The 71,474-nt window shown below is 48.0% G+C and overlaps 1 long non-coding RNA gene across 2 annotated transcripts; it reads left to right on the top strand.

Annotated features, from left to right (window-relative positions):
- The first annotated feature begins 40,967 nt into the window (after positions 1-40,967).
- Positions 40,968-52,535, top strand: LOC139437596 (uncharacterized). 2 transcript variants are annotated; one of them, XR_011647426.1, is made up of 4 exons: positions 40,968-41,138; positions 49,919-49,984; positions 50,616-50,700; positions 51,756-52,535. It is a non-coding gene; the product is annotated as an uncharacterized lncRNA (long non-coding RNA). The 2 variants fall into 2 exon arrangements; XR_011647425.1 differs by lacking the exon at positions 40,968-41,138 and having other exon boundaries at positions 48,894-49,984.
- The last annotated feature ends 18,939 nt before the right edge of the window (positions 52,536-71,474 follow it).

Genomic DNA, 71,474 nt, shown 5'->3' with positions numbered 1-71,474 from the left:
CCAGAAGACTGTGTGTGTTCTAAATCAGCATCCACTCTGGTGTTGTTTCTCTCATAGCCAGGATTTACAGGTCCAGGAATCAAGAACTGGAAATGGAAGTGGCACTACTTACTATTTTCCCTAGTCATCCACTAGAAAAAAATTTTGCTTCCAGTCCCCATGACCTTATACTCTACTGGTCTAGAGGTCTTAATTCCAAAAGGAGGTGTGCCTTCACCAGGAGATCCAGTTGAATGATTCTATTCAACAGAAAGCTAAGACAACAGTAGTCTTGGCTACTTTGGGCTCCTAATGCCTCTGAATCAACAGTCAAGAAGGAAATTACTCTACCAGCTGGTCTGACTGATCTGATTATCAAGGGGAAATAGGACTGCTACAGTATAATGGAGATAAAGAAGAGCTTACCTGGAATACAGGAGATCTCTTAGGATATCTCTTAGTACTGCCATGCCCTGTGATTATAGCCAATGGAAAACTGCTGCAACCTGATGCAGGTAGGACTGATAATGGCCCAGATCCTTCAGGAATGAAGGTTTGAGTCACACTACCAGGCAAAGAACCATAATCAGTTGAGGTGCTTGCAGAAGGTAAAGAAAATATGAAATAGGTAGTGGATGAAGTCAGTAATAGATATGCACTGTGAACTCATGACCAGTTGCAAAAATGAGGACTATAATGGTTGAGTATCTCTTCCTTGTTTTGTTTTAAATATGGTTGTATATTTAAATATGGTTGTATATTTACATGAAGCAAATATCTTTGTTTCCTTCCCTCTCTTATCCCCTTCGCATGTCACATAGCTTGTAGTATCTTTATGTCAAAGTATTTAAGTTACAGAATATCAAATTTAAGAGTGACTATTACCCAATAATTTGCATCCTCTTTTGTAGAAAGGGTTATTGCATCTCTGCTTGTTGAATTACATCAACCAAAAGCTGACAGTTACTGTATTTATTTAGAGATAGTGTATGGTTTAATGAGCTGTGAATGGGTGTCAACATGACAAAGAATGGACTGTAATGGTTAATTTCATGTGTAAACTTGGCAAGGTTATGACATTCAGTTATTTGGTCAAGCAAGCACTGGCCTCATTATTATTGTGAGGGTATTTAATGGATTTAAATCATTAGTCAGTTGATTACATCTATGGCTGATTGCATTTATAATAAACAACGGAGATTGCCTTCAGTAATGAGAGGAATCTCCTCGTCCAATTAGTTGGAAGCCTTAAAGGGAGAACTGAGGATTTCAGCAGTCAGAAAGAATTATTTGTCTACTTCAGCTGGTTAAATTCTACTTGGGAATTCAACATTACCTTCATCAGAGTTCCCAACTTAATGACTGCTCCTGGGGAATCCAGCATCATCACCAGTGAGTTCCCAACTTATATCCTAGCCTATGGACTTCAGATTTTCCAGTACCCATGTTTGCATGAGCCAATTCCTACAATAAAGCTCTTAATATTTAATATATTCTGTTTCTCTAGAATACCCTGACAAATACAGGGAACCAGAAATTTCCAGAACAAAATTTTATTTGCTCAGCCCTGTTCTGGGCTTTGCTGAAGTGTGGGGTTTAGGTTTTGGGTGAGTTGTGATCTTCCAGGAGCCCCAGCTGCACAGGTATAATATACTAGGGTATGTGATTTTTCAGCATAAGTTTACAACTGGCAGGTCATGTGTGCTCGTAATCTAAATGGGTTCAGAGTTTGGCAGGGCTAAAGTGCTCAGAGAAGCAGAGGCTCTCTAATTTTCAGACATCCATGAAGATTCTGGGAAGAGGGTGGGGCAGTGAAGTAAAGCTAGGGCTCAAAATTTCCGAGAGTTTTTGATAAGGCTGAGAGGGAATTGCATGATATCACTTCTGCATCCCTGCATTCTTAAAGGCTTAGAGATGGTGCTTTATAATATTGATTGATCAATTAATTGTTGAGTTGATTGGAAGACTGCCATGAATCCCAAATGTCCCTTTTGTTCATTCCACTGCTTTTCTTTCTCATTGTACATCCTTCTTTGCTCTATATAGAGACATCAGACTCTCCTTAAATAAAACACTAGATTTTATTTTTAAGAATTCTGTAAGAAACCTTTTTACTGACTCTTCATTGCAAAAGGTTATCTAGCCAAATATTGAGCATAGTATATTCTGAATGAATGCTTGGAACTCCTACCCTGCATGAATGAGTCCAGATCTGGAGCTTAACCCACATCTTTTGCTGATCTCCAGATTTGTGCATCCAATTGTCTTCTGGACATCTCTACCTTCAAGTCCCATAGGCACTGCAAAGTTAACATTTTCAAACCTTTTCTTTATATTTGTCACCCTCCTTCTACTCCCTCTGTCTCCTACCTGCCAACAACCAACACACACACACACACACACACACACGCATTCAACTTAGCCTTTCCTCAAAACTCACTATGGCTAAAACACTAGGGTTATGGTTGGCCCTTCCCGCTGTCTTCCTGGCCCTCTGCCTGGAGTTGGTGTCTAAGTTTCACACTTTTACCTGGTAAAGCACCTCATTTCTACTCCTTCTACTTATCCCATTACAGCAACTTAAGCCAAGATTCCTCTGTACCTTGCCTCAATTACTTCGATATAATGTAAATTGGTATGTTTTCCATTACTGGTTGCTACAATTTTTTTCACCACATTTCCCGATGTGTTTTTTATGAAATAGAAATATGACCAATCAGTCCCTTGCTCCATATGCACCTGTGGGTTTGTCTGCAGAATGAAAACTGAACTTCTTAGCATGGCTTACAGAGCCCTCCCCCTCTTGTTCCAATTCTCCTTTCTAACCTCATTTCCTCACTGTCCCAGTGGACTCCTCTTGATCTCAAACATGTCCACACTTGTGCTTGGCTGTCAATGCATATGCTCGTGAGTGTGTTTATTGTGCTACCCTTTCCTCATTCCTGCACCTGGAAAAATCCGTCTTGAAGACCTAAGCTCCTCTCTGTAGTGAAGCTTTTTCTAACTCTTCACCCAGGCTTCTATCTCATATTTGGTTACTGAGTGATATTATAATTTCATTTAAATTTTCCATTATGGCTATCTGTTTTTCATCTGTCACCCCCAGAGAGAATGGCTGACTGTGTCTTTTCTATCTGTGTTTGTAAATGGTTAAACTAAAAGTGATCTTAAGCTCTTGGGCATCTCTCCTAGTTTAATTCTTCTTAAATTCCTATATTTACTCTTTTATTAGTTTGCGCCTTCCACAAACATTTACTGAGTACCTACTATGTGGAAACACCGCCCTCTCTGCAGGCAGCAAAGCCTTGATTAAACAGACATAAAAGAGAAACAGCTGCCAAGCCTTCCTCCAGGAAGCTCTGCTCCACAGGCCTTCATTTAAGAATCCTGGAGCTTTGGTTTTCTTTCGTCAGCTTTTTCCTTAATGGCCAAACTCATGGTGGCAGTGACAATGGATTCTGCATTAGTATTAAAAATTCATTCAATAAATAATGGATTAGAACCTCTCTTTAATAATTATTAATGCACTCCAATTTCAGTTGCCCAAATCTCAAGATGTTTTAAACATAACTAATTGAAAACACAATTAACAGCAACTTGCTGAAATAAATCTGAAAGGCAAAACACCCTTGAAAACCTCAGCCTCCAAGAAGAAGGAGTCCAAGGCAGCCCCCGCCCCGACTCCCCCAAAGACACAGAGTCAGTGCTGGCCTCCAGCACTGCAGAGCCCCTGGAAGGGAGGGTGGGCTCAGGCCAGGTTTGGAGCACAGGGGCTCATTTCATGACAGCTCCTGAAACCCCAGGGGACCACTCCATCTGCTCAGGGGCCATGCCCCTAGAGGAAGGCAGATCCAGGCACCTCATTAGGAGCAACTCAGCCAAGTGACTTCCAGACTGTGGGGCTTGGTGGTGCACTGGGTTCAGGCATTACCTTAAGTCATAGGAGTGCTGACACTTGGCTGGGTAACCTACCTCTGTGCGCGTTCTCTGTCCTTGGTGCTGCCCACTTTCTCTCCGGGTTTACTTCTTTTTTTTTTTTTAAGATTTATTTTTATTTCTTTCTCTCCCCTTCCATCCCCATTGTCTGCTCTCTGTGTCCATTCGCTGCACGTTCTTCTGCATGTGCTTGCATTATCCAGTTGCTGCGTCAGCTCTGTGTGTGTGGTGCCACTCCTGGGCAGGCTATGCTTTTGTCATGCTGGGCAGCTCTCCTTACAGGACGCACTCCTTGCACATGGGACACCCCTACGTGGGAGACACCCCTGCATGGCACAGCACTCCTTGTGTGCTTCAGCACTGTGCATGGGCCAGCTCATCACACGGGTCAGGAGGCCCTGGGTTTGAACCCTCGACCCTCCATGTGGTAGGCGGATGCTCTATCAGTTGAACCACATCCACGTCCCTTGTTTACTTCTGATCATTATGGCTCAGCAAAAACATTGCAGCCTGGTCTTTGGATCAAAGGCCGCAGACAACGACCCCTTTGACTTTCTTATTTCAACCACAATCGGAAAGCAAACAAATGGCATGTATGGAGGCATTTCTAGGGTGGATCTGGGCTGGCTATTGGGTTCTAGGATCCTGGGAGGGCAAGAAGGAAGGCACTGGGCTCTGGGCTTGTGAGCCTGACTTAGCATGGGTGAGCCTGGGTGTTTCCCACATGTTTTGTCTTTGTCAGCCCGTTGCCATCTACCTTCTATCCCAGGAAGATTTTCTTCTTCACAGTCACTTTTGGACTTGGAAACACTGGCCTCCTAGTTTCACCCAGGGTTTCATAGGTTGTGTGTATGCATTACATAGACATTGTAGAGAAATTAATCAACAATGGACTGACCAGTGGTAGACACTCCACTCATGGAAATTCCCCTTCCACTCCCAGTCTTGCTCTTGCATGGTTAATCCATCCCCAAGGTTGTGGATACTGCTGGAAAGCAAGCTTTCTTTTTATTTTTTTTTCAGTGATATATATATATATATATATCACCTGTTCCCCACACCTTTTTGTTCTTTATTTTTAAAGACTTTTCAGATTATATAAAAGTTACATTGAAAATATAGGAGAGTCTCATATACCCCACCCCTTCCCCCTCTCACATTTCCCCCTATTAATTACATCTTTCATTAGTGTGGTACATTTATTACAATTGATGAATACATATTTAAACATTGCTATTAACCATGGTCTATAGTTTACATTATGGTTTACACTTTGCACTGCACAGTTTTATCGGTTTTGACAAAACCTATAAGGGCCTGTATCCATCATTGCAATATCATACAAGACAGTTCCAATGTCCCCAAAATGCTCCATGTTACACCTATTCTTCCTACTCCCTCCTCTCAGAACCTCTGGTGACCACTGTCTTTCTAGCAATGTTACAAGTTCTTCCAATACTAGGATAATAATAAGTCTACTCTGGTCCATAGTTGCATTCCCCCCTTATGTTTGCTCATTCCTCAATCTTGAGGATTTGGGGATGGTTCTGCCCACTCTGGTTTTTTTGGAGGTACTGGGGATTGAACCCAGGACCTTGTACATGCAAGGCAGGTGCTCAGTCACTGAGCTACACCCACTCCCCCTGAAAGGCAAGCTTTTCACAGAATGACAAGGCAAGTGTTACTGGGCACATGAATGCTTTTCCTGGAGAGTAAGAGATAGTAAAGGAGAAAGCGTCCCCATTGTGGGGGCGGCCTGGAGAGCAGCTCAGTTAAAGCTTGAGGTGTAGGGAAGGGGACAGTAATCACTGCGGCCAGGGACGTACTGCAAAGTACCTGGAAAGCCAGGCTAGCAAGTCTGACCTTTACCTTAAGGGGACAGTGAAGGCTTTTTGAAGCTGAAAAGTAGGATGGTTTTTGGGTTCATCAACGCCCTATAGAGCAGTGCTCCTTAAACTTGAGCATGCGTCAGTATCTCCATAGAAGGCAGGTTAAAACACAGATTGCTGGGCCCCACTCCAGAGTTTCTGATTCAGTAGGCCTGGGGTGGGGCCTGGAAATGTGCATCACCAGCATGCTTCTAGTAGCCTTAATCCAGCCGGTCCAGGGACCAGACTTTGAAAACCACTTATGTAGTGGATGGCCTGGGGGCAGGGAGACCTGTAGGCAAGAGGCTCTTTAAGAGGGTGCTACAGTAACACAGGTGGAAGACAATGGGAGCCTGATTCAGGTCAGGAGCTGCGAAGGAGGGGAGTAGCCACAGAAAAAGAGCCGACAAGGTTTTGTGGCCAAGCCACATAAGGGGGGACGATAGGAAAAACTTCTGAGTTCTTTCTAACTGGGAGCCTGAAGAACAATGGTGTTTCCAAGGGAGAGACTGGAGCAGAGGCCTCCCTGTCAGGAGGTAGGAGAGTAGTTTGGCTGACAGTTCCCAACGGTCTCTGGTGCAGATGCAACGAGAAACCTGAGGGAGGGCAGCTGCTGGGCCCTTTGAATCTGCCAATGGACTTTTCTAGAAGGGTCGGAGTTAGGATGAGTCAAGTGGGGTGCTTGGTGCACTCAATTTAGGGAGCCACTCATTCCTGCGGATGTGCAAGCATCGCCTGGTCTTGAGAGCAAGTAGGTCCTTCAAGTTTGTACCGCCGGTGCCTCTCGCCCTAGGTGCAAGGTTTTGGGATGCTGTTGCTACTGCCTCAGGCCTGGAAGGAGCCTGGTGAGGTCAGGGAGGCAAGAGGACCCAGCGATGCACGCAACCTCATCCTTGGCATTTGGGTGTTGGAGCAACTCGATTATCTTGCTAGCTTCCTTTTGCCAGAAACTTCCTTGGAACCAGTCCAAGGCTTATATTGGGCTAAATTTTGTACCCACTGGGCAGTTGAACTGGGCTGGTCACTGGGGGACAGAGATGGCTGGAAAGCCTTACAGATCCATTAGGCCTCCCATCAGTGAGGTAGAGACACTTTTTTGGCTGAGCCAAGAAACAGAGCCAGCTGTATTAGAGAAGGGCAAAGAGCGAGTCTTGCAGTTTGTTTTTTGAATACACTTTCAACTACACTTTCTTGTTGTTTGTTTTTGTTTCTATTTTTGTTTTACAGACTTAATCTATGGAGTGCCATCATGCAGCCAAAGCAATCCAAGTTTAATCTCTAAGCATTCATCTCCCAAGTTTAGATTTTCCTTCCCTCTTCTCAGCTGGTGCATTCCCCAACTTTGGAATTTCTAAAAATACTCAGTGTGGTTCCCTCTATAAAACACAAGCACCCTGCCAGCTGTTAAATAAATAAACTCCAAACAAAAATGCTGTGGTTGTGAAATAAGATATATTTAATTAAATAAAAAAGGAAAAGCAAGTGCTATTACAAGAACATAAAACTGTAAGGCATAAGATAAAAACTAAATTACTACAAGGCAGCTCGATCCAATCTAATCCTTGAAGATAAAGATGAAACCAGAAAATTGCATGTATTGAGAAATCAACATAAGCCCTGAGCAAATATTAACTAGAGATCTATAAACTGGTTGATAATAAACAGTGCTATGAACATTAGGATTAGGGAAGGAAATGGAAATGGAGCCACAGTGGGGTGGGAGAGACTTGAGCTCACCTCTCCATCCTGCTTGGAGCAAGGCTTTTGTGGTGTGATCCTGTTAGAGTTACTTTTCCATCAGCTCGTTTCAGGAAATCTGAGAGGAAAAATCGAATGGCTTAGGGGTAGCAGGGCAAATTTCTATCTATCATCTTTTGAAAGACACTGAGATTGATGTGAGATCATCTTACCAGGCAATAAAATGGAGCCTGCAGATAAAATGTTTGTCTTTTACCATGGGTTTCTAACTTCGCTATTGACATGGTTTTAACGGTGTGGTTAAGCAGGAAGAATGGTCCAATTACATGTTCACTAGCCTTTTTTTTACAGTTCTAATAAAGGTCCATCGAGACGTTTTTACTGACCACGTGGTGCCCTGGGAGGACATTTTTCAAGTTGCCTGCTGAAAGAGGACTTTTCCTGGGGGTGGCGCGGGGTGGAAGCCTGCTTTTAGCTGGAGAATGGGGCTCCAGCTTTCAGAGCTGCGGTTTGTCGAGTGGCCTGGCCTTCTGATGGAGAAGTCTGCAGCAGCAGCTGGAAAAATCAAGCTAATTCACAGGTGAAGATCTCTTTGTCACAGCTTCAGGCTCTGGCTAAAGAAGCCTGTTTGAGGGCATTCAGGCCTTGCACAGCCCACACAGCGAGCTGCTGAATGCAGGCTGAATGCCTGCCCGAATCCAAGAGTGAAAGGGGCGGCCCTGGCAGGCAGGGAACCAAGCGTCCCTCAGATCAAGGCCCGGGGACATCAGGTCCTCTGAGGGAACTGGAGGGCCCTTTGGGGACAGAGTTAGTGTTCTTAGGCTGCTGGGGTTGGAAGTGACCTGGGGGCTCTTAGAAACAGTAGAGTTTTTTTTGCCTCTAGTGAGACTCCAACTAAAGTGCTTCTGAATGAGAAAACCGTGCCTGTGGGTTCTCGGCTCTGGTGCAATGGTCTCCACAGCCATCTGGAGCGAGGTCCCAGGTTTGAATCTTGTCATTAACTCATTGTGAACCTTCAGGAGCAGCAGATTCTTTAAGTTAAGGTTTGAAGATAAGCCCTTGAAGAGGAAGCCTCTTCTTAACCCTTTGTATATAACCAGGCCAAAGGCATCTACCTTTTACCCTGACTGTAGAGGTTTGCTCAGTATGGGATTGAGGGGGGTGTGGAGGTGGGTAAGTGCCAAAAAATGAAACCTCATCTATTCCCACTTTCTGTTTATGGAGAGCAGGAGGAAAGCTGCCCTGCCTAAGACTTTCTGTTGCAAGATGAGGAAAAACTTCATTTTAAAGTTTTTGTAAGAGGCTCCATCTTCAGAGCTTCTCATCTTGTTGATCTCGGTTAACACCCAGCCATGCATTTTTTTCAGAGCCCCCCCAAGTCGTTCTATATGAAGCCAGGGTTGATAATCATTGTTCTACAGGATCTCTGGGCATGAAAATGTAGCCCTCAAGGGCAGTTGTTTTTGTTGTTTTAGAGCAGTTGTAAAGTTATAGAACAATCATGCATAAAATACAGTATTCCCATATATAACCCTATTGTTAACACCTTGCATTGGTATGGAAACTTTGTTACAATTGATGAAAGGACATTTCTATAATTGTACTATTTACTGTAGTCCATGGTTTAACTTAGCCTTCACTATTTGTAGTGCAGTGTCATGGACAGTTGGTATCCTTTGACAAGTCATTTCTGACGCACTGGTAGACCCCTGGACATAGTCTGAAGCAGGTGTGAAGACCTGAGACTGTTCTGCATAATAATATACAGAGGACTTCCTTGGTGGTCAGCAAAAAATCTTTGTACATTATGTTGCCTTCAGAGAAATGCTTCTTTTCTTAGTATGGATTTAAACTGTGTTATCTCTAAGAATTATTGTACTTGGGGAGGAAATTGTGTGTGACTGTGTGTGTGCGTGTGTGATTGTGAATATCTCGAGAACAATTAGGTGACAGAGCTTCTGCTTGGTGCAGATGCAAGGACTTTAAAAGTCAACTGAATGTGGAGTGCTGTAATCTGGAATGGATTCCAGACTCAGTAAGTCAGGATAAAGGATTGGTGTCTCAAGGATGGCCCTGTGGAGCAGAAGGATTAGAGGAAAGGCTGGGGCAGCATCTACAGGTAAAGTACGTGGGGATCGTAGACTGAAGGACTGAAGAGGGGGTCTCTTTCAGAAAAAAGCGTTGGCAACCTTAGCTTTGGGGAGTGAAGCTAGGGGCTGGGATTGTGCTCATGATGGTATCTCCCATGGAGAGCTAGTTATTTCTCTTGAATTTTAGTAAAATCATATTGAGTCACATTTAAATTCTGCCACCTCTGTATTTCTCCCCATAGTTCTTACAAAACATTACTAGGGTCTGTTCTCACTCTTAGAGTTTGTAGAACAAAGAGAAGGGTCGTAAAAAGACGGGTGTGGCCCTCCTTGCCCTGCCCTCCTCCTCTAACACTTCCTCCTCTAATGGAGGTGTCCAGAGCAGTGTTTCCTAATCCTGGCTGCATGTCAAAAATAAGTGGGGTTTTTAAAACACTAAGATCTGGGTCCACCCCTGTGTGGTTTAGAGTTATGTGTACCAGAAAAACATATTCTTAAACTTATCCATTCCTGTGGGTGTGAACCCTTGTAAATAGGACCTTTTGATGAGATTACTTAAGATGAGGTGTGGGCCAGGATGGGTCTTAATCCTGTTACTGGAGTTCTTATAAGCACAGTGAAATCCAGACAGAGAGAAAGCCATGGGATGCAAGAAGCTGAGGGTCAATGGAAATTGGGGGAGAAGGGAGAAGCCGGGACAGGCCGCCATGTGCATTGGCACGTGCCCGAGGAGCCTAGGACCAGGGAGCACCTGCAGCCAGCCCCAGAATGCCAGTCTTCAGAAAGAAAGCAACCCTTTGATGATATCTTGCATTGGACTTCTCCTGGCCTCAAAACCAGAAGCCAATAAATTCTTATTGTTTAAGTCAATCCTTTACATACTATTTGCTTTAGCAATGAGGAAATGAAAATAACCCTAAACTACCATCGGCTGGGAGGTAGAAGTCTAAGGATCTTGTTTTACAAAGCTCCCCGGGTGAGTCTAATGTGTAGCTAAGGTTAAAACTAGTGATATAAAGACAGATGGTGGTGTTGGAGCTCCAAGCATGAAGCAAGCCAAGGCCCAGAGCAACCCTGAGAGACACTTGCAAGACAAAGAACAGGTGAGACAAGCTGGCTTCTCCAGAGACACCAGATGAAGGTGAGGCAGGAAGTGTGATAGGCGTGACATCTGGGCTACTGTTATGTTCCTACCCCTAGGAAAGGGCTTGCTCTGTAGGCATACATAATTTCCACTGCACTTATCTTCATACTTATGTTATCTCTGTTCCAGGAATATTGGAATATCTGACAAAATACTGGACAGGTATGATAAAACAGAAATGTTATAAGTAGTAAAGCATTAGAATTTGTTTTTTCTTATGTTTAAACCACAAGCATCCCACTTCAGCTCCCTTAATCTACTCTCAAAATCAGTAGGAACTGATTGGCCACAATCCTTCACATAAGTAAATATTTAGGGAATATTAACCATGTGCTCAGCACATGAACTTCCAGGAGCACTTACAGTTGAGTCATGAGGTTAAAATATGTCCACATGAAAATATAAATTTCCACATGAGTCTGGGTGTTCTGAATGCTTTGGGAATAGTCCACTGCCTGTTTGGTGCAGCAGGCACTTCGAGAAGGACAAGGTCTGCATGGGCTGGAAGGAGCTGGGTCCATGGCAGGTGGGAGACTTGGGCTGAGCCTTTCAGGATGGGGATGTTTATGCGGCTGGGGGAAGGGACAGCGCCATCTCAGCAGAAGTGATCACAGGGGAAACAGAAGTGGCATATATCATGGGGGTTGTATATAAAGCAGTGAAACATACCGCTGATTAGAAGGCTTGCAATGGGGAAGATTAGGAGACTTGACAAGGTCGAGCTGGACATTTTGGAGGCACTAGACAGAGATGTGGGTCAGGGGTAGATGGGTGGTTGGAAGGCTATTTTTTTGTTAACCAGGTCATGCTCCTTCCCCTAGCTCCGTAGTGCTACGGCAGTTAAGATGGGGTACCACTGAGAAGCTGCTGGGGACACTTATCTCTGAATTGATGAATACTGAGAAGCGACAAGTGGATATGGAAGCCCTTGAGTAGAAATCATGGGAAAGGAGGCTGATGGAGGAAAGGCAATTGCTTCATTTTAAGAAGAAAAGAACGAAAAATGATGATTTCCTTTTAGACGCAAAGTCTCCTTAAAGTATTCCTGTCCCTTCAACTGTCTTCTGTTGAAACTTTATGACCACTGTTTTCCAAGTCATTCATCGTTTTGAATTCTTAGAGATTTTCAAGTTTTTCCTAATCCTTCCTAACTCCTGTGCATTTCAGAAGTAACCTGGAGAGGCTCAGAGTGCCTTGGAGATGTTGGTATACTTAATTTGTTGGAGGTGCTTTTTCATCATTTACACCTGCATTTCATTCATTTAACTCCTGCGTACAAGAGGTGACGCCCCATTTGCAGACGGCAGCAACTGGCTGAACCTAAAGTCAATAGAACTTTAGCCCTCACTTCGTGGAGGAAGTGGGCTCCATGGGAATTTCTAGTAAGTTATAAAACCAGGGAAACAGACTTGGCCTAGTGGATAGGGCATCCGTTTACCACTGGGAGGTCTGTGGTTCAAACCCCGGGCCTCCTTGACCCATGTGGAGCTGGCCCATGCACAGTGTTGATGCGCGCAAGGAATGCCGTGCCACGCAAGGGTGTCCCCCGCGTAGGGGAGCCCCACGCACGAGGAGTGCACCCGTGAGGAGAGCCGCCCAGCGTGAAAAGAAAGTGCAGCCTGCCCAGGAATGGCGCCGCCCACACTTCCCGTGCTGAGACAACAGAAGCGGACAAAGAAACTAGACGCAGCAAATAGACACCGAGAACAGACAACCGGGGGAGGGGGGGAAATTAAATAAATAATCTTTAATAAATAAATAAATAAATAAAACCAGATAATCATTTTTGGTGGAAAAGTTAATCTAGTGTCTCTGATATTGGATGTAATGATCCTTAGTTAATAAGTTTTTATAAAATCACCCTTTTCTCAGAAAAAAATGACAGTGACACAAAATCACATCCACAAGTCACAATAAATAAATCACAACATTTAAATAAAAGAGAAGACCTCGGAAACTGAATGTCTAGGTCAAAGGCATGATGAGGGATGAGAACCGTGGCTTCTGTGGATGTTGCTCAGCCAGATTGTTTGCAGATGTCCAAGGTGATTCTTTTTTTCCGCTGCCTGGACCTGTCTGCCTCCTCCCCTGTGCCTGCCCACAGCCCAGGGCACCCACACAGGACCTTGCAGGACCTTGGACAGGGATGCAGCAGCCTGGCTGAGGGCTGGATAATGAAGGTGGGTGCCCGCGGGACTGCCCCATCCTCATCCTGGCTGCTCCTTACCTTCTTACCTGAGCACCTTGCCTGTCTGGAGCTGTCAGGACCTCCCAGGACACCCGCTCTGCTTGGTGAAGATGCCTGAACCAAACAGAGGGGAACAGGGGGAGATCCCACATCCTTCGATTTGGGGTAAGGCAAATTTGTGATTAATTTGGAATTCAATCAAGTGAGTTTCTGTGAAAACAGTGGAAAGTGAAATAATGAGTTTCCAAGGGAGGAGCAGATGTCAAGAAACACTTTGTGGGGCTCTCTGAGGAGCAGCAAGGAAAGATAGCCCATCCTTTTCAGGGTCACCTGATGCCAAACATGCCAATAAAGGACATGCCTCCCTAGGGCCCATTGCACTGGGGGGGGGGGTGCTGTCAGCCTTGGCAGCCAATGAGCAATTTATCTCCTCAACGAGGAGGAGCTATGGAACAGGAAAGGGCATTCTTAGGTGACACCATGGGGTGGACAAGTGGGACCCAGCTCAGGAAGCTGGCTGGGCCTACCCTGGAGGTGGCCGACCCCAGCCACAGAGGGAAGGTGCTGGCACTTGCAGGTGGAGACCTCCAGAAGAGGGAAGGCCTTTCTACTTCCTCACCAGTGGGCCAGGGTGGGCCAGAGTTGGCCCTGGTCCTTTAGTTCCTCTGGCTGATAACCCCTTGTCTGGGAAGGGTTATGTACACGTGCATGGGGGCTGGATAGTGGGCAGGATAGGGAATAAGAGAGCATATTTGAAGCTACCCAGAAAGCAGCCATCTCTTACTATCTTGATGGAAGTATTGAAAACTGTGGTGCCACCACCTTCCTTCCGACTCATCCCTGGGCTGGAAGCCTGGGGAATGCCTGCAGCACCTGGAAGGTGAGGACCAAAGAGCTTCCGGATGCCACTGGGTGTAAGGAATATGGGGGAAAGGAGTTCTAGAAACAGGCTGGGTTGCAGTGCTGTGGCATGTGAGCTAGGTAGGCCACTTAATGCTTATTTTCTTACCTGCTAAATGAGACTCTCGAGAGGACTATTTAGAGTTGGTGTGAGATGACAGTGTACCTGAAGACCCCTCAACTTTGAAGAGGTGCACATATCATGGCACTCTGTGCTACCAGTGTGTTCTTTCACGGAAGAGAGTGCTTATATTCTTAGCCCCCTTGTTTTCTCAACTGTGCAATGGGTTGAATAAACAGTCTTCAGTTGGGTGTGTGATCCTACCATGTGGCGGTTTTAGGGAAGGTGGATGGTATCTATTGGCAGCAGGGCAAGGAGGGGTGTGGGGCGTAGGGATTGAAGACCAGCAAGGAACCAAAGACCCAGGGCATTTGGCTGGGCCTTGAGGAAAAGGAAACCGAAGGGAGAAGTTCTGGGCAGTGAGGAGTGCGCCCGCTGTTCTGCGAGGCGGCCCTGAGAAATGAGGTGTTCTAAGACGTTGCCTTCAGATGTGCTCTAAAGGATGCTGTGGTAGCCACGGCACCTACTCTCCTTGGGTGCCATTGCCTATGGCCTCCAAGGTCCCTCTCTGAATCAGAGACCTACCACACGCTGCTAGGATGGTGCTGGGACTTCAGCCACCCAGCAATAAAGGAACTTCCGGACGGGCCCTGCTAACCAGTCTTGGATTCTTCTCTTTGGAGCTCTATTGCCCATGAACATAGAGTCACCTTTAGTCTTCTGTCCTTAACTAAAGGAGCCTTCTCCATGCTCCGTCCCAGCACGGCCTTTCTGTCGGGGTGTCAGGATGCTGTGGCCCTGGCCCTCTGTGTCTCGCCACGTCACCCTGCACTGGTGGCCCCGGGTGTGGCCGGCTCTGCCTTTGGGCACACGCATTTAACCACGGCGCTTGGGCTCCACTGTACCCCCTAAACCCCAGTCCTGGTTCCTGGTCTGACCTCTTCTCACTTGACGGCTAGAAAACCACACCTTTCACCGCAGCCTGGAGGCCGAGGCAGCTGGTTAACAAAGAAAGCTATGGCTGGGGATCTTTCTTTTTCTTCTCGCTCAGTCCTGATGCTGGGGAAAAAAACCCCCGCTGCATCCTTCAAACCTGAGTAGCGGCTGCGCGTGCATTCGCTCTTGAATTCACCCGTGAGGTTATTAGACGCAGCTTTGATGTTACAGCAAGACTGCCTGGGTCGTTTTGTTCCAATTACTCAACGCAGAGGAGGACGACGTGCAGGCCGCGCGAAGGCGCCCGGCTTTGATGTTTCGTCGGGGCTGCCCCTTTTCCGGCCCATGCCTTGGGAGGGGCACTGGGTGGCTGTCCAAATGTTGGGGCACTAACCTGGAGCGGGGTGGGGGGGTGCCCTCTCCACGCAGCGCTCGGCTCTCTCAGCCCCGAGTCGCCGTGGTGGCGGCGGAGCCACCAGCGTAGGCCTATCAGGCACATTTCCCGACGCATCACAGAGGGCTTGGAAATAACCTCATTTTCCTCAATTAGGAAGACGGAGGTTGTAACGGCTGTACTTTGCTCTCTCCGGATGTCTTTCATCTCTGAATTGCAAAGTGCTCTGAAAGCATGATTAAGGAAGCTTTCTGCCTCCCCAGCCGGGCAGGCACCCAGCGCCTTCTTTGGTCGAGGCCAGGAGTTGAGGCCAGCGCACCAGGTGGGCTCCAGGCGATGGGAGGTCCTGCCCACCCAACATAGACAAGGGCGGTTGCTGGAGTGGAGGAAGGGTGGGGAGGGATGGTAAATGCCAGGAGTCAGAGGCTGAAGTTTCTGGGCTCTGGAGCCAGGGTCTGTCTGCCCCAGTGGCACGCCCCTTCCCCAGCCCAGCCCTGGGTCCCAGAGTCAGTGCCTGAAAATCAGGGAGCGGGTTCTAAAGATGCCACTCGTCTGTTCCAGCAATGCCCTCCTGTCGGTGTGATGGCATACCCCGCCACCCACGGAGGGTCCCTTCCTTCTGAGATTTTGCCAGATTGGATTGCGGTCATCCGACCATCCAAATAGTGCCAGCCTTGCAGCACCCTCCCAGCCCACCCCAATGCCCAAGGCCGCTTGCTCAGGCTTGGGTGCCCCCGGCTCCCGGGTTTCAGACGTCCTGCTGCTTTGTTGTAGGTTTTCCACCTTCTCACCTCTTCAGGCTGCCAATATGCCCACCTGCCTGTGGCCACTCCTTTCCCCGTTCCCTCCAGCTGCCCTTGGTCTGACCAGGATGAGGACTGTTGGAAAATGAAGGTGCAGCGAGAGGGCTGAGAGGTTTCCCTTGCGTGCCTGTGTCTGAGTGGCCTGTAGGACCCCTGCAGCTCAGTTGCCTTTTGAGGGCCTTGCTTTCCTCTGCTGTGCTCTGGATGGATGAGGTTGTAGGATACGTGAGTCCTGGGTGGATGGGAGACACAGGCAGGGCACCAAGATGAGGCTCCCGAGAAGGGAAGTGGGAGGGCCATTTCCTGCTCCTTGAGGGGAAATTAAAAAAAATAATAAAGGAAAGTAGACATGTCCCTATTATTGCTTATTAAAATAAATGCTTCTAAGTGTTGCATTTTGAAAAAAAAATTGTAATTCTTCTCAAAAAACTCTTTCCACCAGTTTGGGGGAATTCCAAGGGCCTCCCACATGCAAGTCAGCAAATCGTGCCCCAGAGTTTGACTTAATAATTGGAAAACACTTATTCCCACCCTGGAATTTGCGACTTGCCTTCCTCAGTTTCCCATGGAGAAGACCGGGTGGCATGTGGTCTTCCCCTCCTTTCCCAGCTCGTGGGTGCCCTGACCAGTCACAGAAGCCTTCTGGGAGAAAGCTATATTTTTGTTGTAGGGGTTTTCAAGCGTAAAAAGCACAGTAAAACTTAATTCTATCCTTTTTCTGGAACAAACAAAAAGAAAACTGCTGAAGTGGAAAACTCTGAATGGGAAAGAGAGATTGCCATTAGGTTGGCGTTGGAAGACACTGGAAAGCGTTTCTCTGTGGACTCCCCACGCGCCCGTCTGCATGGGCTGGAGGCCACGCATCTGTTGGGGAATGGTGGGTGGGGTCTTTTGGGCTGAGACGCTGCTCTGGGATCCTGTGTGAGTTTCTTTCTGGTTTGGCCTCCTGGACAGCCGTCACCTCGTTTCAACCCAGCCCCTTTCTTCCCTGTCTCCCCAGCTCCTCCCAGATAGGCTCTCTCGTGCCCCAGCCACAGGCACCGTGCTGGCTTAGTCCTCTCTAGTCCATAAGCCTCTCTTGTGTCTCTCCAGGGCCCTGGGGCCAGGGGTCCAGGCACCCTGTCATCCTCTCGAGTATCTCTGCTACTGGGCCTCCTTTGCTGCCACGAAACCTGGGTCACATCCCCAATGCTGGAATTTGAGGTGCCCCTTGTGGGCCTCATGATCCCCGAGTTTTGTTCTCTCAACCTGTCCCCTCCAGTTTCATCAGGCTTAGAAAGTGCCTTGCCTGCCCATTTGACCAGTGATGACCAGAAGCTTTTCTGGCTCTTCTCATCATTGCTGGACGTACAAAACTTCCCTTTCTGTGAGCTCCCTGATAGGCTGAGCTTTAGGGAGCAGTGGGTGTGGGAAGTGGGCGTTGAGTGATCTCTAACTAGGATTATAAATGGGAGCAGCACTGTCCAGCTGTCTGTGGCAGGGAGCAAAAAAGGGGGCAGGTGGGGAGGGGCAGGAGGTGGGAGATGGGAAGGGAGACCAGGTACCTGCCCAGGAACCCCTCAAGGATCCCATTTGAATGGGACTGTGATGGGATCTTCTATGGATGTTAAATTAGCATTCACAAAGCGAATTTTCTTTGTCATCTCTTGAGGATGTTAGTTTTCCCACCTTAATTTGCATTGCATGGCACATGGCATGTGGTGGCCCGCCATTCCACCATGCCCTGGGGAGCTCCTGCTGGCCTTGCTGGCATCCCACTGGTGGCAGGTGTGGTCAGCTGACCACCAGTGATCTGTGTTCCGGTGGGGCCCCTTGGCTAATTGCTACTGGAATGTGAGTGGAGTTGATGAATATAAAATGGGCCAAAGGAATTAAACCCATCTTTCCCCATCTATTGGCCAAGTGGAGAAGCCTTTGAGGAGGTAGGGCTGGGTGGAGCCACAAGAGAGAAGGAGCCTGGGTCCTGGAATGAGCACATGGCAGGCTGCCTGGCCAGGAGTACCCAAGGAGGACTGCAGCGTGAGTAAGGGGGAAACTTGTATTTTGTGAAGCTCCTGAGAACTCATTCCTCTGTGACAGCAGCTAGTGACACTAACAAATGCACATTGATCGACAGATCCCAAAGCCTTTTAGGTCCTAACCAAGGGTGGGCTGCCACATCCTCGTCTGCTTCACTCCCTCCCCTACATCCCTCTCTGAAGAACTCAGAAGCTGTTACTCTTCTTGAGAAGGTTTTGAGGGAAAAAAGCAATAATAGGATAAGAGGAAGGTTTAGGTAGGACTTCTTTCTCATCTTTCTTTCTTTCTCTTTTTTTCTTTCCTTCTTTCTTTCATTTCTGGGGCTCTGAAATTATGAAAGTAATGGAGTCATGAATATAATTACTTCTATTCTGTAATTACCCGGCAAATATCATATGAATACATAGGGGGTTTGAGTCAGCAGATCTGGCAGCTGCAGAGTTTGATTATGATGATTTAGCTGTTGGGAAATGCCAGGGATTAATTTCAGTCATCTGCGCAGGAACAACAAGGAGCAATGGCCCCAAATTAGGGAAGGACAGATGCGGGCTGCATTGTGAGTGCACCCTGTGACTGGAGGTCAATTTAGACACAGGAGCCTACCTTGGAGGGAGGTGGGAAACGCCCCCTGGGGCCATTCAGGCAGGGCCAAGGGGAGCTGCAGGTCTGCCTGCCTGCTGTGACACCCCATCCCCAGGTGACTGTGCTTCTGGAATCTCACAGGTGAGATCTCTGAAGAGAACACGTGTCTGTGGTTGAAGCTCTTTGCCTTCCCTAGTGGGTGTTGCCTCTCACCGCTACTGCAGTCCCCTGTGTGGTGGAGTGGCCGTGGCTGTCCCCATTTCACAGGTGTGCCACGAGTCTTGAGGGAGCAGATATGTCAGTGTGACATGGTTAGTTATTTTCTACATTAGAGCCCAGGTGCCCTGTGCCCGTTCCTTCGACTCATCCTGGCAGCTTTGGTGAGGATCATATCTCCAACTAAAATGCTTTTTTAATGGAAAAAGGGATTCCTTTTATAATTTTTTTTTCTTTAAATAGTTCCCAGGAGAGCATCATAGAAAAAATACCAGTGCTTGTGCAAAGCAGACCCTCCTGTACCAGGAAGGAAGGGGGAGAAGTCTCCGGGAACTTAAGGCCCCCTCAAAGAGGCCAGGGAGCCCCTGAAGTCTCGGTTTTGTTGTGGAGTCGCGTCCAGCTGCCCTGGGCCTCTGCTCTAGAGAACGTGCCCTCCTCCCCTGGAAAGAGAGGGTTCTGGGATCTGGGTTAAGGCCAGCACTGGGATGAGCCTTTTGCATTGGTCTCAATTGGCCGCTGCTCTTTTCTGCTTTTGCTTTTTGGGGGTCTGTTCACCTTTCTCTGTCTTGGAAACTCCCTAGAGGCAGAGTTATTTGGCTCCATATTGAGTTTCCTGGGAAAAGGGCTTTGATGCTCAAGGAACAATCTGGGTTGTCTGGGGTCAGGGGCTGAGATGTAGGGGAGGGGAGGTTGTGGGAGCCCAGAGGAAAGAGCTCACAGGCAGATTCTGTCCAGGGCATTTGGGTAGAAGATCCCTGCATTCGGGTCAAAGCCAGCAGATCAGCCTCTTGTCTTGATCGGCAGGGAATCGAGTTTCTTTTGTTTTCTAAGGCCAGGGTGCGGGGCTGTCCCTCTCTCTCTGAGGGAGTCAGCACTGCTGGCCAGAGTGCAGGAAGCAGGAGCTAGCCAGAGCGGAAGGGCTGGGTCTGCAGGTACTGCAGTGGAGAAGGGTTGGAAACTCTGCTGTGCCCCTGCTTCACAGCCACCTGCGATACCTGGTGCCCAGCAGCAAAGAGGCTCGAAGTAGTAGTTGCTTCCACGGACACCTGCTAGCCAGGTGGAGATGTCTCTTCCAGACCCAGTGCCCAGCCCTATGCCTGGCAGCCACACCCAGGCTCGTCTCAGTCCTTTCACGCTCACCTCTCTACCCCAGTACAGGCTGACCACAGAGCTTCATGCTGGCTCTGAACTGAGCCTTACTGAGAACCCTAAAGTCAAACATTTCCAGGATCCAAATTCACACCTACATATACATTTCGACTGGACCCCCAACAAAATTCCTGGTACTGACCTGGACTCTGACAGTAACTCTAATCATTGATTCCAGACCAGGTCTCGACAGCTTCTAACACTTACCCTAACCTTCTGGTCTCTCTAAAAGGGCCCTCCGTCCAACTGAAAACTTACATACCATGCCCACCCCAAAGCTAATTCTCCCCCTAACCTATAGCCTAATCCTAACCCTTACCATCACCCAGATGTTAACCCTAAGTCTTGCCAATGTAGAATCAAACTCTCATTTTAAGATAGCTTTCTATCCAACCCAACCTAGAAATGTTTTTTAAGACCTGGCTTTGTGAGCAGGCTTCTTTTAGCTCATCTAATACCCTCCCCAGCCTGCCCCTCCACTCCCACACCTGTCACCCTATGATGTATTGGCAATACCTTGTAATTATAACATAACCTATGATGTATTGGTCTCTGGCCCCCAGACAGGGCTTTGTGCCCTGAACTTTGAACTTAGATTACTGTTTTTTGATTTCCATGATGGAAGACTAGCCGATTTGATGACAGACTAATCTCAGGCTGTGAATTGAGTTGAGTGGGCTAAAGTGCCACCCTTCTGAGGATCTATTTGTTTTAAGAATTTCTGTCATCAAATCCAAGAGAAGTGGGTGAATGGAGAAACATTTAAAATAGGTGTATGTGCTAGTGGGGTAGAGGGAGAGCAGGGTTTGGCTTCCTACTTGGATTTGTTACCTCTCTACATTGACTTCCCTAAGCCGTGAAGTGGGGATATAGTAAAGATTAAATGAGATAATATATGTAAAGCATTTAGAGAGCTCAATAAATCTTATTTTAACTATATTACTAGTTGTTATCATCATTATATTTTTTCTATTTCCTAGTCCCTGAATATATCTGAAACGATTTAAAATTTCACAAAAATAAATTAACAGGATAATGTGAACCATATTTTTCACCATCGATTTTCAGGAAAAGCTACCATTGGAAAGGTACACATTTTTTAGTAATGGCAACCTCTTTGAAGGCCAAGTTCAGCAAAGTTACATAGAAAATTTCTTTGTTACATAGGGAGATAAACAGGTGGCCCAGAGTACAAGTGTGCGAAGCAAATATCATCTAACACATTTAGTTCACCATGACACCGTGAGAGAAGACATTCTGTGGAGCCAGATGGGAGCTATTACCATCTTGCTCCAGTGCTCACTAGTTATGGGTCATTCCTTCACTCGTTGAGTAATTCCCTTCTGTGTCTTAGGCACTGAACAGGTCCCACCCTCAAGGAGCCTTCACCCTAGCGACATAAATATTGTCGACATAAATAGTGCAAACAGACACCTGTATAAATTTAATTTGAGATGCAAAACTGGCATGCTGTGAGACAGGCTAACAGGAGGAGGGGGCCCCGCTTCATCTGGGGGCTCGAGGAAGGCCATTCTGAGGGATGAACATGAGTTACTCAGTGGGAGGACGGCAGGGGAGAGCTTTCCTGGTACCGCAAGGGTCCCTAACTGGAGGGGAAAATGCAATGTTAGTTTTCAGTTGGGTTAGCAGGACCTGTGGCTTTGTCCCCTATAGAAATCCCCGCTGTTTTCATATCATGTTGGAATTGTGATATTTCCTGGACCCACGCTGGATCTTGTTAGCTAATGCTTTGATAGAGATGCACCTATATCACGGGTCGATGTAAAAAATATTTTGATGACTGTATTTTTTTTCTCTTTATTTATTTTTTTAATGTTACATTAAAAAAATATGAGGTCCCCATATACCCCTCCCCTCACCCCACTCCTCCGCCCTTAACAACAACTTCCTTCATCATCATGAGACATTCATTGCACTTGGTGAATACATCTCTGAGCACCGCTGCACCTCATGGTCAATGGTCCACTGGTTTTCTTTGTAATCTATGTGATTTATTTTGTACATTAAAATTATTCTTTACAGGGCTCCATACTGAATTGGTCTGGAGTGTAAAAAGGGTCAAGATGGAAGGCTGTAGAAAGAGAGGTCAATGTGAAGCCCGAGGCAGAAGGAAAGGAAGACAGTCCCGGGTTGGCTGGGGCCTGAGGAGAGTGGAGAGGGAGGGGGCTGGATCCTGAAGAGCCTTGAAGGTCGGATGGACGAATGTGAGTTTCTCTTAGGAACAATGGGAGGGCATTTTTAAGAACCCACGTTGATTTCACGCTTCAGTTTCCACTCAAGCTGCAGCAGCATAACAACCACCACCTCTCCACCACTATGTGTGAGTAAAGGAAGGTAGGGTGGGGAGAGCTAAGACAGGGAGATCTGCAACTCAGACTGGTCTGATGGCAGTGGGGGTGTAGGAGGGGGGATGGGCTCAAGAGACACTTTGGGGGTAAAGTTGGAAGCCGGTGGTAATGAAGGAGATGTGGGTGGTGAGAGAAAGATCAGTGTCAAGGCTGATTCCATAGTTTCTACCTTCAGCCCTCAGGGGAGACGGTGTCATTGTCTGCGATAAAGAAGACCGAGGAGGGGTGGTGGAAAGGGAGTGTTTCTTTTCAGACATGCCAGTTGAGATGCCTTTGAGTGGCCCAAATGGATGTGTCAAGAAGGCGATTGGATAAATGAGTCTGAAGCTTAAATGAGATCTGGGTAGAAGATACGAACTTGGAGATACCAACATATAGATGACATTGAAAGACTTGCAGATGCATAAGAGTGCCTTAGGCAAGTGTGAGATGAGAAAAGGACTTGGAATGGCTTTGTGGAAGTTCAAATTTTAGAGATGGTGCACTAATGGATTATCATGGAACAGTGATAATACACGTAGCTAACGTATACTGAGTTCTTATGTGGTAGGCTTTGATCTAAGTGTGTTACATGTATTTATTCCTTTATTTTCACAACTGTTCTATGGAGTAAACTGAGGCACAAGAGATGAAATATTTGCCTAAGACCACACAGGTGGTGGTTGGTGGAGCTTGGGATAGGAACCAGCGATTTGGCTCCAAACCTTGTTCTCTTAACCCATCTGGAACGTGGGTTGGTGTAGCGAAAGGACTTGGGAGGCAGGAGGAAAATCAGGAAAGGGATGTGAAGAAACTGAAGGGAATAATGTTTTCAGGTGGAGGGAGTGGTCTGCTCAATCGGATGCTACTCAGTCCAGGGAGATGAGCTCTAGGCAACATCAGAAAAAGTAAATGTGGTTTAAAGTGGCAGGAGTGGAGGCAGTTGGAGGGCCTTGCGGAGAGAGTGCCTGCTGAGGGAATGGAGATGGCGTGCATCCTCAGCTGTCCCCTGCCAATGGTTACAAGATTTGGAGAAAGCATATTGAAAGCTCGCGGTGCCATGCTTGGCATTTTATAAAAATGTCTACATAAATCTGGGGGTTACAAAGGCCCGCAGAGTTGGTGATGCAGAAGCAGGATGCACCGCATTTGGTGTGCCAGCTCATCTACGAGCAGGGGCCATGACAGGTTCAGTGAGAGATTTCAGAAAGAATAAGGCAAGCTCAACCCCCTCTCCCCCCACCATGAACTTACAGGCTGGTACTAGATGAAAGACACACCTGTGCAAAGGTAAGAAGACAGTGGACAAACATCCAGGCTGGTTTCTCATGAAAGGTGCCCCTGTGAAAAGGTCATCAGGCTGACTGACATGAGCATACAGAAAGGAGTCCAAGGAGTCCAAGGAGAGATCTCTGGGCCTGGGTGGGACGCCACGTGTCCCTAAAGAGGAGGTGGATGAGGCTGGTGTCAAAAAAAAGGATGAGGGATGCAGGGCAGGGGTCAGTGACTTTGTCCTGCCCTTGGTGGGTTGCAGGCAAAGCTCTCAGTCACTACATCCCTGTGGGATGGTGACAGCCCTCCTCATGTGGACGTGCCTCTCTCCACAGGGCTGGAAGCAATTTGTCAACAGAACAGGATGTGCCCCGCTGCTCCTCCCCACCTTGGCTTCCCTCCTGCGGTGACTGACGGTGGCAGCTGGAGAGGAGGAGTCCAAGGACCCAGGTGGGCGGGGAGGCAGTGCCTGGAGCGCCCTCAGAAATACCTTGGCGCAGAGAGTCAGGAAGCTGAGAGTCACGGCTTATTCTTGGAGTCCCTCAGAGTGGCTGCTCCAGCCTTCCCTAGAAAGGCAGGCAAGGGAAACGGGCCTTCCTTTGGATCTTTAACCTGCTCACTGAAGAAAGGTGAATCCAACTCAGTACAGCATCCGAACTTTCTGCCTTCCGAGGAGCCATGGGCGGGTCTTTTGTCCCAGAGGCTGGGACTGGCGACGCTGAGCAAAGCTGGGCTTCTTTATACTGCCATTGGGCATGGGCCTCCCCAGGCCTCTGTGGCTTCACTGCGACCCCTGCCCTGTGCCCTTGACAGGATTTCTGGAAGGGGATGGGGAAGGACCAGGCAGGTGACGTTAGGAGAGGGGTTTGCACGATGGGGTCCCCAGCCCCGGGGGGTGGGCCGTGTGACGCGTGAGCACCTGTAGCTTCTGCTTGCAGGTCCTGGACTAATTTGGGGCACTGCCTGGCTCTGAGCCACTTGGAACTTGCCCTAGTTTTTCTGCTATTAGCACATCCCTCTTCAGTAGGTGTCTTTTTCACACGATTAATATAAAACCATCTGCAAATGTGTGGAGGGCCCTTGGTAATTCCCACAGAGTCACTGAGTGCTGGGGGCGGGGCGGGAGTTTCTGGGGGTCCAAGGGAGGTGATCCCGGGCAGACAATGTGGGAACTTGCAGACATGTCTATTGTGCGGGGATAAAGGAAAACACTTCTCTGCTTTTTGCTCACTATTTCATTTCCTTTAGCCTGCCTAATCCCAGCCATCCTCCCAGGCTCAGATTAGGTCCTACAGCCTCTCAAAAACCCTATGATGATAATTTTTATTTCGTCGTAACTCATTTGCAAAGGAAATAATTGTATTTTTGCCTGTGCTTGATGCCTTGTGGAGCTGTGTAATTTGGTATTATCTTTTGGCTCAACTCTAAAACTCCACAACCTCAAGTAGTGCCTCTTCTTCGTTATTGGTTTATTTATAAATTCATGGATTCAATTAGTTTAGTGACTAAGAATCCTGGCTCTGGAGTCTTTTCCTGGGTTTTAAGTCCTGGATCTTCCACTTGCAAAGTGCACAATTTGGGGCAAGTTCTTTCACCTCTCTGTGCCTAAGTTTCTTCATCTGTAAAGTGGCCATAATGATAGTTGCATTAGTTTCTTGACATTGCTGTCACAAGCTGCTACACACTCGCTGGCTTAAAACCATACAAACTTAATATCTTATGGTTCCGGAGGTCAGAAGTCTAAAATGGGTCTCACAGAGCTAAAATCAAGGTGTCGACAGGGCTGCCTTCCATCCGGAGGCTGTAAGAATCTGTTTCCTTGCCTCTTCCGGCTTCCAGGGGCTGCCCACTGTCGTAAACCTCTTCTATCTTCAAGAAAGCGGTTGAATCACTCCAACCTCTGCTTTTGTCGACATCTCCTTCTGTGACTCTTCCTTTCCTCCCTTCCTCTTTTAGGGACCATTGCTGATTATATCAGGCCCACCCAGATAATTCAAGGTTATCTGCCCATCTCAAGATCTTTACCTTGGGGAGCAGATGTAGCTTAAATGTATGACGTCCCAGGTTCAATCCCTGGTACTTGCTAAAAAACAAAGCAAACAAAGGAATCGACCAACTCTCATTGGAGAGCAAATGTAGCTTGTGGTTGAGCACTGGTTTCCCATGTATGAGGTCCTGGATTCAATACTTGGTACCTTCTAAAAACAAAACAAAACAAATGATCTTTAACTTAATGACATCTGCAAAGTCCCTTTTGACATGTAACATATTCATGGGTTCCAGGGTGTAGGATGAAGATGTCTTTGGGGCGGGGCATTGTTCTGCTTACACAATATTACTTCATAGGGTTATTTTGAGGATAAAATGAGATAGTCCACACCCAACACAGGTGCTCAGAAATATTAGCTGTTGCTGTTGCTCCTACCTCTGGTCAAATGCTGGTAGATTCAGTAAATCACTTATGTTTGCCATGGATCCTCGAGCATAGAGAATGCCCTGGGATGGATGGGTGTGCCTCCCACAGCCTCAGTACTTGCCTCCCAAGACCAGACTACCTTTTTCTCAATGAGGACAGAAGCACTCATCCAACTCCCCATGTCGTCATCCTTTCTGGAGTTCCACGTAGTTCATGCCCGTCTCTCTGGGTACAACCAATCTGAGTCCCGAAGCTCAGCTCTGTCCTAGAGGCCTTACATGCTTGGATGAGTTTCTGTTGAATTAGAGCCTCCAAAGTTCTCAGTCCTTGGGAAGACCTAGTGAGGTTCAGGAAACTACGGCTGGGAGCTAGCGACGCACGAGGGAGGTGGCTCACGACCTTGTGTTGAACTGCGAAAGGCTCTGAATTTCTGTCCCTGTTGGACTTTTAATTGTGCAGAAGCCTCTGGATCCCCAGACTCTCCCATTTTGTCTCCCTCCCGGGGCTAGGCCAGAGGATGAGGAGGGAGTTGGGTCAAGAACCTACAGACAACACGTTCCACGTTAGTCACTCAGTTTCTCTGGGAGGGGTGGGTGGGGTGAATTTCGCGACTCTTGTCGGGCAGTCTTTCCATTTGCAGTCACTCTAGCATCCCCACTTGGGAGATGTGCAGCTGCTCTCAGACCTCGTGGCAAGACCAGAGATTCCTTCCCTGTGTGTAATTCAGGGGTGTGTGAATGGTGGCCAGATTCCTGTATGAGAAGGCAGTGGGTGGGGTTGGGGAACAGAGGGTCTGGCTTTGGTGATGAAGTTTGTTTGTTAATTTGCCTCTCTTACCCCATTTGAAAAAGGTGGTAGATTAAAGATATTGCCCAAGTCCCAGAGGCTTTGATTCTATAATTGTATAAAGAGTTTCAGCAAAGGACCAAAATAAATACTTCTCAGATGATTCACGTTAAGTTGCTATCAGCCAAACGAAACTCTTGGATTTTGACTTAGTCCATGGAAATGTCATCGAGGGGCCTTTGATCCTCTTGACTTCTGCCCTCGATCTGTACCCCAGCTTTGCCAGGACCAGTTGTCCCCTTGGGGCTTGAGGAGGCTTCACATATCCTTAGAGTGGAGGAGAGAGGAATATACGCTGGCAGTCATGGGATATCTTTCCAGAAAGAGAAATATAGGTGCTCTCTTAGCCATTGCGGATGTGGGAAAAGGGGTCCAGAAGTGGAAACCTGATGCTGAAGCAGGGTTTTAAATGACTTCCCGTCTGGGGAGCTCCCCTTCCGACCACAGGGCACATGGTGCCAGAAGCCAGAGGGCTGTCGTTCTGTCCTTCAGTCCAGGGTCAGCCTGTGACCCACTTTCCAGGGCCCCTGGACTTTGAAGGGAAGCTGAAGAGTCCTAGAACAAAGTAGATCTTTCTCATAGTTGGAAAGAAACCATACCACAACAAGAAAAATGTCAGGCTGCCTGGGCTGCAGAGGAAGTGGCCTCACTGGGCCCCAGGACAGAAGAAGGGAGAAACCAGAGGCCAGGGAGAGGGGGACACACAGGCTAAGGCCCTGAAGCCAGAATAAGCTTGTGTATCTGGGAAGCTACGGTTTCTGGAATGTAAAGGGCTGGGAGTGATGAACTGTGGCTGCAGAGGTAGGCAGAGGGCAGGCCAAGGAGCATGTGAACTGGGGTGCAGTGTTTAGACTTGGTCTTGTAGGGGTGCAGGAGAGGGAGCCTTGACTGAGGGCATCAGACAGGATGTGCCACGGTCCACCGAGAACTCACGTGCTCTTATTCTTGTTGGCTTTGCGCGCTCTGCCTTCTCGTTTTCATGGCAGCCGCGGGCTCTTCACTCAAGTTGAGAACAAGCAGAAAAACACATTCTCAGGAGAAATCTGTGCTTTTCCCAAAGTGTTGTTTGCAGAGTGGGAGGAAAGAACTTTGACACAAGATATTTGGGACTTTGGGGACAGACAGTATATTTTGCACATTGCTGTCACTTGGGGGTCCTCTTGACGCTTAATTACTTCCTGCGTGGTTTCGTGGGAAATGGCGTGGTTGCAGCTTGTTCGTGGCTGGCACATCTCCATCAGTGTCTAATGATGTCCTTCTCGCTGCCTGAATTTGAACCCTCAAAAGCCGAGTAGACTTCATTTCTAGCTGAGTGAGGGCTTCAGAGGAAAACAGAATAAAAGGAAGAAATGGAGTCTGCTCTCTCGGTCTCACTGGATGCAGGAGGCAGAACTGTGACAAAATCTCTAGAGGTGGCCACAGCTGCCGTGTCAGAACGTGTCATGGTACAGGGGCTATCAGAGAAGGGGCCCTGCGCTGAGGGATGGGAACCTGTTGAGTTCGTTCACGGACTGGCTGCTTGACCTTGGATGAGTCTCGTTTCCTCTCTGGATATCAGTGTTCTCATTTGCAAAAGAAGACATTAAACCAGATAGTCTCGTCTTGTTCAAAATTCTGTATTTCGCCCCTGGAGGGGTCCTTCCCCCAAGGTCAAGTTCCTCCCCCCACTTTATCTTAAACAACTTTGGATGGTGTTTGTTGTTTATAGCTGGCTTATTTCCAAAGAGGGTTTGAGTCATGTCACAATGAAAGATGTGGTCGTGCCAGAATCACTGAAAAGACAATTAGAGATCAAATGCCATTTGGAGGTGGTGGTGGGATGAAAAATAGACCAGAAACGTCGGATGAAAAGAGCTTTTTCAAATAAGCACCGCAGGAGAGCTCAGCGCTTCCCCCGGCTGCCAAGGAAAGGGGAGCCCCCGGACCAGGTTGCCGGGTGCTTGCCAGCGCCTGTGTACGAGGGAGAGGGGGCCCTGGAAGGCTCGAGACACCGCGGCACGTCTGTCTACAGAGATGCACCGTATCCTCCGTGGGGCTTTTGCTTGTTTTCCCGCTTTGGCAGGAATGAGCAACTGTGTCTCAGAAATGGATGAAGACTGACGAATTCAAGGTTGGCCTCAAGTCCCCTTTCCCGAGCCTCCTCCCCCGAGCCTCGGAGCCCGCACTGCACGTCCTCTCCTTTCCATGCTGCGCGTCCTCTCCCATCCACGCTATTTCCTCTTCCTTCCACGCTGAGTGTTCTCTCCCTTCCACGCTGTGCGTCCTCTCCCACACTGCAAGTATTTGGGGTGTCTTGTCTGTTCCCGGTTCTCCTACCAGATGCCAAGCAGCCCACGTGCTGTCCTTTTGTCCCCCCTCACCAGACACGCCTGGGCACCAGGGCCAGGCGTCCGGCTCTTCTCCCATGGCCTCAGGAGCTTGTCGGGGGCATTTTGGGAGCCGGCCTTTCTTATTCTGTAGCAAGCTGAGGAAATGGGGGACATCGAGGAGATGTTCTGCAGAGCAACCTGTTAAAACCAGGAAACATTTAAGAAAAAAAATAGCTTGAAAATGAGCCAGCCCCGTGGTTTGCAGCTGCCTCATCAGATGCTAGCAGAAAACCGCCCTCCAGGCGATGGTGCTTCTGTCTCTGCACACTTTGGGGGGCTGCTCTGGGCACCCAGGGCTGCGAAACCCACTCTTTTGCCTGCTGAATGTGCGAGCAGCTCGCCTTAAGGCTAGTCTACGATGCGCGGGCACCCAGACGCTAGCAGAATTGAGCTCCTAGCACGGGCGGAAGAGCTCCGTGTATGCGTGTGTTTGATTTAGGGCTTGGAAAAAGGGCTACATGCGGACTCATGGCGTTGGCGCTGTCCGTATCCATCTTTGACATCATGTGACCTTTAGCCGCTGAGGGGGTTCAGTTCACTCTAAGGACACTCAAAGGAGGGAGGCTGAACGAGACAGCGCCATGACCTCAGACCCGGCCCAGAGACACGGGGGACTGGAGTTTGGACACCTTTTGACTAGGAAAGGCTGAGATCTCGAAATCCCCCGAGTTCCTTCCTCGCTGTTCCTCCTGGTTTCCCCTTGTCCACTGAAATCTCCACCCCCATCGTTAATTGCCTTTCTGTCTATACAAATTTTGACTCTGCTTCTAACCCCGTTTTCGTTTTATTTCCTCTTTGAGCTTTCCCTTGATGGCTCAAACTAGCAGTAATTATAGGATTGTAAGCTCAGGGATGCTCAAGGCAGGGACGGCCTTCGCAGACACTTCACCTCCCCTCTCATTTGAGGGAAGGGATTCCTCACAAAGTATCTCCCACTGGTGGCCCCCCAGAGTCTGCTTGAACACTGCCAGTGACGGATAGCTCACTACCTTGGTCCAGTGCCCTGCTCACAAACTTGGGCTCTCGAGCCCAATAGAGTGAGGTTTGAAATCATCTGTGTCACTTACTAACTGGTTGCTCTTTGGCAGTTTTTTTCAACCTCTCTGTGTCCAAATCTTCATCTCCAAAAATGAGTTAGCAACAGCGTCTACATCATCAGAGTACTGGTCTACTCTTCAGTTTTGACCAAGTTTGCGTCTTTTAAAAGCTCGCGTTTGTAGCAGATACTTTCAGGGAACCTTTATTATTTTTTCATTTTCAAACATGTCAAGGTTCATAGATAATGAACTATGAAACAAATCGAACTTATCTGCCCAGACCCCTGAAGCACTCCAGACAGATGCTTTTGGGCAGTGGGCAAGGGAGCAGACTGTGCATCTGCAGCTTTGGGTTGAGGCCACCTTCCCTCCCTGACTGGGCATGGGAGTCTGGCTGAGGCCCTGGGCATCGTCCAGCAGTGGCACGGGCGGGGTGAGCTGTGTGACCACTGAGGTTCCTTCTAGCCTGAGTGTTCTGTGATTTCAGTGGCCCCTTCATTTTGGCAATGAAATGACAGATTCAAAGGGGGTGACTGTCGATGTGGGAGACAGTGGTGTCTGGAGTGGGGGCATCCTGGTGGTCCAGTGCCCCTCAGACTGTGCCCCTGGGCTGCAAGAAATGGACAGCAGCTTTCCACAGTTCTGGAAGCCTCCCTCCTGCTAATGCCCTGTTTGTGATCTGTTGCTTGGGGGAATGGCACTATTTTAGCTACGGTGCTGTATTTTGAAGGCCCCAAAAATGCTATAAAGCAATGATTTGGAGTAGGGTAGTTGTAGTATTTGGTGACTCTAAGAGCATATTTGTGGCATTTCATAAAAATAAATCAACTTTTACTTTTTATGGGAATAAACATTTTCAACTAGGAGAGTTGTGGGCTTTTCCTCCCTCTTCTACTCTAATTCTTTGGATAGTCTTGCAAAAATGGTACCCAGTAGGGTCCTTTGTGCATTTCTACCTCTTGGCATACTGTTACCGTCCTTGCAGGGTGGTTTTATTTTTATCAAATGGTAGATTTTAAGTGTCAATCCATTTCACTGGAACACTGACACCTTCATTATATAATTGCATAAATATTAATTCCCATTTCAATAAGAAAGGTACTTTGTCATCATTTGTTATTTAACCCTGACTGCAGCCTTTCAAGGAAAGAAGAGGGCAAGTTGACAGATATGGGTATGATATGAGATAGATCATTGTCATATCTCTGCATTTGGGGGCAGGGTGGGAAGAGAATGGCAAACCGACCATCACCCAGCACAGTACTGGGAGTGCGCCAAGATTTTCATTGAAGTAAAGGAAGCTTAATGCTTTTTGCTAGACTCAAGAATCTAGACTTAAGTCTTATGCAAGGACAAGTCTAGAGTTGTTGATGTTTGTCAAATGTAACTAGGAGATTCTGACTCAAAACAGATGTTGCCTGGGTTGGCTCTCATTCTGATGTGCTTGCTTCAGTGATGAGTTTGCCAAGGTTTTCTTGGAGATAACTCCACCTGGGATTAGGGGCAGGTTGTCTACAGGGTGAGGGGAGTGTCCCTCGCAGCCCCCTACAGTAATCTAGGAGAGAAGGAGGGCTGAGGTCCACAGCCCTTCAGTTACAGCTACCTTGGTCAAGACGCTGCCAGTTTGTTACATGTTGCAAAAGGAAGAGCATGGCTAGCTGCTGCCCTACATCCTGAAGTGAGTACTGTTGACATCTGGGAAAAGCGGGGGACAGATCTCGCAGCCACGCCTGACCCGGGGGTAGGTGAGAAATTTTGGCTGTATCTGTCATTTCACTCCACCCTGTTGCAGAGAAGTTGTCAATTATATTGCCTTGGCTCCAGATAAGGAGCTCTCCTCCCTACTTTACTGCCAGGAGACACCTAATGGGCTTACAGCAGAGACCTCTGCCTCTGATGCTTGAGCCTGGGTCCAAGCCCTGGAACTCCAGGTCACTTTGTGGCTGCTGCATTCTGCCTGTCATTGCAGCTTAAAGAGTACTTGGACCGTCATGGAAACTTCCGGAAAATGTTTTGACTGTGCAAAATTGATTTTATATGTGAAATCTTTAAGCAAATATATGTGAAATCTTTTAAACATACTTAAATATATGTAAATATATTTATAAATATATGCAAAGTCTTTTAGTAAGCAAAGCATTCCTATCCTGGTTGTGAGATCCTGTAAAATAATAGGATTTCCTCTCCTGGTGCGATTGTCAGGGCTTTCCTTGCACATCCCTCACATTACATTTTCCTTCCATTTCATGTACCTTGTGAGGACTTGCTCTCAAAGTATGGAATCCACTTTTACTCAAACTAAAGGAAGCACAATGAAGACCAAGTGAAAAATGAAAATGGCACCTCTCATTGGGATGGCACTTTGTAAAAATGTGCTTGTATGTAAGGAGGGGACCAGCATGTGAGCCAGAGGGGACCAGACTCCTTTATGAGCAACTGGAACAAGAAGCCGTCTTCTCTCAGAACTCCTCCCCTGGACTTGGGTTGAAATAGCGCTGTCACTTCTATGCAGACTAAGAGTTGATTATTCTTCCAGTGTTCTACTTTCTGTGTCTTTTCTTTCATAGGGCAGGCAAAGTCCAGCTCTCTACCTCTCCCTCCTTCTAACACCTCCTCCCTCCCATCTTCCCACAAAGCTCCCCATTCACCAAAGGCTTTGAGCTCGATATTTATTCCCTGAATAGATACCCATTTCTCCGCAAGGGCGGCCAGCCTCTCTTTGGCCATCAACAGCTCATCTCCTCACCCCCGGCCACCTTCTCTGTCTCTGGCTTGTTCCTTTGGATGCAAAACCCCCAAACAGGAGACTTAAGGGGGTGGGATGATAACTGGGGCCACAGCTCTTCAGAGGTTCTAGGTTTACCCTGGACAAACCTGGAATAATGTCCAGAACCTGCCTGTTGATTACCAGACCTCTGCTCCCACCTGCCTCCTGGGAAGATGATAACCTGTCACAGGGCAATGGGGAAGAGCAAGCAAGGCCACTCTCCATCACACTGAGCCCAAGGCGGTTATTCAGCAGGCATTCCTGAGGGGCTGATGTGTGCCAAGGCCCTGGGCAGTGGCAGTCGTGAACCGGATGCACCTTCTGCTCTCAAGAACGCAGCCTCTCGAAAAAGACAAGGCACCCACAGGGAAAGGCGCCTGCTCTAAGACCTTGGGATTAGCCCCTGCCGCAGTTACTTCCATAGCAAGTGCTGTAATTTCTTCGTCTGCTCAAGCAAATATCCTGAAATTGGGTCAGTATAAACAATGGGTATCTAACTGCTCCTGGTTTTGAGGCTAAAATGTCCACCATCAAGGTGACGCTTTCTCGTTGAAGACTGGCATTCTGGGGCTGGTGTTCCTTGGTCCTTAGCTTTTCTGTCACATGGCAACGCACCTGGTGGCATCTCCTGGCCTCTCCCATCTCTTCCGGGTTCCACTCAAGTTCAGCTTCTGGCTGCTCTCAGGGTGGTCTTCTCCCTCTGTGTCTGAATGTCACTCTGCTTCTAAAGGACTCCAGCAGTAGGGTGAAGACCCATCCTGGTTGGGGTGGACCACACCTTAACTGAAGTCGTCCCATCCAAAGATCCTCCTTATGAGGGCTTCACACTCACAGGAGCGGGTTCAGTTAAGAATGTTCTCCTGTGGTGCACACAGCTTCAAACCACCATGGCAAGGAGCCCGTACCTGCTTGGGTGAATAAATGAATGAGTCAAGTACCAAGTGGCTCCCAGGAAGGAAGACATGGGGTGGGGCAAGGACATACACTGACATTTGGGGAAGTCAGTGTAGAGGGTTTGGGGATAGTTAGGGGACTCCTCCAGGGCCTGTAGGAGGTGACCAGAAGGCAGAGTCGGGAAAGTGGCCCCAAGACTGGGAGGAACAGAGTGGAGCAGAAATGGAGGTGAAAATATCTTATTTAATAGGTGTGTGTGTATAATTTTCTTTTCCTAATTTTTCCAAACTTTTATTGTTTTTGCTACTGCTCCCCAACCCCGACTCTCTGATTTCTTCTTTGATATTATGATCTCCCCCTCTCTTTCTTTTAACAGACCAGAGAAGTGCTACATTTTAAAGTCTATCTCGCCTGCCAAGCTGTGCTCCCAAGTCCTCTAAACTCCACATGCAGCCAGAATAACTTGAGGATGAAGCTCATTAATAATGTGCATGGTAAATCATAGCCTCTCCAGGAGGCCTGCAGAGGGGGGCTCTCCCCCTGTCATCAAGCTTTCAGAAATGGCAGCTCATAACTAGGATGCCTCGTCCCCACAGCCTGAGGGGGCTGGGGCTGTCCATACAGTCACCTGTGACCAGGCTCCCGTGGGGAGAGTTCTCCATCCAAGGTGGGGCCTCCAGTGTAGGGGCCTGGGTTGCTCCAATGGAATTGCTTCTTCGTCCCACATCTTTGTGGCACCTTCGTGGGTATTCTGGGTTGGGGGGAAGGGGATTCCCAACCGCATGTCGCTTGGTGTGAGTCTGCTCATTAGTTATAATTAAACAGGCTGCTGCAGTGATTACAAATACATTTAGCACTAAAGGATCGTGCAGCTATTCAGAGCCTTCATCGTGATCTTCAGATTGCAAATAAGCCAGGCTTTCCAGCAGGCTCTGGAGGTGCTTAGGGGAAGGGGCTGTCTCCCTGCTGATAGGACTGCGTACTCGCCGAATGTACTGCTTCCTGGGAGCAGGTGCAGCTTGAGTCTATTTCAGGCAACAGCCTCAAGCCCTGGGGCCTGGAAGCATCTCCCTACTTGTCCTAACGTTGGGGAGCCATTTTGTTTTCCTGCTTCATTCCGAAGGCATTTGTGTCATCCTTCTCCTGCTTCCCCCTGGAAGGGGAGGTTGTCTGCTCTTCACACAGGCTTCCCCTGTGATCCCACCCCCTTCAGCGCCACGACTTGGGCAGGCTCCGGAGGAAGCCGGAGGGTCTGTGTGAACAGCTCAGCCCTAAGCCAAAAACCTCCTGGTGGTCTCCCTGAGACACCTATTAGCAGGTGGAGCTGCATCCCTCCTGGGGAACTCGTGGGCCCTGTGTCCTGGATGGCATCCTGGTGATTTGAATTTGTATTTCAAAGGGCTGTGCTGTCTGCGTCTTTGGCACCCCCTTGACCCTAAGTGGGCATCACTAGACTTCTTGAAATAGGGGGCACACCGTTTAGAGGAACGGAAGGCGAATCAAAACCAAAACGCAAAACACATTAAGAGAGGAATGCTAGATGACCTGCAGGTGCCTCGTGCAGAAGCAGCAGGTGAAGAGGGAGGACTATTCTTTCTAACCATAAGAATGAAACTGAACGAAGCAGGCTGGAAGCACGAGTCGCTGGGCTAGCCCTTTGTGCTCCAGGCAGCACAGACCGGTGTGTAAAGTCTGGCCAGGAGCACAGGCTTCAGTGTGCTTTGTAGCTAAGTAGATGGTCTTAGCTCAGAAACTTGACTTCTGCATGCCTTAGCCTCCCATCTGTAATATGGGGGCTAATAGCATTATCTGCCTCACAGGAATGTTGTGACAATTATGCGAGACTGTTATGCAGAGTGTATAGAACACGGTTTTGTGTCTTGTGAAGATTAATTCTACCATTTCAGTATTTCCCAGTCATTCATTCCTGCCCTCGCAATTTTACTGTACTTATCATGGTGGCTTGGAGTTATGTATCCCAGAAAATCACATTCTTACAATCAACTGTTCCCGTGGGCCTGAACCCATTTTAGACAGGAACTTTGAATGAGGTTGCTTCAATTAAAGTGTGGCCCAGCTGATTTAGGCAGGGTCTCAATTGTATAATTGGAGTCCTTTATAAGCAGACTGAAATTCAGACACACAGAAAGTCATGGGAAGAAGTCAGAAGTCAATGGAACCCTGAGAAACCATGAGAGGCTGCCATGTGCATTGCCATGTGACAGAAGAGCCAAGGACCAAGGATGGCTGGCGGACAGCGCCCGAACGCCACAATCTTCTGGGAGAAAGTATTGCCTTGATGGTGCCTGGATTTGGACTTCTTCTAGCCTCGACACCATGAGCCAATGAGCTCCCCTTGTTTAGGCCAACCCATTGCATAGGATTTGTTTTAACAGCCAGGAAACACATATGTAACCATGTATTTATTTAATGTTTAAAGAATGCAAAACTTCACTAAAATTATGGAGAAAACATATATATTAGGAAGGGCAGAAAGCATAAATGTAAAGATGAATAAATTATCACAAAATAAATACCGAGGTCAAGAAATAAAACAGGACCAGGATCTCAAGAATCCTCCTTATGCCCTCTCCCAGTCAATGTCCCTCCCTCCTCCTCAGAGATCATCCTATTCCGACTTTCAAACTCTAATGTTTAATTTGCCTTTGTTTGCGTATTTTATATATATATGTGTGTGTGTGTAGTAGTTTGTGCAGATTGTGTGTATTTTTTGGCTTCTATAATTTATATTATGTTTTGATACTCTTCCACTGTTGGTTGTAGCCATGGTTCATTTTCATTGCTGTGTAGTATTCCATTACATGCATAAAACACCATTATTTATTTGTTACACTGTTTCTAGCCATTAATGTTGTTTCCAGTTTGGGGCCATTGTGAATAATGGTAGTATGAGCATTTATTAACATAGTTAAAGCACATTTATACTGAGTATATTTAGGAGTGTAATTTTTGGGTTATATGATATGGATATAATCAACTTTAGGTTTCTCAATGGTTGTACCAATGTATACTCTCACCAGCCAGGTATGCAGGTTTCCATTGCTCTCTCTCCTTACCTTTTGGTGGACTTAATTGGCATTTCCCTGATCATTAATGAGATTAGGCATCTTTTCATGTGTGTGTTGCCTATCTTTTTTGTGAGTGCCTGTTCAAATCTCTCATCTACTTTTCTATTGAATTTTCTATTTTTTTCTTATTTATTTATGGAAATTCTTTATATAGTCTGAATACAAGCCCTTTGTTGGTATCGTATTTTGCAAATAACTTTTCTCATTCTGTGTAAATTCATTTGAAACTTTAGATTTGTGCTCAGGAGTAATGTTTGTGAAATTATGAGTTTGAGTTTTTCTAAAGTGTGTGTCTAATTTTTTAAAAAAAGTTTACCCCTCTTCCACCTAATATTATTTCCTGTTCCATTGATAATTTTCTCTGTCATTCTTTTGGAAACACTCCATTATCTCATGTAATCCTTACAAAGAATCTATTTGGTAGGTACCATTGTTAGTCCCACATTCCAGGTCTGGCATCTGAGGTGCTGAGAGTTTTAATAACTTGCCCAAGGACACACAGCTGAGATGAGGACCTAGGTGTAGCTGCCTCCAGAGCTCAGGCTGTAGCCATCATATGGCTTTCTTATAGGCTGATGTAACACTCTGGATCCTGAAGGCCTGTTTTGCATCCCTGCAGAGCCAACAAGGCTGGCTGGCTGGCTGGGTGGATGGATAGAAGGGGGGAAGGATGGATGGATGGAAGGGTGAATGGGGGAATGGGGGGATGGATGGAAGGGTGGATGGGTGAATGGATGGGTGGATGGGTGGGTGGATGGATGGGTAGATGGATGGATGGGTGGATGGATGGATGGGTGGATGGATGGATGGGTGGGTGGGTGAATGGATGGGTGGATGGATGGATGGGTGGATGGATTGATGGGTGGGTGGGTGGGTGAATGGATAGGTGGATGGGTGGATGGGTGAATGGATGAGTGGGTGGATGAATGACATGGAAGGGTCAGTGATTTCACAAAGGCTCTTTTTCTTGGGAGGAGCCTATTCTCTGGCCAAGCTCTGAGTGTCTGTAAGCCTGGCCCATGACCTCACAGCAGCTCTGCTGTGGTCCTTCTTGCCTGTGTAGGGGAGAAGTATGATCTCATCTTCATCAGCATAGTGGCTGTTTTAGGAACTCTTGCTTGCAGAAGAAGTGAAAATCAGTAGTTAATAGTCTGTCTACTCCATTGAATTGTTAGGTCAGCCCTGTCTGAATGTCAGAACCTGGGCTAGGATGCAGGCTGTCCTCTGGGATGGCTTTCAGACCCCTGGATGGACAGAGCACCTGTCCTCTGAGCAGAGAATGGGCAGATTCGAGGAATGATTCTCATGTGCATGAGACCACCATGCTTGATCCCAACTCACTTGTGCTTTTCTTTGCCCAGTAGAACTTGCCCTTGTCGACCTGAACATTTGCTTACTCTGTCCCAGGAGTCCATCAGGAATTTCTGTAAAAGGCTGGTGGATGGAATTCCATCTGAAGAGCTCTTTGAGCCTCCCCACAGGGAGAGCCCTGCTAGGGCCTGGGGTGGGGTGATTATGACATCACTATTCCTGGCTCTAAATCTGTTCTTGAGTTATTTGTTGAGCCTTTGTTCATAATAAGTAGTCACTGCACCTTGCCAACTCTGAGTGCCGGTGACATGCTGTTCTGGAATCTTTTGGAGCCCTTGTCCAGGAAAGTGCTAGTATTTAATAAATTGCATTGATTTATTACCTTTATTGATCTGCTGAAGCACTCTGTATTATCAGAGGCGATAGCCTCCTTAGGAAAACTTGGAAGGGGCCTTCATTAGCATCCATTTTTCTAGAGGCAGTGGAGGGTGAAGCACAGAGATGCACTGCCATCAGGCTGAACAATGGCTTCCGTATAAATCAGATGGGAGGAGGGCATCGAGACCATTAGCCACAGGCTCACCGGGGTTTCTGTTATGAAGTGAGCAGGCTGCTTTCCTTTCTTTCCGGGATGACAAACTCCTTCCTTCACTTCCCACAGGGAGAAGCACAACAAGCAGGCACCTTCAGTGTAGGTGATCTCAGCACATCCCACTTAAGGCTGCGTGTGAAGGCAGGCACATCATTTACCACTTTTGCACAGCTGTGCTTCTTGTCTGTGGCAGTCACCGTGCCCTGACCCTCATGTGTGACATGGTCTCTTTCTCTATTCCCTGCATCATACCCAGTTGGATCTATTTGTAGCTCTGGAAATTTCTGGATGCAGCCAGATCTGAGATTTAGGGAGAAAACTGCCTGAACCTGAGAGAGTCACCAAGAAGCTAGGGATGCATTGATGAGCACAGCAGCTCCATCTCCCCCACCCCAAGTCTGCATCAGGCTTTTCTCTCTCCTGGGTGAGCCTTGTAGAACCTGGCACCTGATTTGACCTGCTCACAGAAGATGCTGTAGCCTTAGGAGCCCTATCTCTGGAGAGCTTTGGAGCCTGACAGCTAGAAATCCTTCTGCCTTCATGGTGGCTGTGTCAGGTGAGCCAGAAGCTCCTAGCAAGCATCCTTTCCACCTCTGCTTAGGAAGAGTTCCCTCTCCTCACGCACGTACAGATGAGAACATGCTCTCCCTCCGGTGTCCCTGCCAGCATCAGTGGGGACCAGGAACAGTTCTGAGTTTGAATCTAGTGCCAGCATGGATCAGCGGTGTGACCTCATACAAAAATTAACTTCTCTGAACTCCAGGCCCTTTATTTGTGTGGTGGATAATGACAAGCTCAGAAGACTATTATGAAGATGAAATGAGCCAATGTTTGCCAAGTGCTTAGCAGTATCAGATGCGTAATGCCTGTCCAAACAATGGCAGCCATCATTATTGCCAGGGAAGGTTTTCTAAACGTGCATTAAGCAGGCAGCACTCAAAGCTGTCTCTTGGGCTCACTCATTACAAAAAAATATTTTGAAGGCCAACACGTGCCCTCTTCTCTGTAGGCCCTGGGGGTGAAATTGTGACGGAGGCTGACCTGGCTCTGCCCTTAAGGAGCTCATTGTCCAAGGGACGAGACTGGCTACTAAAGAGATGGTCAAAAGAGAACACGATGACCTCGATGGGGCGTGACGGGGGGGTAGGGATCAAAGGTTATAGTAAGAGCGTGAGCATCTGGTCCAACCTTGAAGTCTTGAGTTCTGGTCCCAGTTGTGGACTGGGAAGAACTTCTGGAATCCACTTGCTCTCAGGGCTCTGGTGGAAGCTTTCTGCTTCTAGATGGACAATCTTTTGTGTAATATCTGTCTCCCCGCCGAAGGCAAAGCCGTCCATTTCCATGATGTCACTTTGTGACTTTGCCCTTTAAACACAGTGTTTGGTCCAACCTTACTGCTCTTCTCAATTATCTGTAGTGCTTGCTGGATGCCTCCCCTGCTGGGGTGTGCAACCCCTAGAGGCAGGGCCCAGGGCTCTCTCTGCTCTGGCCATAGCACTGGGCACAGGGTAGGACACTTTCGTGCTCAGTAGTATCAATAGATTAATTGAGGATGGAACCACCCCTGAGATTTGCCATTCTGGGCTGTTCAGTAAGGCCCCCACCCTCTGTATGCCTCCCTTCTCTTCCCAAGCTGATGACTGGCTTGGGGGAGGGGGAGACAGACAGAGCTCTGGGCCCCCCCGACTGACTCACAGAGCCAGGAATCAAGCTGGAAGGCCTAGTCATCCTGGCGAAGCAGCAGCCAGCGTCCCCTCCCCAAGCGGGCTCCAGCCCCTGTGCCCCTGCCGTGGCCCCATGTTCCTCCAGGCGGCCTGGACTTCTAGCTGATCATCAATTCTGCCCTTATCTTCGGAGGAAATGCTGCCCAGTGATATCACACACTAAATCGATTAAAAGCAGAACTTTGAACTCGTCTGTTTGGAGAGGTCTGTGCAGACTGAATCACCCGGTCCTCGGTGCCTGTTGGAAGCACCGCCTGCAGTTCAGAAGCAGCTCCCCCGTCAGGGCCACGGGTCAGCATTCTCAACCGCCCCGCCTCTCACGATCGATTTTAGCCGAGTTCTAACAGAACAACCTCCACGGTGGCTTTGCTTTCCCTGTTTCTGTTTTGATTTTTGCCCCTAAATCCAAGGCTTACCATCACCGTCCATTCCTTGCAGAGAAAATCCCCGCCAGTCTCAGGTTCACAGCTGATTCACCCTTCCCAGCCGTCTCCTCGGCAGCAGGCAGAGGTGTGTGTGCTGATTTATTAATCCAGGAATAAAGACTGGGACTGCGCTCTGCGTGCTGGGCTCCTAAGGGAGAAATGTGAGGTCCAGGAGACTCAGAGGAGCGGCTTTGGACATGGGTGTCAGAGGGCGAAGCAAGGATTTGAACAGGCGAGGTGTGGGGTGGGGGCATCTGCAGTGGGATGCGGGCTCGGGCAGCTTGATAAGGAGCTGGGAGTGAACCTGTGCGCCCAAGGAGAGGGCAGCAGGCACCTCCGGGCTTTAGGTGGGAGAAGACCCGCTCAGGGAGGATGGCCGGACAGCGGATAGAGCGGGCGGCCTGGAGGGAGGGCTCGAGCACGGCTTCCGAGGGCAGCTTTCTCTCCCTCTGGTGGTGGCAGGCCAGGCACAGAGGTGGGTTCTGCAGCCAAATCCAATGCCCACAGGCTTTCTTCCAAGAAAGGGTTGGATCTTCCATGCAGGCAAGTGACAAGGGTCTTGGGTGGAGCCTGGCTTACTCCCAGTTTTTCCACTTCTTGGGCAGAGTCAGTTGTGGTTTTTTTGGTCTGTTTTATTTATTTTTTTTATTTCCCCTCCCCCCTTGCAGCTTGCTTGCTGTCTGCTCTCTGTGCCCATTCGCCGCGTGCTCTTCTGTTTTTTTTTGCTTGCTTCCCTTTATTTTCTTTTTTTGGTTCTGTCACGTTGCTGAGTTGGCTCTCCACGGCGCTTGCTTATTGGCCAGGTGGCACTCCCCGGCTCTTGGGCTGGCGGGTCTGCAGCAGGTGGGCGAGCCTGCCTTCACAAGGAGGCCCTAGGACGCAAACCCAGGGCCTCCCATATGGCAGACGGGAGCCCAACTGATTGAGCCACAGCCTCTTTCCCAGAGTCAGTTTTAATTGACAAGAAGTCCCCCTACCTGTGGGTGTTTTCTTGTTACACTCATTGCTCTTGCCTTGTGTTGTGCAGGAGAAAAACTGCCTTTCCGTCCGCATGCCTTGGAATTTTCAGAGCCAGTCATGTGAGAAACTCCTCTCGCGAAGGCCACTTTGCAGGCCAGTCCCGGCAGAAACACGCAGCACTGTCAGGTGCGGGGCTAAGTGTCTTTAGGAAGAGCAGGTCCTGGAATGAGACCCCCCACTGCAGCGTGGATGGGCGGGGGGGGGGGGGGGGGGGGCTTCCGCAAGGGCAAGTCTTGAGAAGCTCTGTAAAAATGTGTGGCTCCATCTGTGCCCTCTCTCTTCTTTGGCTTGAGATGAGCTGAGCCATTTAAAAATTCCCCAAAAAGGGACCCCAGGCACCCAGAAGAAGTGATGAACAGATTTTCAGCTTGGCCCCGATTTGCATGATTTCTTTTTTCTTTTTTTCTCTGCAGTTGAAATCATGGTCTGCAATGGGGGGCCCAAGATGGGTAGCAGGTTTTCCCTCTAAGAGGTGGGAACTTGGTGTGTCGGGACAGACTGCTGTGCTCCTGGGTACGAGGCTCTAACCTCAGTTTCTGGAGAGAAGGAGGAAATGGCAAAGGGCAAGGCAGGGAGGAAAGCTACTCCCAGAGTACCATGGAGGTGCAGGAAGGGGCTTGGTGTCTGGACTGGGAGGCAGAGCCCCTGGTGTCTCCCCAGACTGTGGCCCATTAACTGCGGCAGGGACGTTCTCCCCGTGCACCTCTGCTTTGATGTGGCTGACCCGATAACTTCTGCTGAAGAACTACCTGAGAATTCCTCCCAGGCAGGATGGGGGGGGGACCTCATACAGAACATGGGGACCTGGGGACGTGGCGACGTGGGGACACTGCCACCCTGGGAACCAGAACCTAGCTCTTCAGAGAAAGCTCTGGAATTTCTAGAGAAGAGGGGCTGGGGAAGGCGATCCTGCTGGACAAGGAAGCCAGAGGATGTGTCTTGGGGCTCTGTGTGTATGATGATAATTTGGGGTGCCTTCGTGGGGGGCAATAGCGATCGGGGAGCTATATCAAAATGATAATAATAGCTGACATATGCTGAGTGTTTATGGTGTTCCAGGCACTGCTCTAAGTCTTTGCTCCCATTTAGCCATTTCTTTGCCACAGCGAGCCTGTGCGCAGGTGCTCTTCTTTTCCCGTTTTCCGACGAGGAGAGCTGCTAAGCAGACGGTAGATGGTGGTGCAGCCAAACTGGAAGCCAGGCAGTCTGGTACTGCAGCCGGCGTTCTTGCTACCGCACCTGCTAACGCTCTCCCGCAGCTGCCTCTCGGCCTTGCCTGCCTGTCCTTTCCTCCTGCCTGACACGGTGGCCACCAGTGGTTACCTTCCCAGAGCCTCCACAGCCCATGTCAAGCTCCTTCCAGCTCAGAAATCACTTGCCCTGTGTCCAGAGGCCTCGCCTTGGTTCAAGCCTGACAGTCCCTCTGGCCAACTCAGATCCTTCCTCTTGCCCTTCGAGGCCTCAGCTCGTTGTGCCCACTCAGAGAGATTCTTGGGTACAGCTACCCTGAGAACAGTGTTCTTGGGGAAAGAGTTTAGTTTGCTTCAGTGAGTGAACTGGATTCCAACAGTGGAAATAGAAATGCAAGCCTCAAGTCCAACTGAAAAAGAAAAAAAAAAAATTCCACCCCCATAGGCGGGGTGTTTGGAAATGCAAGGACAGGAAGGCAACTTAGGGGCGCCATCCCCGCGTCGTCCTTGCACCCTTGGGAGGAGAAACCCACCCCCGGGGTCTGGGCCTTGTTTAAGCTCTCTCCCATGGAGCCTGGCCAGCATCCAGGGTCTTGGGAAGGAGCAGGAGGTAGAATTGGAGGGGGAGGGGGACGGAACTGAAGCCCTGCAGCTGCACAAGGCCAGCAGGCAGTGTCCCCAAGGGGCCAGGGCAGAGGGGCTGGGTGGGGAGGTCAGGGCGAGCTTCCTGGGGGAGGAGGTGGGCGGATTGGGCACGAGGTGCAGGGTCTGGTCATCGCAGCGACTCTCCTGGCTGTCTGGGGTCCACCACATGGGAGGAGGAGAGCAGGGCATGAGGCTACAGTGGTCATTTGTAGCAGCCATGGGAGGCTGCTTTCCCCTCCCAGCAGGGGGCACTCTATGCTTACAGCTGGGAGAAGACACGGGGAGGGGGCCACCCCGTAAAGGTCCCTGAGGCAGGCAGGGAGGGTGACGTCAGGGCAGGAAGGGGTCTGCCATCCCAGGGCCTTATCCAGGGCACGGCTGGGGGTGCAGATGGGGGAGGAGGAGAGAGGAAGACGGGCAGGACTCGTTGCCCCCAGCTTGCTCTGCGCGGGTCTGAGCCTGGCCTTCTGGTTTGGGCAGGGGGTTGGCAGCCTCCCGCCTCGCTGCTTTGCCCATCTGGCACTTGGTAGGGTGGGGAGAGGCGACTTAGCCGATGGCCTGGGGAGTTCTTCTGGATGTCGGATTTCATATTGTTACTGCTTTGCAATACCCGGTCTCTTCTCATAATTTTCTTCCTCTGAGTGCCTTGGACTTGGCCAACCAGAAGAGGACAGAATCTGGGGGACAGTCAGCAGGAAACTCTGGGATCAGCCCAGGGCTGAAGGAGACGCGCCCGACCTTTTCCCTGAGGACCTGACTGGGGCGGGGGCGGGCTGCTTTGGAGCTTAGAGGGACTGAAGCTGGCTGCACTGGAGTGGAGACCTGGGGCAGGCTGGCCGCCCTGGAGAGCAGCAGGGCAGCTGCGGGAGTTAGGAGGCTGTGTCGCAGAGACCACTGTCAGGTGCTGACTGGTCTGGCTCCTCGGTTTGTTCAGCGGCGGGGACCCTTGGGGTTTTGGGGTGGACAAACGTCCCTGTGGCAAAGGGTTGGGAAGACACAAGACTCACGGACTCTAGCCTCGGCGTGATTCCAAGTCTTACCGAATGCCCCTGGTGGGACTGCCAAGGTGACCCCTGGACGGCCAGCGGCTGGGCTCCGATGACGGCTTTGGGGACTGCTGGAACCCCAGGGCTCCAAGGCTGCAGCGGGGGCTGCTATTTTAGGGGCAGCTGCTGAAGGCTCTAGACTGACCTCAGCTGGCAGCTCAAGGCAGGGGCCCGGGTGGGGAGGCCACACGAGGAACTGGAGCCTCTAAGGCAGGAGGGTCCCCCAGTTACAGGCAGAACGGAAGTTAGAATCCTGCGCCCACTCCTCCCTGTTCAGGGCCCCTCTCTGGCTCCCTCAGGTCTTTTTTTTTTTTTTAAAGATTTATTTTATTTATTTCTCTCCCCATCCCCCCATTGTCTGCTCTCTGTGTCCATTTGCTGTGTGTTTTTCTGTGTCCGCTTGCATTATCACGTAACCCTGGGAATCTGCGTCTCTTTTTTATAGTGTCATCTTGCTGCGCCAGCTCTCTGTGTGTGCAGCGCCACTCCTGGGTGGGCTGCACTTTTTACACGTGGGTTGGCTCTCCTCGTGGGGTGTACACCTTGCACGTGGGGCACCCCTGCACGGGGGATACCCCTGTGTGACACAGCACTCCTTGTGCGCATCAGCACTGCACATGGGCCAGCTCATCACATGGGTCAGGAGGCCCTGGGATGGAACCCTGGACCCTCCATATGGTAGTTGGATGCTCTACCAGTTGAGTCACGTCCACTTCTCTCCCTCAGGTCTTGAGTGCTATTTAACTGAAAGTTCTCGGGGCCCACTGCGGGACAGAAGGGTCGATAACCAGCCATTTCCAGTGGGATCTCTGGACGGATTCGGTGAAGCAGCTTGGCTATGCCACAGCCGGCTTCCCCGCCCTCTCTGTGCAGACTGAGGTGGACTTTGTGCTTAATTACTATGCACATAACCAGAGAGAAGACACACGGAAGCCCATGTCATTTTGTTTGGGAATAATAGGCATGAAGCCTGGAAAATATCGATTAGATCATCCTGTCCTGCCAAAGCCCGGAGTGATTTGTGTCCGACCAGTAGGGTTTTCTGCAGCCTGGGACCCGTGTGGGACCCGTGCTCAGCCTCCTGGGAGATGAGAGCTCCATGTATTTCCTTGAGCTCTGCTCTCATCTTCTGTCTTTCTGCTCATTCAGTCATCTGCCTTCCCTCGGGGCATCGCACCCAGCTCCTGGCCTGAGACCCCGCTCTGTGGCAGGCCTGCCCCGCGCTTGTTCTGGGGTCCAGGCAGTGACATCAACCGACCCCTGCCCACAGTCCCGAGCTAAATGGGACCCACCCACGAATAATGGCAGTTCACGGCCAGGTGTGGAAGGGCTGTGGGAGGAGTGCCGACAGCGGGAGAAGTGGAGAAAGGGGCGTGGGCCCAGCGGTGGGAGCCACTGTTTCTTCCTCCTGCTGGCAGGCTGGGGCAGGGGTGCGGGGTGTCATAGCTGCCACAGTCCTTCAGCTGCAGGGGTGGGGCTAACCCCTCAGCACCCTGTAACCCTGATGTGCTAGCATTTCTAAGCTCTGAGCCTACACCTGAGCAGGAGTCCAGAGGTCACTGCCTCATTGATGTTTCCTCCTCATTGTGACTTCTACTCCCAGCCCCTGCCCGCCTGGCAGCTCCCAAATCCGCACCTCCAGCACCGGAGTTCCCTCCTGAGCTACCGCATGGCCCACTGCCCCCGGCGTGTCATTCCACAATTGTCTTAAAATCAGCACTTCCACTGGGGAAACCCTTGCGCTTCTCTGCTGCACCCTGCTTCCAGGATACACGAGCGTGCATATGCACACTCACACACGTGCACATCCACTCCTGTTGCTCTCTTGCTTCAAACTACCCCATCAAGTTAAAATCCCCAGAAAACCAGGCTTGGCGTGGCATAGCCTGGCCCTAGACCCATCTACTGTGACTCCCAGACATCACACCTCCTGAGCATCGCTTTTATTTCACACCTCTGTGCTCTTTCCCCAGTGTACAAGATCATTCCCTCTCCACATTTGCATGGAAAATTCCTATTCATTCATCAAAACCCAGCTTACACATCACCTCTGCAATGAAGCCTTCCCAGATGTATGGTCACTTGCCTCACTCCTCCGTGGTCTTGTTTTCTTTCTTTTTTTTACATTTTTTAAATTAAAATTAATAGATCACAAAGAATGTTACATTAAAAAATATAAAAAACATAAGAGGTTCCCATATACCCCACTCCCCATCATTTTTGTAAATTGTATTTTTTTGAAGATATATAGATCCCCCACTCCACCCGCACCAACAACCTCTTCCATCATCGTGGCACACTCATCGCACTTGGTGAACACATTTTGGAGCACTGCTGCAACACATAAATAATAGTTTACACTCTCCCCCAGTACATTCAGTAGGTTGAGGCAGGATATATAAAGTCCAGCATCTGACCTTGCAATATCATTTAGGACAACTCCAAGTCCCAAAAATGCCCCCACATCACATCTCTTCTTCCCTCTCCCTGCCCTCAGCAACTACCATGGCCACTTTCTCCACATCAATGCTACAATTTCTTCTATTACTAGTCACAATAGTTTTCAGTAAGTCCACTCTAATCCATACTTTATTCCTCCATTCTGTGGACCCTGGGATGGCGATGTCCACTCCACCTCTAGATCAAGAGGAGGCTTAGATTCTACATGGATGATGGATGCCATTCCTCTGCTTGTAGTTATTGGCACTCTTGATTCCCTGGTGTAGTGGTTGACCATCTTCACTTCACCTGGGTAAGTCCAATAAACCAAATAGTAGGAGTTGCCACTCTGCTGAGGCTCAGGGCCCAGCTGGCACATGGGAAGTCCAGAGATTCAAGTCTCCTGAGTATGCACTGTCCCTAGAGTCAAGCACAGGTTCAGTAAAAGTGAGAGAAGAGGCATGTGTAGGAAGGTCACATCTGAGTCACTCAGGAGCACAAATTCCAAAGAAGGGCCCTCTGACATGGCACAGAACTCTAAATCCATTTGCCATGACCATATACCCTGTAGATCTCTGTAGCCTTCAGGAGAACCAGCACCTAGGGTTGTATCTACTTTGGCTCTCTCTGGGGTCCTGCTGAGGTGTGCATAAGCGTGACCCCTCTGATGACCTCCCGACACTTTTTGGAAGACTCTTAGCCATATAAACCCATTTGTCTTTGCCATTTCCCCCTTTTATTCAAGGTCAAAAAGCAATTTTTAACACTTGATCCAACATGTAGGCTGAGATATTCTGCTGGTCTTTTATTCAAGGTCTCTTTCTAGTTGCATCACCAGTTAGTGATTGGTAGTAATCCCTCAGTGCCAGGGAGGCTCATCTCCAAGAGTCATGTCCCATGCTGGGGGGAAGGTAATGCATTTACATGCTGAGTTTGGCTTACAGAGTGCCCACATTTGAGCAACATGGAGGCTCTCAGGAGTTAACACAAGGCACCATGCAGCTCTAGGCCTAGTTTATATTTCAGGCACACAGGCTCATAAGCATAGTCATCCGTATCAAGGGCTCATCATTGGACTATCCTTCCTTGTTGGTCTTTACCGTTGCACTTGGGGGATTATTGTTGTTCCATTGGGGAATATGATGGAACTCCCCTGAGTAGGAACTCAGCACGCCCTCAGTTGATGCTTGTAACTATAACTACTATAAAAATACCCAACATAGATTAGAACATTTTTATGTCCCCTATATACATCCCTGGAGAACCCCCCCACTCATGTGCCCCTGTCTGTGATCTTGTAAATGCAGTTTTTATGGCACTTGAACTGTGGACACCCCATCTTCTACTCATCCTTTGGCCCTAGATTTCTCCAGCACGATGCTCAGCACACCATACCTAATTAACTGCTAAGGGGTTCCCTTCGTTCCTTCGTTCCTTTCTCCCTCCCTCCCTCTGCCTCTCTTTCCTTCCTTCCTTTCTTTTTTTTAATGGAAATGAACCAAGTCCCAGTAACTGACTTGTGGGAGTCACAGTCTATTGACGTCTTCACCCTGCCCAAAGTCAGGAGTCAATTTCCAGAGGATGCTGCAGAAGGGCTCAGCAGTGAGTCTGTGTGTCAGTTGAGTGTATGCTCTGTGTCAGGTGTTTGCTCTTTCACAGGCTAGACAGTGAGCCCTTGAGCTGACCCAGAAGTTCCCAGCATTTATCACCCAGTATTGATGCCCGTGTACTTTGCCTCCCCTCTTTATGCCGAGAGATGAAGGAAGAAATACAAGCTCATGTTACAAAGAGTGTTTCCCTGGTTTATCAGCTCTCCCCCTCTCAGCTCGAGCTCAGAATGATTTCTTAGTTCTCAGCTTTTATTCCTCTGATCAAAGTGCCTCAGGCAGTGAGAGCTGGGAAGGCGTGCATGCTTCTGGCTGCGTCTAATGCTCTCCTCTTCCGGGCTGTTGGGTTTTTAGAATCTGTGGCTCAGGGTTCTCCAATCAGACAGGTACAGCCTGGCTGTGAAAGGGTCTCCAAGGGCCTGTCGGCCCAGCTGCCCTGCAATATGGGGGCTGCTGCCTCTGCCCCATGCGGAGCAGATCAAAGCTTCTTTGCCTTTCTCCTTCCTTCCTTTCCCACTCTGTTCACGCAATCCCTCTTTTCTCTCCAATGAATTAAATGCCAAAAAGAAATCCATGAGCAGGATTTCTCTCTTCAAAGAACCAAATAATCTTTGCTTTCTTCCCCTTTTCTAATTTTTTTCCACCCAAACTGCAAAAGGAAGACAGGCAAACAGACTTTGTGCTAAAGGTGAGAGAAAGAAAGGAAGAAAAGTTGCAGCAAAGTAATTTCGACTTGGGAAGTAGAGCATTTGAAGCCTGGAAAAATGTACGCTCAGCAATCGGTCCTCCCCTACAAATTAATTAACCCAAAGTACTTGTTTAATTAGTGTGAGGGGTAGGGAATTGAGTAGCGAACAATATCTCTCACCCAGTTTAGAATTATGTTCACCAAGGACTTTTCTTTTCTCTTCCTGAAAGGGACGGCGAGCTCTCCTGGTGCATCTGGAAGCAGCAGACCCCTCGTGGCTGGAGACGTATTTTCAGGTGGGCTTAGAGGGGATGCCCCTTTGGAGGCACTTCTGACTCCATGTGGAGGGCTTCACCCAGAGTTAGGGCAGAGGCTGCTCAGCCGTGGGCGGCTCTGAGGGTCACCTGACCTCCCAAGTGCCCGGTGTCCCCTCATGCCACCTTGTGCTGCGTGGAACTGCTCTGAGTTTCCTGCATTGGAAAGGAGAGTGATGAATGTCTATCACCTCTCGAAGGACCTGGAAGAACTCAAGTGTGTAAGGAGCTCTGAGAGCCGCAGTGTTAGACGCATGGCTTGGTATCACAGGAGCCTTTGGGGGGTGTCACTGCCCAAGGGCCGTGGAGGGTGGTGATGTTTTTGGTGGTTGTTTCCCATAGTCTCCTTTGGCATCTGGTGAGGCCTGTAGTCTCCTTTTCAGAAAGTTTGAAATGAAATTCATAGGCTTACAAAGGAAGCTAATTATATTGACATGCAGTTATCAAAACAATAATAAAACAAATACACAGTATAGTCATATATGTGCTTCTTTATTAGCTCATTAAAAAACAATCTGGTGGGTCCAATAACCAATAACTGTCACAAGCTCAAGATAAATATTTTGAGAAATCTGCAACAAATGTAATATGATATTATAATATCTGATTTCAGCTGTTGCCAAATCAAAGGTATTGCTGGAACACTGTGGTTTATTGCCCCATTCACAAATGAAGGAAACACTGTATTTCAGTTAAAGGTTAGTGAAAATAAATACAGAATTTTTTCCCTTTAGTTCGTTAACCCTCCGAATTCTATCCACAGACCTTTGGGCAAGTCTCAGCTAATGCATACATGGGTTTCTTAGTACTATAACTAAACCACGTGTAGTCTCAGCTGGATTCTTTCCTGATTCCCCCTACTTTGCAAGGGTTTTGCCACTTTGCGCAGAGTACGGAATTGATTTCGCAGAGTCACGGAGGTCGTGATTTTAAGTGCCTGGAGGCCCACGGGGCACAAGTGGGGAGAGAGCTCGGCAGGCAGAGGACAGAAGCCCTAGGTGGTTGGACTGCGCCGCTGGTGGGAGCGAGGCGAGGGCACGAGCACAGAGGGGAGGCGCTGGTGCTGGGGGTCCCTGGGCTACGCCTTCGGCTAAAGGCAGTTGGCTTGGGGCAGGTCGGTGGGAGTGGGGGCATCGGAGCAGTTGAAAGGAGTGGGTGAAGGGGACCACCTGAACCAAACCCACCAGACCTGAACTCGAGGCTCTTGCGGCTGCAGGAGTGGGGCGCGCTCCCCTGCCGTCAGGATGAGGCAGCAGGTGTGGGGGCCACACGCGTGTGGATTCCCACGTGCGTGAGTTCTTGCTCTCCCCTGCGAGCCCGGCTTCAGCCAAATCGTATGTGCCTCGAGCACCTTCACCCCAAGCAACCCCATTTCTCAGAAGCAGCAGAGTCTGAAGCCAGTTTTTCCTGTACCATATATTTAGTGCCTTTGATACCCGTAACAGGAAAAAAAAATCCCTGAACAGGAAAATAATTTTCATCTTTCTTAATTGCTATTCAGAAAGCCAGGATGGGCAATTGAACTTCTCTGAGTGAGAAAGAGAAGTGGCTCAAGGTGAGATTTATTTTCACTAAAAAAAAAAAAAATTCCAAAATTTTCCCTTTAAATTAATAATTTTTTTATCCTTGAAAACATAATCTACACCGAACAGGTGAATGCTATCTGAGGTCTTTGTTCCTGGGCTGAGTCTCAGCCAAGGGGCTAACTCTTGCAGGTGTTGGCACATAACCCTTCAATTCTCCCTCTTGACAGGATGCCAGGAACTTCCAGAGCACTGTGCCAACCCCGAAGGACCTGTGCGCATTTGGAGACACGAGATGAGAGGAGGGGTGACGATCCCAGTTCAACCAGAGCCCACTGGGCCTGCTCCTCCTCACCAAGTGTGTGTGCAACAAGCATGCGTGTGTTTGCGTGCATGTGTTGGATGTGTTTTTGGGTGCACGTGTGTGCCAGTGTGCGTGTGTGTATGCATGTGCTTGCATGAGTGTGTGCACATATGTGCAAGAGCTGACCTTGGACTTTTCTCAGCCACAGCCATAGGGGCAGAAGAGCTTGACTTTTCTGAATTCCCCTGGTTTCAGGAATGAAATGTTGGCCACCCTGTCTCTTCATGGCACTGCGCGAGACACTAGTATGCAGGAGGGAAGGTGAGCGTCAAAGTCAGAGCCTGACTTTTCAGCTTCAGACCCTGCCACCAGGGAGTTTAGGAGAATGTGGGACAGAAGGGCCTGAGTTACTGCAAGTGGAGGCAAGCTTGGAGCGGTGCCGGACACAGGCCACCGAGATGACCTTTTGAAATGTGGCCCAATTGGTGACTAAAGATGCCTAATTATGAAGATGAACATTGTGGCGTATTGCTGGGTGAAGTGGAAAAGTGGGCCAGGTAGGGTTTTCTAAACGGCTAATTATACAAGCTTCTGAATGGAAGGGACACGTGGGTTTATCCTTTGAACTTCACCAATGTCAAAGAACTGTGTCAAAGCACTTTCATGCATGTTATTTTATTAGCACTTTCTTATTAAACTATGGCATAGCATGAATTATTATTCCCATTTGCTCTCGAATGGAATACAAGTCCAGAGAAATGAAATGACACTGTACCAAGCCTGATGAGCCCCCAGTGATAACATGGGCAGGACAAGTGGATGGAGCTATCTCCCATAGGTGCCTCAGGGTCTCGGTATAAGGGTTTGCATCTCAGTTCCCCAGCAGTCAAGCCCCCATGGTCTCTTGCTCTGTGGGAGTGGGAGTGGGGAGATAGGATGCCTCAAACTCCACTTAGCCTTGTGCCTTGATTCTCTGAGCATGGTCGTGCTTGTCTGGGGCAGGGTGGTTGTGGAGGAGGGCTGAGGTCGAGGGATGGCTTTCTCCTAAGAGGGAAGGCGATGCAAAATTGTCTCTGGTCCCTTCCTCTTTTTTATTTTTATTATTTTTTAAAGATACATATATCACACAAAATGTTACAACAAAAAATGTAAGGGGTTCCCGTATACCCCACTCCCCACACCCTCCAGTCTTCCCCCATTGACAACTTCTTTGATTAGTATGGTATATTTTTTGCATTTGATGAGTACATTTTGAAGTACTGCTCCACAGCATGGATTACAGTTTATGTTGTAGTTTACACTCTCTCCCAGTCCATTCAGTGGGTTAAGGCAGGATATATGATGCCCTGCATCTGTCCCTGCAATATCATTCAGGACAACTCCAAGTCCCGAAAATGCCCCAATATCACACTCCCCCTCCCCACCCCACCCCCCGCCTTCAGCAACTCCTGTGGCCACTGTCTCCACATCAATGATATAATTTCTTCCATTTCTAGAGTCACAATAATTCTATATGAGAATACCAGTAAGTCTACTCTAATCCATATTTTATTCATTCATCCTGTGGACACTAAGATGGCAATGTCCACTCCACCTTTAAATTGAATCCTACTTGCAGCTGTAGACTGTCTTGGTTTCCTGGTGCAGTGGTTGACCATCATCACCTCCCTGTTAGCTGACCTGGGTAAGTCTAATGAACCAGAGAGTAGGTTTTGCAACTCTGCTGAGGCTCAGGGCCCAGCTGGCACATAGACAGTCCAGAGATTCAAATCTCTTGAGCATGCACCAACCCCAGAACCAACCACAGGTTCAGTAAAAGTGACAGAAGAGGCATGCATAGAGAAGTCACATCTGAGTCCGACTGCATCACACCCAGGAGCACAAATTCCAAAGTAGGGACCAAACTCCAGAGCCATCTGTCATGACTGTAGGGTCTGGGTGTCTCCACAGCTCTCAGGAGCACCACTACCTGGGGTTGTATCTACTTTAGCTGTCTCTGAGGTCCTGCTAAGATGTACATAAGCATGACCCCTCTCATAACCTCCTGACTCATTTTGAAGTCTCTTAGCCATATAAACTCATTTGTCTTTACCATTTCCCCCTTTTATTCAAGGTCTTTTTCTAGTTGCATCACCAGCTGGTGCTTGGCAGTAATCCCTCAGTGCCAGGGAGGCTCATCTCTGAGAGTCATGTCCCACGTTGGGGGGAAGGTAATGCATTTACATGCTGAGTTTGGCTTAGAGTGGCCACATTTGAGCAACATGGAGGTTCTCAGGAGGTAACTCTTAGTCTGGTACCTTCCTCTTCATTTCATTCCTCTTAATTCCTACCTAGGCATTAGCTCATCTTGCCTGAAGTTGTGACGTTTTAGATTATTTACCTTTTACTTTGGATGTCCTATCAGAACAAAAACCCAGATTCCAAAGCCAAGAAATGATAATGGAGGGAAGAATGAGGCAACAGTGCTTCCACTCATTTGCACAGCATCCTTCGAAACATGTGACCCCAGATTAGTGAGTGTGCTTTAGTGAGAAATTCAGTCTTTAGTACCAGCACATAAGTATCAAGGTGTAGAACTTGAACATCTGAGCAAAAGTGTATCTATAAAAAGTGCTGGTAATTCAGGCCCTGGAGACAGAGCTAGAGTAAGGTCAGTGGTTGGGTCAGCCATGGCTAGGATGAGGGCTCCAGTGCCCTGGAATTCAGTACAAATTTCTGCCAGCTTCCTCTTTTGTCGGTTCTGGCAATTTCCCACATTCATGATCCACTCTGTTCTGGCACTTGGTCACTAGCTAAGAAGAAGTCTGGTACTCCTTAGTAATTATATACTTCTGATTGGATTTGTAATTATCCCTCTTAGGTTGAACTGCCTTGGGTGATCACTTCTGCAGTGCAGGTGGTCAACATAGAAGTGGGTCTTTATAAAGCCATCCCAGTACCTCTAAACAAAGGAGCAATCTGGAATTATTATCCACAGGGGCAAGTGAGGAAGGTTCTTCCTGGAATACCTCCTGGTATTCAGTGAGCTGAGAAGGCATATTCTAGAAGGCTGTGCATGCAACAGATGCCCAGGGCATAGATACTAGTCTTTAAGAGCCACTACAGATAGAAGCACTACACCTAGAAGGTCAAGGCATGGCAAGAAGAGGAGGGAAAAAGGAGGCATCACCAACTTTCCATACTAGCTCTTGAATCGTTGCTACCCTTGCATTGTGCTGATTGATCTTTCTATATTTATTTGTTTATATTCCATTTTATTCCTGAGATGGACTAAATGTAATTTACGAAGGTAGTTGAGTTATAGCAAGATGAAATAAAACACTTGGAAAAATTAGTGGTGGAAAGGTAGGAATAGGAAAGAGGGATGGACCAGGTGGAAGTTTGTTTCAACAAATGCATCTCTTAAGGCTGCATGTGTTTCTAGAGATGGGCTATGTTGAGCTGAGTCTAAGCTTCCTGAAGGTCAAGGCAAAGAGGGAAGCACAATAAGTTACATGAATCACAGCAAAGCAGATGCGGAGGATTGTGGATTCAGAGTCCTGAGAGAAATTTTCCTCCTGGATTCTCCTGGGAACTTTCTCAGGTCCAGAATGCCATCCTCAGCAGCATCTCATGGTCATGGCTGGGAAATGCCCCCGCCCTTGCACCACACCTCTTGTGTCCTCTCTTGCCTCAGGGCCTTCTCCATGCTGCCCTCTGAAAGACCTTCTGTGGGGCCCTCACCTTGTCCTTCAGATACTCCACTCTCTGATGAACTGGCTCAATCCGGGGTCAATTTAAGGCCAGCTAATGGGGAGGTGAAGATGGTCAACCACCATGCCAGGGAGCCGAGAATGCCTGCAGCTGCAATCAGGAGAATTGCATCCATTGGCCATGTGGGATCTAAGCCCCCTCTCGATTTGGGGGTGGAGTGGACATCACCATCCCAGGGCCCACAGGATGGAGCAATAGAATATGGAGTGGAGTGGACTTACTGGTATTCTACTAAAGAACTACTGTGACTCTGGCAGTGGAAGAGGTTGTATTGTTGATGTGGAGACAGCAGTCACAGTAGTTGCTGGGAGTGGGGAGAGGAAGGAAGGGATGTGATGTGGGGGCATTTTTGGAACTTGGTGTTGTCCTGGATGATATTGCAGGGACAGATGCTGGACATGGTGTGTCCTGCCAGAGGCTGCTGTGTGGCCTGGGGGAGAGCGTAGACTACAGCGTGGACTGTGGTCCATGCGGTGCAGCGGTGCTCCGAAGTGTGTTCCCCAAGTGCAATGAATGTGCCACAAGGATGAAAGAGCTTGTTGATGTGGGAGGAGTGTGCATGGGGGGCTGGAGGGTGGGGTATATGGGAACCTCTTATATTATGTTTTTTAATGTAACGTTTTTTGCGATCTATGTATCTTTAAAAAAAAGACAATTAAAAAAAGTCCTCTTGCATATCAATAATAAAGAAAACCCAATTTAAAAATGAAAAAAAAAAAGAGATTTAGAGTATCACAATTCCACAGCATGGAAGACTGAGTTCGCTGAAGCTGGTTTCCTTCCCACACAGCAGGAAGGTGTGGACTTGAGCCCTGGGTCGTGTCTGAGCTGAAGCGGGGGTGTGGGGGGTGTGGGGGGTGGGGGCGGGCTGCTGCACTCTCTCTGCGCCCCCTTTCTCATCTGCTGCCTGAAGAGACGAGGCCACAAGGATGCAGAGGAAAGGGGAGCCAGAGGAAGGAAGGAGCCCGGCTCCTAAGGCCTGGGGGCGGGACACCCAGCTCAAAATCCTTCCCCGCACCGCAGCTGGTACGAAACCAATTTCGTTTGTGCTAAACCACTGAGAATTTGGGGTTTATCTATTAGAGCAGCCAGCATTATTTTAACTAATACAGTTTCCCCCTTAGGAAATACTCCCTAAACACAATTCCTCACAACCCGGAGGAATTGGAAGGTTTGAGTGGTACCAAACTCAAGGTTACATTCCTGACAACTTCCAGGCGTGCAAATACTCTGCTGCAGGGAAGTGGGTAGGTGTAGAGCCTTATGTTTTAACAGTCACCCGAGGTGGGAGTGCGATTAGCATACCCTTGTCAAAACTGTGTCACCTTACAAGAACTCCTGCCTGAACAGAGAGCTATTGTATCTCCTTTTGGAGATAGGCCAGGATATACCTGTGGGGAAGGCCGAGATTGCTCAACAGAAAGTCATTTTTGGGTCTGCCTTAACATATCAAAAAATGGTAATGAAGGCCACGGTTTCACACAATGAAACCTGCTCTATTAATTTTAGTCTAAAATATTTTAAGATGTATTTTAAAAAATGTTTAAAAATAATTTAGGGCCCTGCAACTGCCTTGGCCCTTAAACACAAAACAGAATAAATGAACAAGTGAATGAATGGACAAGTGAATTTGGTCACATCTTTTTCTCATCCTGAACGTCAGGTTTCTGAGCCTGGAGAATGAGAAATGGGTGTGATGGACCCAAAGCTGCTTTGCTCTCCTATTCTACATTCTTAAGTGCATGGCGCCAGGCAAACCAAAATCCTCTCTAGGTCGCTCATCTGCAGCACGTCTATCGTCAAAATAATCCCTTCCCCTTTTTCTTTCAAGGTGTAAGCATGGGAACCCCAGCTAAAATAGTCCACTTGTCACACCTGCAAAGCCAAGGTGATGGTCAGCTGGTTTAGGGCCCCAGCTGTGGGGCCAGAACCAGGAGGCAATGGGTTTCGCCTGCTTCTCCCGGAGCAGCTCTGGGGGCTCGTGACCGTGCTCAGTTATCACAGGCGGGTGGGCTGATTTTGTTGTCCTCACATTAGGTGTTAAGCGAGTATGGGACCATCATGATCCTGAAAGGAGTTTGACACCCGGTCATCGCAGAGCTTGGCGATCTGCCCAGGAATGAGCTCATAAGTCCATACATCCCAGCGAAGACATGACAACGAGAATACCAAGCGATGGGGCAGGCTCGGGCCAGATGTGTGCAGGGTGGCCCGAGCACCTGACACCTCACCCCGGGGATGCACCTGTCCATTCCAACTTCACCCCGACTGCAGCCAGGGGTTGGGCTTTGCAAAGGGCCCGAGTCCTCTGTCCCTAGAGCTGGTAAAGCCAAACTCAGGCTGAATCCAACCACCTGGGACCCCAAGTCTCTGATATTTTGCTCTCGTTTGGATTTTGAGGTACCATCTTAGCACCTCCTGGTTTTGAGCTCCACGGTTTCGCTTCTCCTGGGAAGGACCTCGGGTGGGGGTGCCTGTGAGCCAGAAGCTGCTCCACTGCCCCGCTTGGCGCCTGGGGTCCCAGGAGCAGTGGGGTCTATAGTCCCAGGGCCTTTTACCCACACTCAGGGTTGTGAGGTGGGGGTGCTGGGTGAACGAGGGGCTCAGCCCCTTCAGCTCCACTCACAGTTCATTCTCAGCTGGCAGGACCACAAAGCAGGAATGGCCATCCAGCTGTCAGGCTCCTAGGCCAGTGCTTCTCAAACTTTGCCATGCTCTCGATCACCTGGGTTCTTCTGAAAATGCAGAGTCTGGTTAGGGGTCAAGGGTGGGGCCTGGCATCCTGCATCTCCAGCTAACTGCCCGGGACTGTGACCCTGCTGTGGGTGGTGACACTTTCGGACCAGGAGCTCCAGCCACGGGGAGGCGTGATGCTTGGACAACAGCCCTTCCCTCTGCACAGCTCTCCCAAGCCCGTTGTGCGGAAGGGGGGTGGTGACAGGAAGGGGTCTGAATTTGAGTGTCCGGGTGGAAAGGGCATGTCCCCTGCATTGGCTGGCCCTGGTGGGCTTCCTCCTCCTCCCCCCCGGCCTGTGCTTTCATGGCTCTGCTTGCACACATGGGGCCTTGGGCCCAGCACTGCCCCTTCTGACCCGGCTGGGTGCTGAGCCCACTCAGAGTTTCAACAAGCTGGCTGAAAAGGGGCTAGCTAGCCTTGGCTCTGCAACAAGCACCTCGGGTGAAACCCCAGCTCAGCTTCGCCCGTGCCATCCTCCAGGGACACGGAGGAGGCCTCTGCTCCCCGAGGGGCTCGGCTCCTTGCCGCCTGTCACGTGCACGCTCCCTGTTTTGCAGGAAGAAATGTGTCTTGGCTGGAGGCCCGCGGTTCATTCCAGCACATCCTTTTTACCGAAAGAGCCGTCCCTGGAGCTGCCAGCAGCGTCCGTGGGAGAGCCGTCCAACAATACCTGGGATCCCAGAGTGCGGCCTGACCGCAGACGTGGCCTCCCCCGCCTGGCCAGCCATCCGTCAGAAATCCTGGCACGTGGTGTTGAAGTCTTTATTTTACCCCAACATGTCATGGAAAGCCAGTTTCTTTCTCTCTCTCTTTCTCTTTCCAGCTGGGAAAACTCCTGTCGGGGGAAGCAGTGTCCTTTCCAGATTCAATATTATGCAAACTGCATATCGGCAGTGGCGGAAACAAATATGTCCGTGAAGCTGCCGCCGTCTCTCTCCTTCTGAACATGTGGGTGGACCTGAGAGCCTGGGGGGCTGGGCTGCCGTGGTGCCCAGCAGCAGCGGGTATCCGCCAGGTCGACGGATCAAGGGTGGCTGTAGGGGCAAGTCAGAAGCTGGGGCTGGGGTCACATGCTGGGGCAAGGTACCAGTGCAGCTCCGTGACCCGCCCAAGCCTGGGCCCACACTAAGCCCCGGCCCGTCCCCCCACAGCGAGGCTTCCCAGCCACAGGCAGGGGTGCTGACGTTTTATTTTTCCAACTGATCTTTTCTGACTGGTGGCCATGGGCAGGAGGAGACCAGCACATGTTGAGGCTTTCTTAGCGAAAGGCAAGCCCAGTCCCTTCCCCGGTTGGACCTTAGTTTCCAGGCATGTAGAAGGTTAAAATGGGTATGATGGATGAAAGGCTGGTTTGGCTGTGAAACTTTAAGTGTATAGTGCCTTCTCCAGCATGCCTGTCCCCAACATGTACCCACTGGAATAACACCGTAGGATTAAGTACCTTTTAATTTTTCCCTTCTGAGCAGATGATCAAACAGAGATTTAATGATATCAGACTGTTCAATTGAAAGGTGGGCAACTAATAAATGGAGACACTATCATTTAGACATGGGTCTGTCCAATTTAAAATCTCATGTATTCTTTTCTTTTTTTTTTTTTTTAAAGACATTCTTTCCTTATTCCCCTGGCTTGCGGCTTGTTTTGCTGTCTGCTCTCTGTGTCCATTCGTTACACATTCTTCTGTGTCTGCTTGTCTCCCTTTGCTGCGTCATCTTGCTGCACTAGCTCTCCGTGGCGTGCGGGCCATCTGCTCTCTGTGCAGCGTGGGCCAGCTTGCTTTCACAAGGAGGCCCCAGGACGTGAACCCAGGGCCTCCCGTATGGTAGACAGGAACCCAATCGATTGAGCCACAGCTGCTTCCCTCATGCATTCTTTTTTATAAATGACATTGTAATTTCTCAAACACCCCTATATTCAGAAAACAAACAAACAAAATGAAGAGCAAGGCCATGCAGAGGGGTTGGAGCCCGAAATGAAATGTCTACCCACCTACCCTCCGAGAACCACCTCTCCCCCCCAGACTGGCTGGAGTGTGGTTTGGGTTACCTCATAGTTTCTGTTGTCTTTCTGCCCCCTCTGGGAGAGCCGTCTTCCCCGACAGCCTTGTTTCTGTGGACGAAGAGAAATGGGCATGTCCTCTGGTGGGTGGTGATGTGGCAAGAGGCCCTTCTCCCCGGGAGGTACCGCATGGAATCTGTGCAGAGAAAGGAATCAAGCAGCCCGGGTTCAGTTACTACCAAACACCTTGACGTCTCGGAATGACCAAGAACAAATATTTGCTGCCGTGCGCTGGGTCTCTGATAAATAGGGCATGTCTGTACTTATTGTTTTCGTGGGCAGATGAGTTCTGGGGTGTCAGGAGGAAGGGGCGCTGTCCCTCGACGTCCCTGGCGCTGGGCCGCCATATTGCAGAGCAGATGGCAGAGCCATGCTCGTGCTCTTGGTGGAGAGAAGCCTGGGAGGAAACCGCACAACCTGCTCACACTGACAGTCCTGGGAGAGTCACCCAGCTCTTACAGAGGAGGTGCTGCAATGAGAGGTTGAGCGGGCTGCAGGGCGTACAACCGGGGCCAAAAGCTTCGTGCATTCAGTGGTCAGACTTCTTTCTGTGGAGGCTGTTGATGGATGGAGAGATCTGTGATCTGAATTTTAGGAGAAGCCTATATTTAGCAGTTCAGGCATGTTTATTGATCATCAAATTGTGTATGTTTTCAGATTTCTCCTTTTCCTGCCATCTCACCAAACCCATCCTTTCTGACAGGCAAGTAGGGAAATCCATCAACGGAAATATTCTTCAACCAATCACTGCACCCATCCATTATTCAGATCTTCATGCCAATACAATCTCCCTAGAATATCCCAGGCGGTACGTTTTAAGGATTACTGGCATGCTAGCTGATTTGCCACACCTTCTCCCACCCTCAATACTTGAAAACTATATGCTAGGTACCGTTACAACAGAGTTATACTAGAGAATTAATTTAACAAGGAACAACACAAATTAAGTGGGTAATATGTGCACTTGGCAAACTTATTTTCCCCACCAGGCTGCCAGATTCCTGGTCTACTACATGTTTTATCTGCTGACCATCACAGAATATGTGGTGAATGTTTCTTTGCCTCCCTCTGCTCTGCTTCTCAACATGCTCCCATGTCTTTCCCATCCAGGCACCTTGTGGCAGACAGACACTGAGGTGACGCTCCATGATCCCCATCTCCTGATGTTTGTGTCCTGTATTGTTTCCTCCTGTTGAGTTGAATGGGACCTGTGACATGCTTCAGACCAGTAGAATATTGCCAACGTGATGGGCGTTACTCCTGTGATTACGTTATATTACCTAAGACTCTGGCTTGCCAGCAGACTTGCTCTAGAGACACCTTGGGTTGGCTGCATGAGGTCAGCAGCCACCAGGGAAGCCCACCCAGCTGGAACCTGTGGGTGATCACTAGCAACGGAGGGCAGCCTCCAGCCAACAGTCAGCCAAACGCTGGGCCCTCAGCCCCACGACCACAAGGAAATGGATTCAGCAGACAACCTGAGTGAGTGCAGAAGCAGCTTCTCCCCCAGTCAAACTTCCAGATGAGAACCCAGCCCAGGGACACCTTGACTGCTGTCTCATGAGATCTTAAGCAAAGGACTCAGCTTAGCCATGAACAGACTCTTGACCCATAGAAACTGAGACAGAAAGGTGTATTGTTTTGGGTTGCCGAGTTTATATTAATTTGCTATGTAGTGTTCTGGATTGAGTTGTGTTCTCTGAAAAGTTATGCTGGAGTTCTAATCCCTGTTCCTATGAAGGTGACTTTATCTGGAAATAGGTTCTTTGCAGATGTGATGAAGTTAAGATGAGATCCTATTGAATTAGGGTGGACACTAATCCAATGTGACCAGTGTCCTTAGAAGAAGAGGGGAGAGACACAGACAAACAGACATAGAGAGCAGAACCCCATGTGGACATGGACATGCCGAGGCCAGGTAGCCACATGCAGATGGAGGCAGAGCTTTGGAGTTCTGCTGCCACAAAGACAAGGAATGCTTGGGACCCCCAGAAGCTGGGAAGAGGCATGGCAGGATTCTTCCTAGAGTTTCTTGAAGCTGTATCTTGCTGACCTTGATTTTGACCTTCTAGCCTCCAGAGTGCTGCAGAAGAGTTTTCTCTTGCTTTAAGCCACCCATTTGTGATACTTTGTTCTGACAGTTCTGGGGAACTTATACATACAGCAATAAAAAGCTAATACACCTCCCTGTTAGCTGGCCAGGGTAAGTCCAATAAACCAGAGGGTAGGAGTTGCAAGTCTGCTGAGGCTCAGGGCCTTGCTGTCACATGGGCGGTCCAGAGATTCAGATCTCCTGAGTGTACACCAACCCCAGTGCCAACCACAGGTCTGGTAAAAGTAACAGAAGAGGCATGTGTTGAAAAGTCACATCTGAGTCCAACGCCATCACACTCAGGAACACCAACTCCAAAGTAGGGCCAACTGACATGGCATTGAACTCCAGAGCCATCTGTTGTGACCACACCAGGCAGCCAAGAGTGCCTACAATTGCAAGCTGGAGAATTGCATCCATCATCCATGTGGAATCTAAGCCCCCTCTTGATATAGAGGGGGAGTGGACATAACTATCCCAGGGACCAAAGGATGGAGGAATAGAGTATAGATTAGAGTGGACTTACTGATATTCTACTATGGAACTATTGTGATTAGTAAAGGAAGAAATTGTAGCATTGATGTGGAGAAAGTGGCCATGGTAGCTGCTGAGGGTAGGGAGAGGGAAGAAGAGATATGATGTGGGGCATTTTCAGTACTTGGAGTTGTCCTGGGTGGTCCTGCAGGGACAGATGCTTGACATTGTATGTCCTCCCATGGCCCACTGGGTGGACAGGGGGAGAGTGTAAACTACAATGTAAACCACTATGCGTGTGGTGCAGCAGTGCTCCAAAATGTATTCAGCAAATGCAATGAATGTGCAATGATAATGGAAGAGGTTGCTGATGTGGGAGGAGTGGGGTGAGGGGGCTGGGGGATATATGGGGACCTCATATATTTTGAATGTAACATTTAAAAAAATAATAAAGAGGGGAAAAAAAGGAAAAGAAACAAAACAAAACAAAACAAAAACCTTAATACAGACCACTGTGGGCGTTTCTCTGTATTCTGAGAGCAGTTCAGCATTGGCCCTGAAATCCCTCTGCAAACTAAAAACTAGGTAATTTCCCAGAGGAAAATACAAACGACCCCTGGGTTTCAGGTTATAGTTGTCAATCTGTGTCTATAAGTTGATGTTTTTCCTGAATATCACATTGGAATGTCCTACTTCACTTGGTAGTTCCACTTGAAAATAAAAAAAAAAATGTCCCAAACTGAACTGCTCCTCTTCCAAATCGGCTACTTTTCCATTGCTTTCTGCTTTAGGAAATGGCCTGCCTCCCAATGTTAGCCTAGATCCCTATGTCGTCCCACTTCCCAGAGCTCCGTGTCTGTTCCCTGTGCTGTAGCTCAGAAGAGTGGAGCTCAGGGGTTCTGCTTCCTGGGGCCTTGGTCCTTGTCTTATGGGCCAACAGAATTCTTTATTCTAGGAGGTCAGGAAGTTCCAAGCTCCAGGCCAGGCTAGCAGGCAAGATGAGTCTCCCAGGTACTGGCTCTTGACGGCTCCTGCAGCCTTTTCTAGGTTTGCCCTGCACACAGGAGGAAGAGGTGGGTTCTGGCCATGGACCGAGTCTCTCTGCCCTGCTTTCCCAGTCTATTAAAAGGGAGCTATTAAGGCTTCAGAGAAACCATATATAAGCTCCCTCCTATATTAAATGATATTAAAGTTGGCATCCAAGTCAAGTCATGAAAGTTTTATTTAGTAAGGAATGTTCTCACATCTTTACTGAGCCTCAGCCTACACATCACTGCCCTTGATGAGTCATAGGTAAAAATATCCCCTAGTCTCTGCATTATTTGTCAAAATTAAAAGTCCTGAGAGTTGCATTCTCAAATGCGGATGCTGAAAAGGAGGTGTCTATTCAGATGACGAAGTAGCGATGCAGAAAGAGACTGCACGTGTCTCTGCTAAAATGATCTGAGGTCTGCAGGAAATGGCATGAGACTGCTGGGGCAGCCAAACTCAGTGTCAGTCCTGCTTTACTCCTACAGATGAGTAAAACTGAAAACTACGGCATAATTTTAAAGTGAGCAACCAACACACAATGCAAATGTATAAATGTACAAATCAAAGCACACATATATGTGGAAGCATTACAGGGTGTCAAAATGAAGAACTTACTTCATTATACCTGAGACAGTAGATTCTACCTTCCCAAGTGAGGTGATCACAACAATGCAGAATTGACAAAGAAGGTTTCAGACAACCAGTTTGGTGTTCTTAAACCCTCATTCCCTTAGAGGGTATGAAAGGATTGGGAATTGGAATTTATAAAGGAGGATTTTTTTGGGGGGTGGTTGGGTGGGGTTAGGATGGGGAGGAATCTTGCGGAGGTTTTCTGGGAGACCCACCCCCTTGTGGAGAAGATATGGAAGTGCTTGATTTTCATTGTGCTAGGGGAAACAGCTTCAACGGGACCTTTGTGTAAAGCATACTATTGATGTGGGTCCTTTTTGCTTGAGGGACAGAGTAGCCTGGAGGTTGAGCTATGGAGGCTGAGCTGGCTGGCTAATCTGGAGAAGGATTTGTCATAGCAAAGAGAGCAAGAGGGTTTCCCAGCTGTGGGCCAAGTGCAGGAGCGTCATTTTGGAGCAATCTCTGAGCGTGTTACAGGGGCCCCTGGGAGGCATGAGGGGACTTGGGTAGAAAAACTTGGAGGCTTCCACAGGCTGTTTAGGTGTGGTGGGAGGACTTGCAAGCTTCCAGCCAGAATAGAAATGTACTTGCCCAAATCAAAAGTGAAAGATTTCAAGCTAAAGAATTGGCTTAAACAGCTCTCAAGCCCAGACACCAGAGCTAGGTCTAGGGTGATAAGCTGTCCCCATTTGCCCAGTTTTAGCACTGAAAGCCCCACATCCCAGCTGACGAGTCAGTTGGTCACCCTAGCTAGATCACCCCCAATTTATTAGTCCTGAAAATGATTTTCTGCTCCCTGAAAGACTACTCTTGTAGAAGCATGGTGAAGGAGGAAGAGTTGACAGCAGGGGTGGGAGAAGAAATGAGCAGACTTCTCATCTGTTCCCTTGACGAGGTGGGAGAGGATGAGTTTTAACTTCAAACCAAGAATCAAGTTTTGACTATCATAGGAGACATTTTATGACCCCAAAATAACAAGGCAATGAATGAGACTTGCCCTAATTGTCAGGAGGGGGAAGGAGAATGCGCCCCCAGTAAAAAAGTTAGAGAGATAGGGGAAGAGACAAAGCAAGAAGGCAGCGCATAGCTATAACACGTGCATCATGCCTTACAATACAGTGCTTGAATAAAAAAGTAAAGAAATTAAAGTGACAGGAACATAAGGATGGGAAAAGTAAGATGGAGCCCTAAACAAGGTGGCTACTCAAATGGCATGCCGCAGGTTCTACCACATTTGGTGGAAGTGCCCCACATTTTGGCCCTAAGTTTTTTAGCAGCCTAGGGTGAAGGAAAAGACTCAGTGGTGTGAATCACATTACCCCCAAACCAATCAAAGCGAAATTGTGGGTCAGAAGAATTAACTGAGTTCTGGTTTTAAGACCAGAGACAAAAGTTCTACCTGGAGGCAGATAAAAAGGACACGGCACCACGTATCGAAGCGTGTGCCCCACCACATTTAATGGTAAATGCAGCAGCACGTTTCCCAAGGTCATTCCTTAAAATGTCCCTCAGCATAGCTTATAGCGAAGCTCCTGAAACCGCATCAAAGGGGGCCAGTGATGCGACACAGCTTCTGGGTCATTGCAGTCTGGTTTAATCTAAGAGAAGATCTTACTCTCTGGAGGGGAATTGCAGTTCTCTTCCCCCAAGCAATTCTTCATAAACAGTGTTTTCTTCAACACTGAGCAGCAAAGAGTTTGGTGTTCTTTTATTACAGGTTGCACGTGATGTTTAAAAGATGGTCACCAGGATTGGAGGTGGGGGCAGAAGCCACTAAAATCTGCTAGTCTAACGGCTGTGACTTGCACAGTGTTGGGCTAAGGGCTGAGTGCAGGTCAGCCTTCTCCAAGAACCTCTCAGCTGGGGACAAAGGGAAAACTACCGCCATTTAAACATTTATTTATATGCGTCTCACATTTTATGTAACATTTATTCTTAGTATGTTATATATTTTTGGACATTTAAAAGGGATTTATTTTCCATTATATTTTCTCCCTTGCTAATGCTGGCACAGAAAGAAGCCATTAATTTCTAAATAATTAGTATTTCATTTTTTTCATGTTTAAAAATTACTTTATTAAGAAAGAAATCAATGAAACCCCCTGCTATCCTATAAGTTTGGAAATGCATTTTCCTTCCTACCCAATTTCCATTTCATTTAGCCTTGTGTTCTAAATGATTATTTTTAAAAGTGTTATTTCTAATAGTTTATCAGCTGATTCTCTCATCTAAACAGTCTTCTCATCTTCAAACAGTATTGCACCTTCTTATTTCTTGTGGATAAAGATTTTCTTTTCTCCCCTCCCCTCCTCCCTTTCCTCTCTCCTGTCCTCCCCCTCCCCTCTCCTCTCCTCTCTTCCTCTCTTCTCCCCTCTCCTCTCCTCTCTTTTTCCTTTCTTCCTTATTACACTTCTAAAAGAGTGCTGTCAATGGAAATATAAAGCCAGGCACATATGTAATTTAATATTTTCCAGCAGTCACAGTAAAAAAAAGTGAAAAGAAACATTTTATGGTTGGTGAATTGTGCAATCAGAAAAACATGTTATACTGAGCCTAATCCACTCCTGTGGGTGTGAACACACTGCAAATAGGACCTTTTAAGATGTTATTTTTAGTTAAGGTGTGGCCCAACCCAACCAGGATTGTTCTTAATCCCATTACTGGAAGGCAATGGAGAGAAAGGGGCAGGAAGGAGTAGAAGCTGGAAGTCAATGGGAACTGGAAGAGAAAGGAAAGGATGTCACCAAGTGCTTTCCCATGTGACAGCAAAGCTGGGAAACCAAGGCTCACAAGCAGGCAGCCCCAAAACACCAGTCTTCGGGAAGAAAGCATTGCCATGCCGACACCTCAGTTTTGGGCTTCTCCTAGACTCAAAATCATGAGCCAATGAATTCCCATTGTGGGAATGACTTTTAACAATGTATTTTTAGTTAACCCAATATGTCCAAAATACTAGTTCAACATGTAATCAGTATAAACCTTATTTATGCAATATTTTACATTCTTTCCTTCCTTCTCTTTTCCCATGTTACACTTAACAGCATATTTCAATTCAGACTAGCCACATTTCAAGTGTCCAGTAGATATGAGAGGCCAGTGGCTGCAGGATTGGACACGCACGCAGGTCTAGAATTTCTAGAACACTAAGTACTGACCATGATTGCAAGCAGCCTTGTCTTATTGTTATATGACAATGCAAACACCACTTCTTTTTAAGTAGCCATTAATGACATTGGCTTTTTTATCCTATCAAGGCAATAGTCTTTCCTTCCTGGTTTATGCGATGTTTTTGTTGTGGTGATTATTGTTATAAATTAGAAATGCGTATTGCAGTCATCTCCTCATCTTTTATGCAGATGTTTTTCTTCTCCTTTGACTTAGCGGTATGATGTTTTGTTTAAGTTTCCCCCCAAGAATGTTTAACTCTCTTGGCATTCCTGGAATAACCCTTACGTATTTATGGAGCAATCCTTGTTTTTGCTTTGCATGATTCTATGTTATACTGTTTTATTTGGGTATTACAAGGTCAGATTTCCACCGGAAAGTAATATAACTAATGCTAGACCAGAAAAGGGCAGGCCTTTGGACTGAGTGTGGGATGGACTTCTTTCTCTTCCTAGGGCCAAGGAACCCAGATGGTGGGGCAGGATATCAGGTCACAGCGTGTGGCTGAGGTGGCAGGTGCCTCAGGAAAAGGCATGCAAGGGAAGGAACTGTGAAAGCAGCTGAAAGGATGGGGCGCCGCTGCAGATGGACATAGCACTGGGGAGGGTGCCATCTTCTCCCTTCTCTGAATCCTGAGAAGTTGCTGTAGGACGAGCCTGAGTAGTGGGTGCCTCAAACACTCCAGTCTTGGCCCAGTGGCCCAGGGTCCCTGGAGTCCCTGGTGTTGGTGGCTGTGAGTGCCTGGGCCACTGGTTAGGTTTGGTCTATGGACAAGGGTGACGCCTGTTGTGGGGTCATGTGCTGTCAACAGAGACACAGTGTGGTACAACTGTAATAGCAGCTCTGGTGTTCTGATCTGCTTTTCTAGCTTTTTCCTCCGGGGAAAAAACACACACACAAAAAACCAAACCCTAAAAGCTAGTAACCAGTACTATTTGCATAGAGCTCTGTCCTTGATTCTTAGAATTTTCATGAAAAGAATGTTCAGAGGGAAGGAAAAGGGATGTTTTTTATGCTAGTGGGATGGATACTAATAGTTGAACTTGATTATTAAAGCACGACCATATTTTTTCTCACCAAGTTGGAAAAGTAAAAAATAGCATTTTTGTAAAAGCTTTTACCTTCTATAGTCAAATGAAATCAGACTGCAGTTTTCTTTTTTGAGCCATCTCTCTTTTGCCAAATTTTAGGTGTGGGTTATGCTAATATCTCAAAATAGTTGAGAAAATTTCCATCTTCTCTCTATGGCCTGTAGTAGTTTGTAAAGGCCGACAAGGTCGGCTCTGAAACTCTTAGGACCAGATATGTTTCAGAATTCTGACCCTCAGGATTTTTAAAACCATAAAGTACATATATTTTACATCTCACCCTGTGGGATCTGCAGCAGCAGTACATAATACATATTAATATTTCACAGCAAAACATGTAAATGATAAATGGAATAAAGACCATACATAGCCTTATATCAGGTAAGGTCAAATTTTGCTGCTACATGAGGTCTTGGTCAGGTTTTCCTTTCAAATGTTTTATGAAAACCCTGTTTACAGAGCGTTTTGGATTTCAGAATTGTAAATGAGGGATTGTGGATCTGGGTGGACTGGGGTTATCTTTTGCTGAGAACACGAATAATTTCACCAGGCCTTAGCTGGCACATATACATATAATCTGTGTGTGTATTTGTACATATAGGTATATATATATGTGTATGAGTATGTGTATCATTATTCCATTGCAACTCTTTCTGTTTTTTTTTCTATGATTATTGATCTACTTGCATTGCTTAGTTCTTAAATCAGTTTTGGTAATCTTTAGATTTTCTAGAAACTCTTTTTGTATAGATTTCTAAATTTATTAGCAGGGTTGAAAATAGTATGAGTTTAGTTTTTCAGAAGTAACATACGAGTGTTTAAATCACATTTTCATTCCTGATAGGGTTTTCTTAATTATATCAACTATGTATTTTTCTGATTTTTAACTCTTGGATTTATTGATTCATTTTTCCAGATTTCTTTCAAAAAATCATTAATTTGTGATTGTATATTACTTTCTTTTTATTTCCTCATATTATTGGATTCTTTCTGATTCTTGAGATAGATGCTCAGTTTATTCATTTTGTTTCTTTTTTAAATAATGAATTTAAGTCTAAGAATTTTTCTCTGAGTACTGCTTTGGTCTTGCGTTGATATAGAGTTCATAAATGTACATTTAATTACGTTTAAGTCAAGTGTCTCCACCTTTTATTTAAAAACTTACTTCTAAGCACACTTTAGCTGCATTCCATTAATTACTTTATTTTATTAATTTTATTTATTTATTTATCCCCCTTGACCTGGCTTGCTCATCCGTCTGCTCATTGTTCCCACTCATTGTCTGCTTGCTGTGTCTGCTCATTGTCTGTTTGTTGTGTCTGCTTATCTTCTTTAGGAGGCATTGGGAACTGAACCCAGGACCTCCCATGTGGGAAGTGGGTGCCCAGTCGCTTGCGCCACAGCCAATCCCCTCCACCTTTTCTTTTGACTTCATCTCCTAACATCTTAAAACTTGCCCTATTGATTTTCCTTTTCTTTCCTGTATGTTCATTTTATTGTAATCCTTACTACTGGCTTCTTAAAAAAGCTCATTCTCTCCTCTTAAAAATCACAACCTACCCTCTCTCCATTTACAGCTAAAATGTCAAGAGCTTCAAAGCATGGTGCTTGATTTACTGGCTCTTGGAGCTGAAATGGTTTCTGTAATCACGAGGTCCATGGAGTGACAATGTTCCTGGTGACTGGGGTGGAGAGAAGGTCAATGAGATGAAGAAACCTAAGGACTGAGAGGCCAAGGTATTAGCTTAGGATCCTGGATTCACCCAGAAAGGTGGAAGAGGGGGAAGCTGTGGCCCAAGGGCCATCATCTTTAATGAGGGAGTGGGAGAGGAGGAAGAGGTGGATGGTAGTGATGGGGGGAGAGTGTGGGAAGCCGCATTGCGTGATCCCAAAAGAGCAATGGTTTTGCATTTATTTTGTTTTGGTTTGTGTTTCTTTCTTGGGAAACCATGCTTTGTCTTAATTCCGCTTTTTTCATTTTATCTTGTTTGTGCCACTCTGCCCTCCCTTCACTTGTTTTTAATTGTTTTGCAGTTTTCTTCTTTTACTATGTGGTCTATATATTTTTAATTTCCTTTCTGGCAATTTCTGTAGAATGTAAACTCTTAAATTCCATTTATTGTTATATGAAATAAAAACCCATTTTAGCTTATGTACATCCATTATCAATTCCAAGAGTATAACAGTATCTATGAAATCTCCACTAAGTTGAGGAGATATGCATATTGTTATTTCTCCTCCTAGTCCCTCTATTTCCCCTGCACATGCCACCCACCATCCCTACTCTGGCAGATGTGTTGATAAACTATTAATTTTTACTGAGTTTATTGCTGTTAAATTGATTTTTTACATTATGTTTATATTCTCCTGGAAGGATTATTTATGACATTTGCATTCTGTTTTATAACCTCATTTATAGCAATCATTTAGAATTATTTTTCAGTGTAAAGGCTTTTAGTGCTTCCTGCTGGAAAAGTAGAAGGAAAGCTGGGGACCAAGCTTTAGATGACCTTCTGGGCAAGACAGCTTTTGAGTCATGTGGACTCAGGAAATGAGGTTTTCTTTATTCATCTACCTCCTTAGATGCGGTATCCTTAGTCACATCATTTACTCTGT

The sequence above is a fragment of the Dasypus novemcinctus genome, chromosome 25, assembly GCF_030445035.2.
Source record: "Dasypus novemcinctus isolate mDasNov1 chromosome 25, mDasNov1.1.hap2, whole genome shotgun sequence".
Taxonomy (NCBI): Eukaryota; Metazoa; Chordata; class Mammalia; order Cingulata; family Dasypodidae; genus Dasypus; species Dasypus novemcinctus.
Note: the sequence above shows the minus strand (reverse complement) of the source record. Positions and strands in the feature narration are given on the sequence as shown.